Source organism: Dendrobates tinctorius, unplaced genomic scaffold (genome assembly GCF_039654945.1).
Source record: "Dendrobates tinctorius isolate UK_male_01 unplaced genomic scaffold, ASM3965494v1 ptg000297l, whole genome shotgun sequence".
In the NCBI taxonomy this organism is placed as follows: domain Eukaryota; kingdom Metazoa; phylum Chordata; class Amphibia; order Anura; family Dendrobatidae; genus Dendrobates; species Dendrobates tinctorius.
In genome coordinates this window covers 245,464-317,552 of record NW_027361964.1, presented here as the reverse complement: position 1 = coordinate 317,552, position 72,089 = coordinate 245,464, and the positions used below count along the sequence as shown (strand labels likewise).

General features: G+C 51.7%; 2 protein-coding genes across 17 annotated transcripts in view; both read right to left on the bottom strand.

Moving 5' to 3' along the window:
- Positions 1–21,505, bottom strand: part of LOC141073120 (uncharacterized) — a 23,563-nt gene extending 2,058 nt beyond the window's left edge. Inside the window, exons 1-5 of one of the 2 annotated variants that reach the window (XM_073560472.1) lie at positions 21,429–21,505; positions 9,641–9,921; positions 6,196–6,408; positions 5,960–5,985; positions 3,453–3,506 (exon numbers count right to left, since the gene is read on the bottom strand). In XM_073560472.1, the coding sequence (XP_073416573.1) occupies positions 3,453–3,506; positions 5,960–5,985; positions 6,196–6,408; positions 9,641–9,896 (549 nt within the window). In that variant the 5' untranslated portion in view covers positions 9,897–9,921; positions 21,429–21,505. Of the gene's footprint in view, positions 1–3,452; positions 3,507–5,959; positions 5,986–6,195; positions 6,409–9,640; positions 9,922–11,095; positions 11,502–21,428 lie in introns of those variants that run through there. The other variant, XM_073560473.1, reaches the window with a different exon arrangement.
- A 2,311-nt stretch (positions 21,506–23,816) lies between these two features.
- On the bottom strand, positions 23,817–45,373 carry LOC141073118 (uncharacterized). 15 transcript variants are annotated; one of them, XM_073560458.1, is made up of 8 exons: positions 35,629–35,768; positions 35,263–35,335; positions 32,571–32,643; positions 32,454–32,512; positions 31,762–32,055; positions 27,631–27,870; positions 26,658–26,674; positions 23,817–25,408 (listed from the first exon to the last, which is right to left on the bottom strand). In XM_073560458.1, the coding sequence occupies exons 5-8, from the start codon at positions 32,051–32,053 to the stop codon at positions 25,325–25,327; spliced, it is 633 nt and encodes a 210-aa protein (XP_073416559.1). In that variant the 5' UTR covers positions 32,054–32,055; positions 32,454–32,512; positions 32,571–32,643; positions 35,263–35,335; positions 35,629–35,768; the 3' UTR covers positions 23,817–25,324. The 15 variants fall into 15 exon arrangements, with proteins under 15 accessions (XP_073416559.1, XP_073416562.1, XP_073416563.1 ...); XM_073560461.1 differs by lacking the exon at positions 32,454–32,512 and adding an exon at positions 32,513–32,531 and having other exon boundaries at positions 32,591–32,643; XM_073560462.1 differs by lacking the exon at positions 32,454–32,512 and adding an exon at positions 32,338–32,356 and having other exon boundaries at positions 32,591–32,643.
- Between the last annotated feature and the right edge of the window lie 26,716 nt (positions 45,374–72,089).

Here is a 72,089-nt window from a genome sequence, read left to right as displayed (position 1 = left end):
GGTGCTTTGTACTATGGGGGGGCTGTGGGGTGCATTGTACTGTGGGGGGGCTGTGGGGTGCATTGTACTGTGGGGGGGCTGTGGGGTGCATTGTACTGTGGGGGGCTGTGGGGTGCATTGTACTGTGGGGGGGCTGTGGGGTGCATTGTACTGTGTGTGGGACTGTGGGGTGCATTGTACTGTGGGGGGGCTGTGGGGTGCATTGTACTGTGGGGGGGCTGTGGGGTGCATTGTACTGTGGGGGGGCTGTGGGGTGCATTGTACTGTGTGTGGGACTGTGGGGTGCATTGTACTGTGGGGGGGCTGTGGGGTGCATTGTACTGTGGGGGGGCTGTGCGGTGCATTGTACTGTGGGGGACTGTGGGGTGCATCGTACTGTGTGGGGGACTGTGGGGTGCATCGTAATGTGTGGGGGACTGTGGGGAGCATCATACTGTGTGTGGGGGACTGTGGGGTGCATCGTAATGTGTGGGGGACTGTGGGATGCATCATACTGTGTGTGGGGGACTGTGGGGTACATCATACTGTGTTGGGGGACTGTGGGGTGCATTGTACTGTGTGGGGGGACTGTGGGGTGCATCATAATGTGTTGGGGGACTGTGGGATGCATTGTACTGTGTGGGGGGACTGTGGGGTGCATTGTACTGTGGGGGGATGAGGGGGCCAACATACTGTGTGTGGGGGGACTATGGGGTGCATCATACTGTGTGGGGGGACTGTGGGGTGCATTGTACTGTGGGGGGGCTGTGGGGTGCATTGTACTGTGGGGGGGCTGTGGGGTGCATTGTACTGTGGGGGGGCTGTGGGGTGCATTGTACTGTGGGGGGGCTGTGGGTGGGGTGCATTGTACTGTGGGGGGGCTGTGGGGTGCATTGTACTGTGGGGGGGCTGTGGTGTGCATTGTACTGTGGGGGGGCTGTGCATTGTACTGTGGGGGACTGTGGGGTGCATTGTACTGTGGGGGGGCTGTGGGGTGCATTGTACTGTGTGTGGGACTGTGGGGTGCATTGTACTGTGGGGGGGCTGTGGGGTGCATTGTACTGTGGGGGGGCTGTGGGGTGCATTGTACTGTGGGGGGGCTGTGCGGTGCATTGTACTGTGGGTGGGAGCTGTGCGGTGCATTGTACTGTGGGGGGGGCTGTGGGGTGCATTGTACTGTGGGGGGGTTGTGCGGTGCATTGTACTGTGGGGGGGCTGTGGGGTGCATTGTATTGTGGGGGGGCCTGTGGGGTGCATTGTACTGTGTGTGGGGGATTGTTGGGTGCATTGTACTGTGTGTGGGACTGTGGGATGCATCGTACTCTGTGGGGGGGGGCTGTGGGGTGTATTGTACTGTGGGGGGAGCTGTGGGGTGCATTGTACTGTGGGGGGGGGCTGTGGGGTGCATTGTACTGTGGGGGGGCTGTGGGGTGCATTGTATTGTGGGGGGGCTGTGGGGTGCATTGTACTGTGGGGGGGGCTGTGGGGTGCATTGTATTGTGGGGGGGCCTGTGGGGTGCATTGTACTGTGTGTGGGGGATTGTTGGGTGCATTGTACTGTGTGTGGGACTGTGGGATGCATCGTACTCTGTGGGGGGGGGCTGTGGGGTGCATTGTACTGTGGGGGTGCTGTGGGATGCATCGTACTCTGTGGGGGGGCTGTGGGGTGCATTGTACTGTGGGGGGGCTGTGGGGTGCATTGTACTGTGTGTGGGACTGTGGGATGCATCGTACTCTGTGGGGGGCTGTGGGGTGCATTGTGCTGTGGGGGGAGCTGTGGGGTGCATTGTATTGTGGGGGGAGCTGTGGGGTGCATTGTACTGTGGGGGGAGCTGTGGGGTGCATTGTACTGTGGGGGGGCTGTGGGGTGCATTGTTCTGTGTGGGGGGCTGTGGGGTGCATTGTATTGTGGGGGGACTGTGGGGTGCATTGTACTGTGGGGGGAGCTGTGGGGTGCATTGTTCTGTGTGGGGGGCTGTGGGGTGCATTGTACTGTGGGGGGAGCTGTGGGGTGCATTGTACTGTGGGGGGGGCTGTGGGGTGCATTGTACTGTGTGTGGGGGTTCGGCACGACTGGAAAGGGGATCATGGAGATTTATAATGTTCCAAGGAGGATATGGCATCTCCCCCTTTCTGGCACATCGTCTGTGTAGCATTTTTTTGGGAGGGGTTGACGATAGCAATGATATCATTTTTGAAGTATTGGGGTCACTGTTCCTTGCCGCAGGTGCAGTAATAGGGACATATACAGCAGCGGCCCAGTATTGGGGTATCAGCAGGATGAGGGGTTTGTGCAGGTTGGGGATAGATGGGGACGGTGTCTGAAATGTGAGAAGTCAGATGTGTCTGTGGTGTAATCTCTGCAGATGAGTCCTGACCAGAGAAGTCGTCACGTCGGTCTGGGCCAGATGGAGAAGACGGGAAATGTGACGACTCCACCAGAAAGAACATCCTCTGTGAGTCCCGGTCTACGTCTTGGCCTTTGATACTGGTAATATTAGTCTTGGTATAGTTTAGTATGTCGGGGTCGGTTAGTCCTGGCATCGCAGCAGAGGCGGCACTGACACTGTGTGGGGCACAGCGGGACGGTGACATTAGCGTGCAGGGCACAGAGGGGCATTATTACTGTCTGGGCTATAGTGCTGTATGGCTTGTATAGATGAATATGAGGAGGAGAAGCAGTAGCCGATGATGTCTGTGTTATATTCTGCAGGGACGCGTTATGGATGGAAGAAGGAGTCATGGAGGTCTGGGCCAAAAGGAAAACAGAAAAAGAATGACAACAATCAGCGAGACGTCTCTGGTGTAGACCTGATGTCACCACTATATGGTGACTGTGTGGCGGTGATATGTAAGGATACGGATAAATGATGAGTATGGTGGTATTATGACCGCTGCATATGCTGGTAATATGTGGGAATGGCGGTATTATTTATCTATTGTAGTGCAGTATTGATGCTGACATTGCTCTGGGTACAAACATATTTCTTACAGGGGTTGTCCGCCCCCGAGTACATTTCCAGCTGCACCGCCACCTGCAAATCCGATCAGTGTAGTATAGAGTCCAATATGAGCACCAATAGGATCCCGCGCCGCTTACCGCTCCCAGCAATCAGTATTGACTGCAAGTGCACAAATCACAAACTTGCAGTCAGGTAATGATGTCGGGCTCTGGTAAGCGCCACATGGCAGTAATCTGTCACTGGGAGGTCACGGCGTAGCAGTATTATAGGAGATCTAGGTCTTGTAGTAAATCCTAATTTCCTTCAGGAGGGGTAATATTAGTACTGCGGACCCCCGTCTGGAGAAGGATGGGGGCAACATGGGCCTGTAAGTTTCACATGCCAGGGCCTGGATTACGGGGTCACCCAGAAAGACCCTGAACATGGAGACCTGAATTTGTGTCAACTCCAGAACCCGCTGATATCCAACAGGGAGGAGGAAAAACTGCGGAAATATCCAGGAAAACTTACCGCGCGAGGCCCAGAGGCCGCGGAGATGTGTCCGTCTGTCCATCGCTCACTGACCTGAAATAATGGCACAATAAACACATCATCCAGGTGCACAGGCGGGCGGCGTATGTGAGGGGATATACACTGGACGTGGCTGCTAAAGGGAATATAGAGCGCACATGGGGTCTAATCAAAGATACAGGGAATATAGAGCGCACATAAGGTCTTACCCGAGATAAAGGGAATATAGAGCGCACATAGGGTCTTACCCGAGATAAAGGGAATATAGAGCGCACATAGGGTCTTACCCGAGATAAAGGAAATATAGAGCGAACATAGGGTCTTACCCGAGATAAAGGGAATATAGAGCGCACATAGGGTCTAATCTGAGATACAGGGAATATAGAGCGCACATAGGGTCTTACCCGAGATAAAGGGAATATAGAGCGCACATAGGGTCTTATCCGAGATAAAGGGAATATAGAGCGCACATAGGGTCTTACCCGAGATAAAGGGAATATAGAGCGCACATAGGGTCTTACCCGAGATAAAGGGAATATAAAGCGCACATAGGGTCTTACCCAAGATAAAGGGAATATAGAGCACACATAGGGTCTTACCCAAGATAAAGGGAATATAGAGCGCACATAGGGTCTTATCCGAGATAAAGGGAATATAGAGCGCACATAGGGTCTTATCTGAGATAAAGGGAATATAGAGCGCACATAGGGTCTTATCTGAGATAAAGGGAATATAGAGCGCACATAGGGTCTTATCCGAGATAAAGGGAATATAGAGCACACATAGGGTCTTACCCGAGATAAAGGGAATATAGAGCGCACATAGGGTCTTACCCGAGATAAAGGGAATATAGAGCGCACATAGGGTCTTATCTGAGATAAAGGGAATATAGAGCGCGCATAGGGTCTTATCTGAGATAAAGGGAATATAGAGCGCACATAGGGTCTTATCCGAGATAAAGGGAATATAGAGCGCACATAGGGTCTTACCCGAGATAAAGGGAATATAGAGCGCACATAGGGTCTTACCCGAGATAAAGGGAATATAGAGCGCACATAGGGTCTTATCCGAGATAAAGGGAATATAGAGCGCACATAGGGTCTTATCTGAGATAAAGGGAATATAGAGCGCACACAGGGTCTAATCCAAGATAAAGGGAATATAGAGCGCACACAGGGTCTAATCCGAGATAAAGGGAATATAGAGCGCACATAGGGTCTTACCCGAGATAAAGGGAATATAGAGCGCACACAGGGTCTAATCCGAGATAAAGGGAATATAGAGCGCACATAAGGTCTTACCCGAGATAAAGGGAATATTGGTGAGAGATTATACAAATTCACTCTCCTATTGTGGTTGTGTGGCGGCTGCTGCAAGCCCCGATGTGATGATCCTTTGCTTGGTGAAGAGAATTTCCTGAGGAAGTGGTGTGATCACCGCAAAACGCCTAGAAATAAAGTCTATTCTCTATTACATCCACTTGGACTCCTCTGGTCCATCATCCTGACAGGCGAGCAGCGCAGTCTGATGCCCCATTCTCTTTACCAAGCAAAGGTTCAAGATTTTAGAGTAGTTTGTGGGAAATTTTCCCCCTTCTTCCAGAAGAGCATTTGTGGGGTCAGACCCTGATGTTGGGGGGGGGGGGGGGGAGACCAGGATAAATGTCCATTATAGGATGGGGTGGAGATCCAAGCCACTCATGTTCTCCCCTCCATGTCTGTTTGGACCTTGTGGTCTGGGCACCGTCTTGGGGGACAGATAAGAGCCATCAGACACAGATAGAGATGTGCGATCCGTCACTACTCAGGACACGACTCCTCCTGAGTCCGGTGATGGCGGCTTTAAACCGCTCCATCCGACGCTGTCTTCCTGACTTCTATCCCCCGGCCCATCCTGGGTTCTTCTCCCACTTCTACTCTCCAATCACTCCTCCATACTGATTTGTCCTTCATTTCTCTGCTATCATTTACATGTATAGTTCCCTTCTTTCCTCGGTCCACTTTCCCTCATCTGCCTGGGTTTCTCCTCTGTTAAATTTTCCCCCTGGGCTTCTATCACTAGTACTCTCCTACTCTCTCTTCACCAGGTGATTGTCACCAGCACTCTCCTACTCTCTCTTCACCAGGTGATTGTCACCAGCACGCTCCTACTCTCCCTTCACCAGGTGATTGTCACCAGCACTCTCCTACTCTCCCTTCACCAGGTGATTATCACCAGCACTCTCCTACTCTCCCTTCACCAGGTGATTGTCACCAGCACTCTTCTACTCTCCTCCCAACAGGTGAGCGTCACCAGCACTCTCCTACTCTCCCTCCATAGGGTGTCACCATATTGTGCACTCTGACTCCCACTTCTAGATTTACACATAGACATGATGGTCTCTAATCATGTAGATTACTGGTTGTACTCTGGTCTTGATGAAGTGTCCGCTGGAGTAAGAAGAGCACATTTTGTCAAAGCCGTTTGTGTAGTAGTGTGATGTGTGCAGCCTGTGGGTCGGCACTTACCGGGATGGTGACCCTGTTCCTGGCACCTGCAAAAAAACATAACATCTTACATTTTGTTAGTGAATTTGTAAACTTTGTCTTGCTGTTCTCAGTACCCCAAGTTTAGGTCCTATCCCCCATGATTAGTTTCTATACCCCCAATGTTTAGTTTCTATGCTCCCATGTTCAGTTTCTACCCCTCATTTTTACTTTCTAGTCCCGCATGTTCAGTTTCTATCCCCCATGTTTTTTTTTACCTTTTATTATCCTCTTCATCTCCTCCAGGGCTCGCAGGGCACTAATCGAGGACTGGTACCCATTTCCATGAAGATTGGCTTTATCTGCGCAGCTGAAGAGGAACAGATCCCGGGCTAATTCCCCGATACTCGGCTGATGAGAGAGGATCCTGCACTTCTCCTCTTCGCTGCTGCTGTCCAAGTCATCGATCACAACCAGGACATTATCTTTTCCTGCAAAAGTCACCAGCAGAGAAGAACATGGAGGAGTCAACAGAAACCTGTGTTTACAGTCACCTGAGTATGGGGCTGTGTGTAGTCTCTGGCATCTAAGGCGTCCTTTGGGGAGAGACAAGCCAGGCCTGGCATGTCAGAGTGAGGAGACTAATAGGCCATGCATGCTCCCCTGGGAAAGTAAATGTGAAAATTACAGAAGCAATTTGCATAGTCACTGGCAGACATGGTGTGTGGCTGGGCTCCTGCAGTGTCAGTGCGCAGGAACATGGATGAAGTTCAGGCAGCACGAGCTCTATGCAGTCCAACAATGTAATCAGGATGTGAGATGGACGCTCTGCTGGGGGGAATTTTATAGGGGCCAAGTCCAATACAGAAATGTTTAGTTTGCATTTTGGGGGTGACAGTCGCCTTATAAACCTAGAAGAAAATAGTTTTCCTTTTATTTACTAATATTCATGAACTCAGAATGTTCTGTTATGGAGACGGGGATGATCCGTATTTCTGTTATTTCCAATATGTACACATAAATGGGGGAGGAGGGCAGGCGGAGGTGGCGGCACAGGCGCAAATTGGGCCGCAGGCAGAGGGGGAGGTGGCGGCACAGGCGCAAATTGGGCCGCAGGCAGAGGGGGAGGTGGTGGCACAGGCACAGATTGGGCCGCAGGCAGAGGCGGAGGTGGCGGCACAGGCGCAGATTGGGCCGCAGGCAGAGGGGGAGGTGGCGGTACAGGCGCAGATGGAGGCAGAGGCAGAGGGGGAGGTGGCGGTACAGGCACAGATTGGGCCGCAGGCAGAGGCGCAGGTGGCGGCACAGGCGCAGATGGAGACACAGGCAGAGGGGGAGGTGGCGGTACAGGCACAGATTGGGCCGCAGGCAGAGGCGGAGGTGGCGGCACAGGCGCAGATGGAGGCAGAGGCGGAGGTGGCGGCACAGGCGCAGATGGAGGCACAGGCAGAGTGGGAGGTGGTGGCACAGGCGCAGATGGAGACACAGGCAGAGGGGGAGGTGGCGGTACAGGCGCAGATGGAGGCAGAGGCAGAGGGGGAGGTGGCGGCACAGGCACAGATGGAGGCACAGGCAGAGGGGGAGGTGGCGGCACAGGCACAGATGGAGGCACAGGCAGAGAGGGAGGTGGCGGCACAGGCGCAGATTGGGCCGCAGGCAGAGGCGGAGGTGGCGGCACAGGCGCAGATGGAGGCACAGGCAGAGGGGGAGGTCGCAGCACAGGCGCAGATGGAGACACAGGCAGAGGGGGAGGTGGCGGTACAGGTGCAGATGGAGACAGAGGCGGAGGTGGCGGTACAGGCCCAGATGGAGGCAGAGGGGGAGGTGGCGGCACAGGCGCAGATGGAGACAGGCAGAGGAGGAGGTAGCGGCACAGGCGCAGATGGATGCACAGGCAGATGGGGAGGTGGCAGCACAGGTGCAGATGGAGACACAGGCAGAGGTGGAGGTGGCGGTACAGGCGCAGATGGAGGCAGAGGGGAAGGTGGCGGCACAGGCCCAGATGGAGACACAGGCAGAGGCGGAGGTTGCAGCACAGGTGCAGATGGAGACACAGGCAGAGGCGGAGGAGGCGGTACAGGCGCAGATGGAGGCACAGGCAGAGGGGGAGGTGGCGAAACAGGCGCAGATGGAGACACAGGCAGAGGGGGAGGTGGCGGCACAGGCGCAGATGGAGACACAGGCGGAGGTGGCGGTGCAGGCGCAGATGGAGGCACAGGCAGAGGCGGAGGTGGCGGCACAGACGCAGATGGAGGCACAGGCAGAGGGGGAGGTGGCGGCACAGGCGCAGATGGAGACACAGGCAGAGGCGGATGTGGCGGTACAGGCGCAGATGGAGGCAGAGGGGGAGGAGGCGGCACAGGTGCAGATGGAGGCACAGGCAGAGGGGGAGGTGGCGGTACAGGCGCAGATGGAGGCACAAGCAAAGGCGGAGGTGGCAGCACAGGCGGAGGCGCAGATGGAGGCACAGGCAGAGGCGGAGGTGGTGGCACAGGCGCAGATGGAGGCACAGGCAGAGGGGTAGGTGGCGGCACAGGCGCAGATGGAGACACAGGCAGAGGTGGTGGCACAGGAGCAGATGGAGGCACAGGCAGAGGGGGAGGTGGCGGCACAGGTGCAGGTGGAGGCACAGGCAGAGGGGGAGGTGGCGGCACAGGCGCAGATGGAGGCACAGGCAGAGGGGGAGATGGCGGCACAGGCGCAGATGGAGGCACAGGCAGAGGGGGAGGTGGCGGCACAGGTGCAGATGGAGGCACAGGCAGAGGGGGAGGTGGCGGCACAGGCGCAGATGGAGACACAGGCAGAGGGGGAGGTGGCGTTACAGGTGCAGATGGAGGCACAGGCAGAGGGGGAGGTGGCAGCACAGGTGCAGATGGAGGCACAGGCAGAGGCGGAGGTGGCGGCACAGGCGCAGATGGAGGCACAGGCAGAGGGGGAGGTGGCGGCACAGATGGAGACACAGGCAGAGGCAGAGGTGGCGGCACAGGCACAGATGGAGGCAGAGGCGGAGGTGGCGGCACAGGTGCAGATGGAGGCACAGGCAGAGGGGGAGGTGGCGGCACAGGCACAGGTGGCAGTACAGGTGCAGATGGAGGCACAGGCAGAGGCGGAGGTGGCGGCACAGGCGCAGATGGAGGCACAGGCAGAGGCGGAGGTGGTGGCACAGGCGCAGATGGAGGCACAGGCGCAGATGGAGACACAGGCAGAGGTGGAGGTGGCGGTACAGGTGCAGATGGAGGCACAGGCAGAGGGGGAGGTGGCGGCACAGGCGAAGGTGCAGATGGAGGCAGAGGCACAGGCGGAGGTGGCGGCACAGGTGGAGGTGCAGGGAAACGTGTAGGCAGGGGAGCAGCCAGAGGGGTATGAGGCGACACCCACGGAACAGAGGGTTCTGAGGCCGCACCCGCAGGACGTATTAATCTGAGGCCACACCCTGTTGACAGAGGGATCTGTGGCTGCACCCAAGGGACAGAGGGGTCAGAGGCCACACCCGCGGGACGGAGGGGTCTGGGGCTGCACCCGCGGGACGGAGGGGTCTGAGGCCGCACCCGAGTGATGGATAACCTCAAACTGACCAAGGCTTAACTGTTTGGGCCGACAGAGTCGGTGATGGTGGAGAAGCTGTACCTCCTCCTAGTAGAAGCGCCAGGTAGATCTATGATGAAACACGTGCCCCCGGCAGCACAGCCCCATGTACGGCCCCAAAATGTGAATGATCCTCACCATACACCTCATAGAGTAACCGCAGCTCCTCATCGTACAGGGAGTCTAGGACGTCGGTGACATTGACCCTTCCGCGTTTCTTCGTATGGTAAAGAATGGCGAAGTCGCACTTTTGGGTCTCTTCCTGGAAGTTCTGGAATCTGTTTGTGATCGTCACACATCGGACGTCGTTCACACTGTGGCTGCTCACAAGGACTTTCACCAACCAGTTATAAGTGGATTCATCCTCCCGAGAGAAGACTCCGACCAGCACCATCGTAACCTGCGATCTACAGATGACTCTGGAACAGAACCCCAAAAATAGCAGTTAACATCACCCCAACACAAGGACAGTGGACACCGAGCAGACCGAGACCACAGCTGATGATGTCACCGCACCAACAAGTGATGTCACCGGTGAGACATCAGAAAAATAAGAGATCGGCACCGCTGACAACTAAAGGAGGAGAGACTGCCGACAACCACATAGACAGTGCAAGTCACTCGCGGTATCTTCTACACTAATGGAGACCCCGAGGAATGGGCACCGTGGTGAGCGCCGCCATCACTGGGGACACCCTGAGCATTGCCTGTGGGTCAGCTCACACCCCATTATGGGTGATGTCAGAGGAGGGAACTGGACAGTACGGAAGTCCTGTACTGGGGCCACAGGTAACTTCAGATACGCAACGGGACGCAGAGACACAGAGGACGCACATGTCACAGAAACGGCGAAACGTTCTGTCTGCGGAGAACAGGAATCGGATAAACTGATGGCAAATAATCGTATTATACTCAGAGGTATAGCATGCCATACTCAGGAGCATCACACGCCGTACACAGAGGGATCATGCCATACTCAGGAGCATCACACGCCGTACACAGAGGGATCATGCCATACACAGGAGCATCAAACGCCATACACAGACGCTTCACCCGCCATACACAGGAGCATCACACGCCGTACACAGAGGGATCCCACGCCGTACACAGGAGCATCACACGCCGTACACAGAAGCTTCACCCGCCATACACAGAGGGATCCCATGCCATACACAGGAGCATCACACGCCGTACACAGAAGCTTCACCTGCCGTATACAGAGGGATCATGCCATACACAGAGGCATCACATACCATACACAGGGAGATCACACCCCGTACACAGGGGATCACACGCCGTACGCAAAGGCTTCATACACTATTGTAAGAGGAGAAGTTCGTGAAATGCAGTGGAGAGCTGGAGACAGAGAAGGGGTTAACAGAGTTTAACTGTACAGGAAGTTAAACAACGAATACGCCATGCAGAGAGGCAAGACGAATAAAAGCAACTACGGAAAGTAAGTACAACCACCGTGCACGATAGAAAGATATGCAAAAAACGGAGTAATTTATCGCTTGCAGTTGTTGCAGGGGAAAGGCTGGAAAATCTCCTGACGGCATCGAAAATCGTGAACAAAGTCTCTGGCTCTATTACGGAGGAAGGAGAAGCACTGTATTCCAACGATGCAGATGGATCCAGTCCTGGCTGGCTTGAGTGTGCTGGGATGTAGAACCAGTCCTTTGTGTGGATTCATCACCGATGATGCCGAACACGAGCCGTGTGCCCGCTCACAGACAGCGGTAGCGGGCGGTCCTCTGAAACAGTCTCTAGGAACGCCGCAAGTCAGCTTATCTGTCACCTCAGGCAGGACTGGACTGTCCAAAGGTACAGGGTCAGATGGTAACTTAATAGCGTCAAAGTCAATCGTAGGGTCAGTACTCTGAGGGATGAGTGGCGTGGAGTTGTCAGCTGGAGCAGAGGAGAAGGAGTCATCCTCCTGTCGCTTTACCGCCAAGTCTGACCCGTTCCCGCGCTCAGGTCTCCTTATATTCCCCGCGCCTCCTGCTGTCCAGCATGAAAGTCCTTTCCTCCCAGAAGAACCCTCCCGCGGCAACAGTAGTGACAGTTCCGATAGTTCCGGCTTCAAAGGGCATCGGAAACCGCTGAATCCACCTCGGCTCATCTTCTTACACCGTACACAGGGGAATCACACGTTATACACAGAAGGTTCATACACCGTATACAGAAGGATCACACGTCATACACAGAAGGTTCATACACCGCACACTGGGAGATCACAAGCCGTATACAGAGGCTTCATACTCCATATACAGAGGAACCACACGTCATACACAGAAGCTTCAAACGCCGCAAACTAGGAGATCACATGCCGTACACAGAGGGATCACACGCAGTACACAGGGATCACACGCCGTATACACAGGGATCACACACCGTACACAGAAGCATCACAGGCTCTAAACAGAGGGAATACACACCATACACAGAGACTTCACACGCCGTATAGACATCACACACTGTGTACAGGGGCGTCACACACACGCCGTACACACAGACATCAAACACTGTATACAGGGGTGTCACACACACGCCGTATACACAGACATCACACACTGTATACAGGGGCATCACACACACGCCGTACACACAGACATCACACACTGTATACAGGGGCATCACACACACGCCGTATACACAGACATCAAACACTGTATACAGGGGCATCACACACACGCCGTATACACAGACATCAAACACTGTATACAGGGGCGTCACACACACGCCGTACACACAGACATCACACACTGTATACAGGGGCATCACACACACGCCGTACACACAGACATCACACACTGTATACAGGGGCGTCACACACACGCCGTACACACAGACATCACACACTGTATACAGGGGCGTCACACACACGCCGTACACACAGACATCACACACTGTATACAGGGGCGTCACACACACGCCGTACACACAGACATCACACACCGTATACAGGGGCATCACACACACGCCGTACACACAGACATCACACACTGTATACAGGGGCATCACACACATCACACACTGTATACAGGGGCATCACACACACGCCGTATACACAGACATCACACACCGTATACAGGGGCATCACACACACGCCGTATACACAGACATCACACACCATATACAGGGGCATCACACACACAGACATCACACACTGTATACAGGGGCATCACACACACGTCGTACAAACAGACATCACACACTGTATACAGGGGCATCACACACACACGCCATATACACAGACATCACACACCGTATACAGGGGCATCACACACACGCCGTATACACAGACATCACACACCGTATACAGGGGCGTCACACACACACATCACACACCGTACACAGGGGCGTCACACACACGCCGTATACACAGACATCACACACGCCGTATACACAGACATCACACACACACACCGTATACAGGGGAGTCACACACACGCCATATACACAGACATCACACACCGTATACAGGGCGTCACACACACACCGTATACACAGACATCACACACCGTATACAGGGGCATCACACACACACCGTACACACAAACATCACACAACGTATACAGGGGCATCACACACACGCTGTATACACAGACATCACACACCGTACACACAGACATCACACACCGTATACAGGGGCGTCACACACGCCATACACACAGACATAACACACTGTATACAGGGGCATCACACACACGCTGTATACACAGACATCACATACCGTACACACAGACATCACACACCGTATACAGGGGCATCACACACACGCTGTATACACAGACATCACACACCGTACACACAGACATCACACACCGTATACAGGGGCATCACACACACACGCCATATACACAGACATCACACACCGTACACACAGACATCACACACCGTACACACAGACATCACACACTGTATACAGGGGCATCACACACGCGCCGTATACACAGACATCACACACTGTATACAGGGGCATCACACACACGCCGTATACACAGACATCACACACTGTATACAGGGGCATCACACACGCGCCGTATACACAGACATCACACACTGTATACAGGGGCATCACACACACGCCGTACACACAGACATCACACACCGTATACAGGGGCATCACACACACGCCGTATACACAGACATCACACACTGTATACAGGGGCATCACACACACGCCGTATACACAGACATCACACACTGTATACAGGGGCATCACACACGCGCCGTATACACAGACATCACACACTGTATACAGGGGCATCACACACACGCCGTATACACAGACATCACACACTGTATGCAGGGGCATCACACACACGCCGTACACACAAACATCACACAACGTATACAGGGGCATCACACACACGCTGTATACACAGACATCACACACCGTACACACAGACATCACACACACGCCGTATACACAGACATCACACACCGTATACAGGGGCATCACACACACACACCGTATACACAGATATCACACACTGTATACAGGGGCATCACACACACGCCGTACACACAAACATCACACAACGTATACAGGGGCATCACACACACACGCCATATACACAGACATCACACACCGTAAACATAGACATCACACACCGTACACACAGACATCACACACCGTATACAGGGGCATCACACACACACAACGTATACACAGACATCACACACCGTATACAGGGGCATCACACACACGCCGTATACACAGACATCACACACCGTCTACAGGGGCATCACACACATGCCGTATTCACAGACATCACACACTGTATACAGGGGCATCACACACGCGCCGTATACACAGACATCACACACTGTATACAGGGGCATCACACACACGCCGTATACACAGACATCACACACTGTATACAGGGGCATCACACACACGCCGTACACACAGACATCACACACCGTATACAGGGGCATCACACACACGCTGTATACACAGACCTCACACACCGTACACACAGACATCACACACACGCCGTATACACAGACATCACACACCGTATACAGGGGCATCACACACACACCGTATACACAGATATCACACACTGTATACAGGGGCATCACACACACACCGTACACACAAACATCACACAACGTATACAGGGGCATCACACACACGCTGTATACACAGACATCACACACCGTACACACAGACATCACACACCGTATACAGGGGCATCACACACACGCCATATACACAGACATCACACACCGTACACACAGACATCACACACCATATACAGGGGCATCACACACACACAACGTATACACAGACATCACACACCGTCTACAGGGGCATCACACACACAACGTATACACAGACATCACACACTGTATAAAGGGGCATCACACACACGCCGTATACACAGACATCACACACCGTATACAGGGGCATCACACACACACGCCATATACACAGACATCACACACCGTATACAGGGGCGTCACACACACGCCGTATACACAGACATCGCACACCGTATACAGGGGCGTCACACACACACATCACACACCGTACACAGGGGCGTCACACACACGCCGTATTCACAGACATCACACACGCCGTATACACAGACATCACACACGCCGTATACAGGGGAGTCACACACACGCCATATACACAGACATCACACACCGTATACAGGGCGTCACACACACACCGTATACACAGACATCACACACCGTATACAGGGGCATCACACACACGCCGTACACACAGACATCACACACCGTATACAGGGGCGTCACACACGCCATACACACAGACATCACACACTGTATACAGGGGCGTCACACACGCCATACACACAGACATCACACACCGTATACAGGGGCGTCACACACGCCATACACACAGACATCACACACCGTACACACAGACATCACACACCGTATACAGGGGCATCACACACACGCTGTATACACAGACATCACACACCGTACACACAGACATCACACACCGTATACAGGGGCATCACACACACGCTGTATACACAGACATCACACACCGTACACACAGACATCACACACCGTATACAGGGGCATCACACACACACGCCATATACACAGACATCACACACCGTACACACAGACATCACACACCGTACACACAGACATCACACACTGTATACAGGGGCATCACACACGCGCCGTATACACAGACATCACACACTGTATACAGGGGCATCACACACGCGCCGTATACACAGACATCACACACTGTATACAGGGGCATCACACACACGCCGTATACACAGACATCACACACTGTATACAGGGGCATCACACACACGCCGTACACACAGACATCACACACCGTATACAGGGGCATCACACACACGCTGTATACACAGACCTCACACACCGTACACACAGACATCACACACACGCCGTATACACAGACATCACACACCGTATACAGGGGATGCACACACACACCGTATACACAGATATCACACACTGTATACAGGGGCATCACACAGACGCCGTACACACAAACATCACACAACGTATACAGGGGCATCACACACACGCTGTATACACAGACATCACACACCGTACACACAGACATCACACACCGTATACAGGGGCATCACACACACACGCCATATACACAGACATCACACACCGTAAACATAGACATCACACACCGTACACACAGACATCACACACCGTATACAGGGGCATCACACACACACAACGTATACACAGACATCACACACCGTATACAGGGGCATCACACACACGCCGTATACACAGACATCACACACCGTCTACAGGGGCATCACACACACAACGTATACACAGACATCGCACACTGTATACAGGGGCATCACACACACGCCGTATACACAGACATCACACACTGTATACAGGGGCATCACACACACGCCGTACACACAGACATCACACACCGTATACAGGGGCGTCACACACACGCTGTATACACAGACATCACACACCATATAAAGGGGCATCACACACACGCCATATACACAGACATCACACACCGTACACAGGGGCGTCACACACGCCGTATACACAGACATCACACACTGTATACAGGGGCATCACACACACGCTGTATACACAGACATCACACACCATATAAAGGGGCATCACACACACGCCGTATACACAGACATCACACACTGTATACAGGGGCGTCACACACATGCTGTATACACAGACATCACACACACGCCGTATACACAGACATCACACACTGTATACAGGGGCATCACACACACGCCGTATACACAGAACTCAAACACCGTACACAGGGGCGTCACACACACGCCGTATACACAGACATCACACACCGTATACAGGGGCGTCACACACACAACGTATACACAGACATCACACACTGTATACAGGGGCGTCACACACACGCCGTATACACAGACATCACACACTGTATACAGGGGCATCACACACACGCCGTATACACAGACATCACACACTGTATACAGGGGCGTCACACACATGCTGTATACACAGACATCACACACACGCCGTATACACAGACATCACACACTGTATACAGGGGCATCACACACACGCCGTATACACAGAACTCAAACACCGTACACAGGGGCGTCACACACACGCCGTATACACAGACATCACACACCGTATACAGGGGCGTCACACACACAACGTATACACAGACATCACACACTGTATACAGGGGCGTCACACACACGCCGTATACACAGACATCGCACACCGTATACAGGGGCATCACACACACGCCGTATACACAGACATCACACACTGTATACAGGGGCATCACACACACGCCGTATACACAGACATCACACACCATATAAAGGGGCATCACACACACGCCGTATACACAGACATCACACACTGTATACAGGGGCGTCACACACATGCTGTATACACAGACATCACACACACGCCGTATACACAGACATCACACACTGTATACAGGGGCATCACACACACGCCGTATACACAGACATCACACACTGTATGCAGGGGCATCACACACACAACGTATACACAGACATCACACACTGTATGCAGGGGCATCACACACACGCCGTATACACAGACATCACACACCGTATACAGGGGCATCACACACACGCTGTATACACAGACATCACACACTGTATGCAGGGGCATCACACACACGCCGTATACACAGACATCACACACCGTATACAGGGGCATCACACACACGCTGTATACACAGACATCACACACTGTATGCAGGGGCATCACACACACGCCGTATACACAGACATCACACACCGTATACAGGGGCATCACACACACGCTGTATACACAGACATCGCACACCGTATACAGGGGCATCACACACACGCCGTATACACAGACATCACACACTGTATACAGGGGCATCACACACACGCTGTATACACAGACATCACAAACCATATAAAGGGGCATCACACACACGCCGTATACACAGACATCACACACCGTACACAGGGGCGTCACACACGCCGTATACACAGACATCACACACTGTATACAGGGGCATCACACACACGCTGTATACACAGACATCACACACACGCCGTATACACAGACATCACACACTGTATACAGGGGCATCACACACACGCCGTATACACAGACATCGCACACTGTATACAGGGGCATCACACACATGCCGTATACACAGACATCAAATACCGTACACAGGGGTGTCACACACACGCCGTATACACAGACATCACACACCGTATACAGGGGCATCACACACACAACGTATACACAGACATCACACACCGTACACACAGACATCACACACCGTATACAGGGGCATCACACACACAACGTATACACAGACATCACACACTGTATACAGGGGCATCACACACACAACATATACACAGACATCACACACCATATACAGGGGAGTCACACACACGCCGTATACACAGACATCACACACCATATACAGGGGAGTCACACACACGCCGTATACACAGACATCACACACCGTATACAGGGGCATCACACACACGCCGTATACACAGACATCACACACCGTATACAGGGGCATCACACACACAACGTATACGCAGACATCACACACCGTATACAGGGGCATCACACACACGCCGTATACACAGACATCACACACCGTATACAGGGGCATCACACACACGCTGTATACACAGACATCACACACCATATAAAGGGGCATCACACACACGCCGTATACACAGACATCACACACCGTATACAGGGGCATCACACACACGCTGTATACACAGACATCACACACCATATAAAGGGGCATCACACACACGCCGTATACACAGACATCACACACCGTATACAGGGGCATCACACACACAACGTATACACAGACATCACACACCGTATACAGGGGCATCACACACACAACGTATACACAGACATCACACACCGTATACAGGGGCATCACACACACGCCGTATACAGAGACATCACACACCGTATACAGGGGCATCACACACACGCTGTATACACAGACATCACACACCATATAAAGGGGCATCACACACACGCCGTATACACAGACATCACACACCGTATACAGGGGCATCACACACACGCTGTATACACAGACATCACACACCATATAAAGGGGCATCACACACACGCCGTATACACAGACATCACACACCGTATACAGGGGCATCACACACACAACGTATACACAGACATCACACACCGTATACAGGGGCATCACACACACAACGTACACACAGACATCACACACCGTATACAGGGGCATCACACACACGCCGTATACACAGACATCACACACTGTATACAGGGGCATCACACACACGCTGTATACACAGACATCACACACCATATAAAGGGGCATCACACACACGCCGTATACACAGACATCACACACCGTACACAGGGGCGTCACACACGCCGTATACACAGACGTCACACACTGTATACAGGGGCATCACACACACGCTGTATACACAGACATCACACACACAACGTATACACAGACATCACACACCGTATACAGGGGCATCACACACACGCCGTATACACAGACATCACACACCATATACAGGGGCGTCACACACACGCCGTATACACAGACATCACACACCATATACAGGGGAGTCACACACACGCCGTATACACAGACATCACACACCATATACAGGGGCGTCACACACACAACGTATACACCGACATCACACACTGTATACAGGGGCATCACACACACAACGTATACACAGACATCACACACTGTATACAGGGGCATCACACACACAACATATACACAGACATCACACACCGTATACAGGGGCATCACACACACGCCGTATACACAGACATCACACACCATATACAGGGGAGTCACACACACACCGTATACACAGACATCACACACACGCCGTATACAAAGACATCACACACATGCCGTATACACAGACATCACACACCGTATACAGGGGCATCACACACACACACGCCGTATACACAGACATCACACACCGTACACAGGGGCATCACACACACACCGTATACACAGACATCACACACTGTACAGGGGCATCACACACACAACGTATACACAGACATCACACACTGTATACAGGGGCATCACACACACGCCGTATACACAGACATCACACACTGTATACAGGGGCATCACACACACGCCGTATACACAGACATCACACACTGTATACAGGGGCATCACACACACGCCGTACACACAGACTTCACACACCGTATACAGGGGAGTCACACACACGCCGTACACACAGACATCACACACTGTATACAGGGGCATCACACACACGCTGTATACACAGACATCACACACTGTATACAGGGGCATCACACACACACCGTATACACAGACATCACACACGCCGTATACAAAGACATCACACACCGTATACAGGGGCATCACACACACACCGTATACACAGACATCACACACTGTACAGGGGCATCACACACACACAACGTATACACAGACATCACACACTGTATACAGGGGCATCACACACACGCCGTATACACAGACATCACACACTGTATACAGGGGCATCACACACACGCCGTATACACAGACATCACACACCGTATACAGGGGCATCACACACACACCGTATACACAGACATCACACACTGTACAGGGGCATCACACACACACATCGTATACACAGACATCACACACTGTATACAGGGGCATCACACACGCCGTATACACAGACATCACACACTGTATACAGGGGCATCACACACACGCCGTATACACAGACATCACACACTGTATACAGGGGCATCACACACACGCCGTATACACAGACATCACACACTGTATACAGGGGCATCACACACACGCCGTACACACAGACATCACACACCGTATACAGGGGAGTCACACACACGCCGTACACACAGACATCACACACTGTATACAGGGGCATCACACACACGCTGTATACACAGACATCACACACTGTATACAGGGGCATCACACACACACCGTATACACAGACATCACACACGCCGTATACAAAGACATCACACACCGTATACAAAGACATCACACACCGTATACAGGGGCATCACACACACGCCGTACACACAGACATCACACACCGTATACAGGGGCATCACACACACGCCGTATACACAGACATCACACACGCCGTATACAAAGACATCACACACTGTATACAGGGGCATCACACACACGCCGTACACACAGACATCACACACCGTATACAGGGGCATCACACACACGCCGTACACACAGACATCACACACTGTATACAGGGGCATCACACACACGCCGTATACAGACATCACACACCGTATACGCAGACCTCACACACGGCACACATCTCACCTCGCTCCCCGTGGACCCTGTGTCTGCGCTCCGCTCGCCGATCACACCCTGTGCACTCATATAGAAAGTGAAATTAGCGCAGAGCAGACCCTGGCGCCCCTCCCAGGACATCATTAGTCACCGCTGCTCGTTATCACTTTTGTTTCTTAATAAACAGATGGAGGACAGTGACAAGATGGGACTACGAACGGTCACTTCGCTGCAGCTGTGTATCTCAGCAGACAGTATCACATGATGGGATTAGATACACACGGGGGGCTCCGGCCTGATTTATCGTCACTTCCTCCGCACGTTTATTGTATATACAGCGCCCCCCTGGGCAGTGGTGGGGTCGGGTATTGCAGCTCTCCAGTATTCTGTAGAGCTGAGCTGTAATACCAGACACAACCTGTGCTCAGGGGGGCGCTGTATGGGAGACAATGTCTTTGTAACCACAGATATCCCTTGTGCGGCGATGGACGGCGATATTCACCGTCACCAGCTCTGTGCATCGGAGACGCGGCACCCCAATGTCCCCCATCTCTGCTCCTGCATGAGGGGCCCGGCCGATGTGTGGGGGGGCACCGAGGCTGGAGATGTGACGGGCTACAGACTATGGCTCTGTATTGAGGGGAGGGACGTGACACACTGCCAGCACACGGCTATCACAGGCACAGTGGGGGCTTATCTTAGTTATCCCACCACTGACACCATGTGACAAAGATATCCAGCAAGCTAATCTTGCTCTAACAATTTGCCGCAGGGGGGTTATTTTGGATGCCCCACCACTGCTATCAATCTTCCAAGAACTGCGGGGATTTATGGATATCCCACTTTCTCAGTTCCACTTTGGAACTCGCAGCTCTCCGGCGCCCCCTTACCCTCAGGTCAGTCAGGGAACTGCACCTAGGATAGTTAGTCGCCGGACGGGCTGCTTGTTGTGCACGGGCAATTAGACTACTGCAGTAAGGGAATTATCAATGCTGTGGCCGCAGCCCCTCATTCAGCAATATAAGAACCTTCCGGACTGCCAACCAGCCTAACCAACCGCACACACCACGCTGCCACCAGCTCCTGGTTTCTCCACTTAAGTTATAGACTTAATGGAGGGGTTCAAAGCCAACCCAAACAGCAGCGTAATTATCTAAAAAAGGCGCATAGTTCGTTTCTTAGAGCATGAAGGCAGACTGATCATTTTTATCATTTGTTCCCAAAATGTGGGCAGTGATTACATAAATAAAAAGTTGTTATATGGTTGAGACATTAAATATGTACAATGCAAATATATAAAAAAAATAACAAGGATTAAAACAAAGAGTAACACTTACATGTGCTTAGTTGATATTAGGCAGACCATGTGGCTGGGGGATGGGCAGCAACCAGACATCTGCACGTCTTGTCAGCATCAAATCTCCAGCTACAACTGAATTTGGATTTGTGATCTCATGAAAGGGGCGGTCTGGAGAGGGTCTGCCCCCCTACTCTCTAGGTTGCAATTTAACTATAAAAAACTTATACTAACTATACCTAGACGAGAAAAGCTCGTATAAACTCACCGTAGTTTATCGAACCCAATAAAACAACACCAAGCAAGCCATACTTAAGACACTCCATTTGGGAGCAATCCATATCTCAGTTTCTGGAAGTCCGAAAACTTCGCAAGAGCCACCGTAGCGAAGCCGGGTCCACTCAGATAACAGAAATGTAATTATTATACCTCTGGCACGAGCGAAGTGCATGCTAGGCTTCTTTTAATATTTCCTATACCTGTATCCAGCTTCTTGGCCAGGACAAAGGATTCCTTTCCCTTAACTAATTAACATTCCTTTCTCAACAGGAAATGGACGGTGTCCTGTTACCCAAATGCAGGCAGAGAGCTGTAAGTGGGAGAAACAAAAGGAGAGGGGCTGCAGCTGTATGGCAAGCAGCTGTCTCATAGCCTGGATAATTCTGGAAGGTTCCAACAAAATGATGCCTTACAGTACATTACACCCAGCAATCTCCAGAGATGATTCAGCATGTAATTCTCAGCAATCTCCAGAGTTTCCCCCAGCGCTCCTATACTGTATACCCTTCATGGATACAGGCGAACCCTACATACATTTAGGCGGCTTGTACGCAACAGCAAATAGGAGAATTCACATCTGCATAATAACTAAAGCCCCCCGTGTCCACCCGTCGCACCCTGGGCGTTGTGAGCACTCTGCGGTTTCTCTTTAGGACGAGGGTCACTGAGATGATTTATACGTTTTTCTTTTTTACACATTTTTAATTGATTCCATATTGCTATTAGAGATCTGGCAATTTACATAATAATCCAAAGTTACAGCAGCCGAGCCTGTGTGGGGTCCGAACTGCCCGGGTCTCCGTCATCCACCAATATCCAGAACAGACGACACATGGAGGGGGTGAAACGTGAGAGGCGTCCTTTATTCCATGGAGCCGCTCTCTATCAATGTTACACAGTGAGATACGGCGCTCGCACAATCACACAACACAATTACCCTCATTACAATCACAATACAAAGAGTTACTCTTCATTCTTCCATCATCTCTACTTTATTTCGCTGCTTCATTTTTTACAGCGCAAAGTTGATTTAACTCTAGATTCTTCTGAAGGGTGACCAGATGAATTGCAATAATTTCTTGCCCTGAAAATTGACAAAACCCCAATTTATATTGTCAAAAAATGACGCGATTACCTCAATCCAGTGATCTTCTCATTAGCTCAGGAGAAAGTGTTAACAAGGACAAGGCAGCTGATATCAGTCATACTGATTGAATTGCTTAGGAAACTGCTGCTCGTCTTCTTCTGTTAACCATAATTACTTCCAAGGATACACGTTCAGTCATCATTGATCAAAAAGAGCTTTACAGGAGAGGACCTTGCTGCTTGTAATATTGCCCCTAAATCAACAATTTATTAGATCATCAAGAGCTTCACAAATAACAGTTCAGTTCCTGTGAAGAAAGCTTCAGGGCGCCAAAAAAAAAAAAACCGCAGCAAATTCCAGGACGTGTCCTAAAGGAGACTAAGCTACGGGATTTATTCACAGCAGTGCAGAGCTTGCTCAGGAATGGCAGCAGGCAGGTGACTATCTGCACACAGTGAGGTGAAGGCTTGGGGAGGATCCTAGTGTCAAGAAAGGAAGCAAAGATTTCCAAGCATCAAGGGCAGACTGGCAGTGGGCAAGAAGTGCAGGGATTGGATGGCAGAGGACGGGGGAATCGTTATGTTCTCTAATTATGCCCCTTCAGACTGTTTGGGACGTCCGGAAGACAACTGCCCAGGGAAGAGAATTTACCGCTGCCATCACCCTGTGTCTGCCGGCAGTAAAGCCTCCCGAGACCACTCACGTGCAGGGGCTTCTCATCCATAGAGGGGATCACTCACAATGTGGGGGGCTTCTCATCCATGGAGGGGATCACTCACAATGTGGGGGGCTTCTCATCCATAGAGGGTATCACTCACAATGTGGGGGGCTTCTCGTCCATGGAGGGGATCACTCACAATGTGGGGGGCTTCTCATACATGGAGGGGGGCACTCACAGTATCTATAAAATCGCCCAGTTTTGGGGTCTCTGGGAGACACTCAGGGCAACCGACGCCATTAACGCAGAGAGAAGCCTGTGGTCCTCGCGGCTTCTAGCCAGGTCACAGCTGCTGCAGCGCTCCATAAATTAAGTTCCTCCCATTCATCAGGTGAGTCTTTAACCCTTCCAGCACAGAGATGATCCATCGATTGAGAAGGATTCATTATGGGCAGAACTTTGGCTGCAGCTCTGGATGTGACTGGAGGCGGGCAGTGTTATACTCATTGCTATATGAGGCGCAGGGCAAAGCACAGAGCTGAGAGGGTGCGATATTCTGCAGAAGAGATGGGGATAATCATGTTCCGGGGTCCTGGTGCAGATGACTAATGATGAACCAACTCCACACAGAGAATTACGATGACAATGATGATCACAAGAGAAACCCCGACAATCAGCGAGCAACGGACCTGTAAGGGAAGAGACAGGTGTAATAATCTGCAGGATATATCATTGTGTATCTGTCAGGAGGTGGAGGAGCGATGCTCTGCAGAGAGGTCAGTGGTGTAATAGTCTGCAGGATATATCATTGTGTATCTGTGAGGAGGTGAGGAGCGATTCTCTGCAGAGAGGTCAGAGGTGTAATAATCTGCAGGATATATCACTATGTATCTGTCAGGAGGTGGAGGAGCGATGCTCTGCAGAGAGGACAGTAGTGTAATAATCTGCAGGATATATCACTGTGTATCTGCCAGGAGGTGCGATGCTCTGCAGAGAGGTCAGTGGTGTAATAATCTGCAGGATATATCACTGTGTATCTGCCAGGAGGTGGAGGAGCGATGCTCTGCAGAGAGGACAGTAGTGTAATAATCTGCAGGATATATCACTGTGTATCTGCCAGGAGGTGCGATGCTCTGCAGAGAGGTCAGTGGTGTAATAATCTGCAGGATATATCACTGTGTATCTGCCAGGAGGTGGAGGAGCGATGCTCTGCGGAGAGGACAGTAGTGTAATAATCTGCAGGATATATCACTATGTATCTGTCAGGAGGTGGAGGAGCGATGCTCTGCAGAGAGGTCAGTGGTGTAATAATCTGCAGGATATATCACTATGTATCTGTCAGGAGGTGGAGGAGCGATGCTCTGCAGAGAGGTCAGTAGTGTAATAATCTGCAGGATATATCACTATGTATCTGTCAGGAGGTGGAGGAGTGATGCTCTGCAGAGAGGTCAGTAGTGTAATAATCTGCAGGATATATCACTATGTATCTGTCAGGAGGTGGAGGAGCGATGCTCTGCAGAGAGGTCAGTGGTGTAATAATCTGCAGGATATATCACTATGTATCTGTCAGGAGGTGGAGGAGTGATGCTCTGCAGAGAGGACAGTGGTGTAATAATCTGCAGGATATATCACTGTGTATCTGCCAGGAGGTGCGATGCTCTGCAGAGAGGTCAGTGGTGTAATAATCTGCAGGATATATCACTATGTATCTATCAGGAGGTGGAGGAGCGATGCTCTGCAGAGGTCAGTGGTGTAATAATCTGCAGGATATATCACTATGTATCTGTCAGGAGGGGGAGGAGCGATGCTCTGCAGAGGTCAGTGGTGTAATAATCTGCAGGATATATCACTATGTATCTGTCAGGAGGTGGAGGAGCGATGCTCTGCAGAGAGGTCAGTAGGGGTAATGCTCTGCAGCTGTCCCGTCCTTGTACTCACCCAGCTGATTCTTTCACCTGTAACATAAGAGCAGATTGTGACTTTGTGTTCTCTGTATCACACTCTCTATATGGGGAGGGGGCGCTGCACTGTTGCAGGTGTCGGAGGGTTTCAGGTCGTGAGTGTCAATGTGTGGCGTCCCAGGTCCTGCCTGTCAGGTGTCGGGCGTCCCAGGTCCTGGCTGTCAGGTGTCGGGCGTCCCAGGTCCTGGCTGTCAGGTGTCGGCGGGGGGGCAGGTCATGTGTGTTGGGTGGGCCCCCGGTCCTGGATGTCAAGTAATGGGGGTCTTGGATTATATTTGTGAATCGGTGGGGTTGCAGGTCTCGTGTCAGGTGGTCCCAAGGGTCAGGGGTCCCAAGTCCTGGCTGTCAGGTGTCCGGGGTACCAGGTTGTGTCAGGGGTTCCTGGTGTAGCGAGGCCTGTTGCGACTCATCCGTGCCCTGACATCCTACTAACCAGTGTTTCTTTCCTCTATGCTGGGCTGTGCACCAGGGGTCCCAGGTCCTGGCTGTCAGATGTCGGGGGTCCCAGGTCCTGGCTGTCAGATGTCGGGGGTCCCAGGTCCTGGCTGTCAGATGTCGGGGGTCCCAATACAATATAGTCATGTCCGAACATTCCGTAAGTGTTGTCTTTCACCACAGGGGCGTGACTGTCCCAGTCACCCTCTTACACTGGGGTCCAGGGCGTTGCAGTTCCTAGGTGTCAGGTGTCAGGAGATTCCAGGTCCTGGTTGTCGGGGGTTCCAGGTCTTGGTTGTCAGGGGTTCCAGGCTCTCTGCCTCAGTCAGGGTCTTTATATAAAGGGCTGGGCAGCCTGCTGAGCCTTTGCCTTGGGGGGAGGCTGCTCTGCGCCCCTATTATATAACATGATTGCAGGGATGGCGGATGTTAAATTAACACATGTAATACTGCAGCTGAAGTGTGAGTGCAGCTCTGGAGGAGGCAGCAGGACAGGAGCTCTGGATCTCACCCACCTCTGCTGATCGCTGATCCTGAGCTCATCTGGCGTTTCATTTGTGCGATGTTGTTCTGGACCCTGGGAGCCGCGTCCCTCTGATAGGATTCTGCTGTGCTGCGCAGCGGCTTATCGCTCTGACAGAACACGACCATCAGTCCGGCGAGCTCCGAGATTAATGGCTGCTCCGCCGTAATCCTGTGGTGAGCGCCATCATCATCATCCAAGTCATCAACCAGCACCAGAACCTTGTCCCGTCCTGAAAAGACACTGACATTATATGACTGCGCTGTGCAGCACCGCTCCTCCTCCTGCCCCGTGTGTCTATGCAGCACCGCTCCTCCTCTCCCTCTATATCTGCACAGTACCGCTCCTCCTCCTCTCCCTCTATATCTGCACAGTACCGCTCCTCCTCCTATCCCTCTATATCTGCACAGTACCGCTCCTCCTCCTCTCCCTCTATATCTGCACAGTACCGCTCCTCCTCCTCTCCCTCTATATCTGCACAGTACCGCTCCTCCTCCTCTCCCTCTATATCTGCACAGTACCACTCCCACCGTGTGTCTGCACAGTACCGCTCCTCCTCCTCTCCCTCTATATCTGCACAGTACCGCTCCTCCTCCTCTGCCTCTATATCTGCACAGTACCGCTCCACCTCCTCTCCCTCTATATCTGCACAGTACTGCTCCTCCTCCTCTCCCTCTATATCTGCACAGTACCGCTCCACCTCCTCTCCCTCTATATCTGCACAGTATCGCTCCTCCTCCTCTCCCTCTATATCTGCACAGTACCGCTCCTCCTCCTCTCCCTCTATATCTGCACAGTACTGCTCCTCCTCCTCTCCCTCTATATCTGCACAGTACTGCTCCTCCTCCTCTACCTCTATATCTGCACAGTATCACTCCTCCTCCCTCTATATCTGCACAGTACCACTCCCCCCGTGTGTCTGCACAGTACCGCTCCTCCTCCTCTCCCTCTATATCTGCACAGTACTGCTCCTCCTCCTCTCCCTCTATATCTGCACAGTATCACTCCTCCTCCCTCTATATCTGCACAGTACCACTCCCCCTCCCTCTATATCTGCACAGTACCACTCCCCCCGTGTGTCTGCACAGTACCGCTCCTCCTCCTCCCTCTATATCTGCACAGTACCGCTCCTCCTCCTCTCCCTCTATATCTGCACAGTACCGCTCCTCCTCCTCTCCCTCTATATCTGCACAGTACCGCTCCTCCTCCTCTCCCTCTATATCTGCACAGTACCGCTCCTCCTCCTCTCCCTCTATATCTGCACAGTACTGCTCCTCCTCCTCTCCCTCTATATCTGCACAGTATTGCTCCTCCTCCTCTCCCTCTATATCTGCACAGTATCACTCCTCCTCCCCTCCCTCTATATCTGCACAGTATCACTCCTCCTCCCTCTATATCTGCACAGTACCACTCCCCCCGTGTGTCTGCATAGTACTGCTCCTCCTCCTCTCCCTCTATATCTGCACAGTATCACTCCTCCTCCCTCTATATCTGCACAGTACCACTCCCGTGTGTCTGCACAGTACCGCTCCTCCTCCTCTCCCTCTATATCTGCACAGTATCACTCCTCCTCCCTCTATATCTGCACAGTACCGCTCCTCCTCCTCTCCCTCTATATCTGCACAGTACTGCTCCTCCTCCTCCTCTCCCTCTATATCTGCACAGTATCACTCCTCCTCCCTCTATATCTGCACAGTACCACTCCCCCCGTGTGTCTGCACAGTACCGCTCCTCCTCCTCTCCCTCTATATCTGCACAGTACTGCTCCTCCTCCTCTCCCTCTATATCTGCACAGTATCACTCCTCCTCCCTCTATATCTGCACAGTACCACTCCCCCTCCCTCTATATCTGCACAGTACCACTCCCCCCGTGTGTCTGCACAGTACCGCTCCTCCTCTCCCTCTATATCTGCACAGTACCGCTCCTCCTCCTCTCCCTCTATATCTGCACAGTACCGCTCCTCCTCCTCTCCCTCTATATCTGCACAGTACCGCTCCTCCTCCTCTCCCTCTATATCTGCACAGTACCGCTCCTCCTCCTCTCCCTCTATATCTGCACAGTACCGCTCCTCCTCCTCTCCCTCTATATCTGCACAGTACTGCTCCTCCTCCTCTATATCTGCACAGTACTGCTCCTCCTCCTCTCCCTCTATATCTGCACAGTATTGCTCCTCCTCCTCTCCCTCTATATCTGCACAGTACCACTCCCCCCGTGTGTCTGCATAGTACTGCTCCTCCTCCTCTCCCTCTATATCTGCACAGTATCACTCCTCCTCCCTCTATATCTGCACAGTACCACTCCCGTGTGTCTGCACAGTACCGCTCCTCCTCCTCTCCCTCTATATCTGCACAGTATCACTCCTCCTCCCTCTATATCTGCACAGTACCGCTCCTCCTCCTCTCCCTCTATATCTGCACAGTACCGCTCCTCCTCCTCTCCCTCTATATCTGCACAGTATCACTCCTCCTCCCTCTATATCTGCACAGTACCACTCCCCCCGTGTGTCTGCACAGTACCGCTCCTCCTCCTCTCCCTCTATATCTGCACAGTATCACTCCTCCTCCTCCCTCTATCTGCACAGTACCGCTCCTCCTCCTCTCCCTCTATATCTGCACAGTACCGCTCCTCCTCCTCCTCCTCCCTCTATATCTGCACAGTACCACTCCCCCCGTGTGTCTGCACAGTACCGCTCCTCCTCCTATCCCTCTATATCTGCACAGTATCACTCCTCCTCCTCCCTCTATCTGCACAGTACCGCTCCTCCTCCTCTCCCTCTATATCTGCACAGTACCGCTCCTCCTCCCTCTATATCTGCACAGTATCACTCCTCCTCCTCCCTCCATATCTGCACAGTATTGCTCCTCCTCCTCCCTCTATATCTGCACAGTACCGCTCCCCCCGTGTGTCTGCACAGTACCGCTCCTCCTCCTCTCCCTCTATATCTGCACAATACCGCTCCTCCTCCTCCCTCTATATATGCATAGTACCGCTCCTCCTCCTCCCTCTATATCTGCACATTACCGCTCCTCCTCCTCTCCCTCTATATCTGCACAGTACCGCTCCTCCTCCTCTCCCTCTATATCTGCACAGTACCGCTCCTCCTCCTCTCCCTCTATATCTGCACAGTATCACTCCTCCTCCTCCCTCTATATCTGCACAGTACCGCTCCTCCTCCTCCCTCTATATCTGCACAGTACCGCTCCTCCTCCTCCCTCTATATCTGCACAGTATCACTCCTCCTCCCTCTATATCTGCACAGTACTGCTCCTCCTCCCTCTATATCTGCACAGTACTGCTCCTCCTCCTCTCCCTCTATATCTGCACAGTAACACTCCTCCTCCTCCCTCTATATCTGCACAGTACCGCTCCTCCTCCTCTCCCTCTATATCTGCACAATACCGCTCCTCCTCCTCCCTCTATATCTGCATAGTACCGCTCCTCCTCCTCCCTCTATATCTGCACATTACCGCTCCTCCTCCTCTCCCTCTATATCTGCACAGTACCGCTCCTCCTCCTCTCCCTCTATATCTGCACAGTACCGCTCCTCCTCCTCTCCCTCTATATCTGCACAGTATCGCTCCTCCTCCTCCCTCTATATCTGCACATTACCGCTCCTCCTCCTCCCTCTATATCTGCACAGTACCGCTCCTCCTCCTCCCTCTATATCTGCACAGTATCACTCCTCCTCCCTCTATATCTGCACAGTATCACTCCTCCTCCCTCTATATCTGCACAGTACTGCTCCTCCTCCTCTCCCTCTATATCTGCACAGTAACACTCCTCCTCCTCCCTCTATATCTGCACAGTACCGCTCCTCCTCCTCTCCCTCTATATCTGCACAGTACCGCTCCTCCTCCTCCCTCTATATCTGCACAATACCGCTCCTCCCTCTATATCTGCATAGTACCGCTCCTCCTCCTCCCTCTATATCTGCACAGTACCGCTCCTCCTCCTCTCCCTCTATATCTGCACAGTACCGCTCCTCCTCCTCCCTCTATATCTGCACAGTATTGCTCCTCCTCCTCCCTCTATATCTGCACAGTACCGCTCCCCCCGTGTGTCTGCACAGTACCACTCCTCCTCCTCTCCCTCTATATCTGCACAGTACCGCTTCTACATTACCCAGGATCATGGACAGGTCTCGGAGCTCCTGGTCGTACAGGGAGTCGGTCACGTCGGTGATATTTAGTCGCCCCCTTCTCTTCGAATGGTACAAGATTGCGAACGTGCACTTGGCGATTTCCTCCGCGAGTTTCCTGGAGCCGCCACACGCGGCATTGGTGATGGCGACTGGACGGACGTCTCGTACCAACGAGCAGAATTCTGCCGACATCAGCAGGTCAATCAGCCATTGGTAAGTGCTGCGGTCCTCCCGGGAGAAGACCCCGACCAAAAACTTACTGACCAGCACCATCCCTGCAAGACAAGACAGCAGCACAGAGGATGTCAGAAGAGGGGCGCTGATCTTATAGAGGGCACAGAACCTCAGCAGCACAGAGGATGTCAGAAGAGGGGCGCTGACCTTATAGAGGGCACAGAACCTCAGCAGCACAGAGGATATCAGCAGAGGGGGCACTAACCTTATAGAGGGGCACAGAACCTCAGCAGCACAGAGGATATCAGCAGAGGGGGCACTGATCTTATAGAGGGGCACAGAACCTCAGCAGCACAGAGGATGTCAGCAGAGGGGGAGCTGACCTTATAGAGGGCACAGAACCTCAGCAGCACAGAGGATGTCAGCAGAGGGGGCGCTGACCTTATAGAGGGCACAGAACCTCAGCAGCACAGAGGATATCAGCAGAGGGGGCGCTGACCTTATAGAGGGGCACAGAACCTCAGCAGCACAGAGGATGTCAGCAGAGGGGGCGCTGACCTTATAGAGGGCACAGAACCTCAGCAGCACAGAGGATATCAGCAGAGGGGGCGCTGACCTTATAGAGGGGCACAGAACCTCAGCAGCACAGAGGATGTCAGAAAAGGCGCCAGCAGTGGATCGATAATCTCCTGGAAAATGCAAAAAAGTATCACATTAATTTTATTAGTAATTTAGGCCCGGTCACACAAGCCCCCCCCCCCAAACACTCAGCCCCCGGTCACACAAGTCCCCCCCACTGTATATATACACAGGTTTCCACCTTCTCCAGTGTGCACTGACTGCGGGGTCCAGATATTACAGGGTTAACCCGTAATGAGGAGACTGCACAGTTAGTTTCACTTTCTTCTCCCCCCTCCCCCTCTCTCATTTTCTCCCCTGGGTGACCTGAGCCCCCCACACACCACTGTTCACACCCACCTCTCCCGACCCCTGGGTGCGGCTGCGGGCGATCCTCGGGGTCTCCAGGGATCTGATCCTCAGAGTCTGCAGAGATCTCTGCTCCTGACACCCCGCCCCGGAATCGCTGCAGCCAATCACAGGGGCACAAGTCTCACACCCTGCAAGAGACACACAGCAGCACAGAGGATGTCAGGAGAGGAGCACAGAGCATTACACAGTGTGAGGAGCAGAGTCCCCAGCAGCACAGAGGATGTCAGGAGAGGAGCACAGAGCATTACACAGCGTGAGGAGCAGAGACCTCAGCAGCACAGAGGATGTCAGCAGAGGAGCACAGAGCATTACACAGTGTGAGGAGCAGAGTCCTCAGCAGCACAGAGGATGTCAGCAGAGGGGGCGCTGACCTTATAGAGGGCACAGAACCTCAGCAGCACAGAGGATGTCAGCAGAGGGGGCGCTGACCTTATAGAGGGCACAGAACCTCAGCAGCACAGAGGATATCAGCAGAGGGGGCGCTGACCTTATAGAGGGGCACAGAACCTCAGCAGCACAGAGGATGTCAGCAGAGGGGGCGCTGACCTTATAGAGGGGCACAGAACCTCAGCAGCACAGAGGATGTCAGCAGAGGGGGCGCTGACCTTATAGAGGGGCACAGAACCTCAGCAGCACAGAGGATGTCAGCAGAGGGGGCGCTGACCTTATAGAGGGCACAGAACCTCAGCAGCACAGAGGATGTCAGCAGAGGGGGCGCTGACCTTATAGAGGGGCACAGAACCTCAGCAGCACAGAGGATGTCAGCAGAGGGGGCGCTGACCTTATAGAGGGGCACAGAACCTCAGCAGCACAGAGGATGTCAGCAGAGGGGGAGCTGACCTTATAGAGGGGCACAGAACCTCAGCAGCACAGAGGATGTCAGCAGAGGGGGCGCTGACCTTATAGAGGGGCACAGAACCTCAGCAGCAAAGAGGGCGCTGACCTTATAGAGGGGGACAGAACCTCAGCAGCACAGAGGATATCAGCAGAGGGGGCACTAACCTTATAGAGGGGCACAGAACCTCAGCAGCACAGAGGATATCAGCAGAGGGGGCACAGAACCTCAGCAGCACAGAGGATGTCAGCAGAGGGGGAGCTGACCTTATAGAGGGGCACAGAACCTCAGCAGCACAGAGGATGTCAGCAGAGGGGGAGCTGACCTTATAGAGGGGCACAGAACCTCAGCAGCAAAGAGGATGTCAGCAGAGGGGGCGCTGACCTTATAGAGGGGCACAGAACCTCAGCAGCACAGAGGATGTCAGCAGAGGGGGCGCTGACCTTATAGAGGGGCACAGAACCTCAGCAGCACAGAGGATATCAGCAGAGGGGGCGCTGACCTTATAGAGGGGCACAGAACCTCAGCAGCACAGAGGATGTCAGCAGAGGGGGCGCTGACCTTATAGAGGGGCACAGAACCTCAGCAGCACAGAGGATATCAGCAGAGGGGGCACAGAACCTCAGCAGCACAGAGGATGTCAGCAGAGGGGGAGCTGACCTTATAGAGGGGCACAGAACCTCAGCAGCACAGAGGAGGTCAGCAGAGGGGGCGCTGACCTTATAGAGGGGCACAGAACCTCAGCAGCACAGAGGATGTCAGCAGAGGGGGCGCTGACCTTATAGAGGGGCACAGAACCTCAGCAGCACAGAGGATATCAGCAGAGGGGGCACTGATCTTATAGAGGGGCACAGAACCTCAGCAGCACAGAGGATATCAGCAGAGGGGGCACTGATCTTATAGAGGGGCACAGAACCTCAGCAGCACAGAGGATATCAGCAGAGGGGGCACTGATCTTATAGAGGGGCACAGAACCTCAGCAGCACAGAGGATATCAGCAGAGGGGGCACTAACCTTATAGAGGGGCACAGAACCTCAGCAGCACAGAGAATGTCAGCAGAGGGGGCGCTGACCTTATAGAGGGCACAGAACCTCAGCAGCACAGAGGATATCAGCAGAGGGGGCGCTGACCTTATAGAGGGCACAGAACCTCAGCAGCACAGAGGATGTCAGCAGAGGGGGCACTGATCTTATAGAGGGGCACAGAACCTCAGCAGCACAGAGGATGTCAGCAGAGGGGGAGCTGACCTTATAGAGGGGTACAGAACCTCAGCAGCACAGAGGATATCAGCAGAGGGGGCACTAACCTTATAGAGGGGCACAGAACCTCAGCAGCACAGAGGATGTCAGCAGAGGGGGCGCTGACCTTATAGAGGGCACAGAACCTCAGCAGCACAGAGGATATCAGCAGAGGGGGCACTAACCTTATAGAGGGGCACAGAACCTCAGCAGCACAGAGGATATCAGCAGAGGGGGCGCTGACCTTATAGAGGGGCACAGAACCTCAGCAGCACAGAGGATGTCAGAAAAGGCGCCAGCAGTGGATCGATAATCTCCTGGAAAATGCAAAAAAGTATCACATTAATTTTATTAGTAATTAATTAAGGCCCGGTCACACAAGCCCCCCCCCCCAAACACTCAGCCCCCGGTCACACAAGTCCACCCCACTGTATATATACACAGGTTTCCACCTTCTCCAGTGTGCACTGACTGCGGGGTCCAGATATTACAGGGTTAACCCGGAATGAGGAGACTGCACAGTTAGTTTCACTTTCTTCTCCCCCCTCCCCCTCTCTCATTTTCTCCCCTGGGTGACCTGAGCCCCCCACACACCACTGTTCACACCCACCTCTCCCGACCCCTGGGTGCGGCTGCGGGCGATCCTCGGGGTCTCCAGGGATCTGATCCTCAGAGTCTGCAGAGATCTCTGCTCCTGACACCCCGCCCCGGAATCGCTGCAGCCAATCACAGGGGCACAAGTCTCACACCCTGCAAGAGACACACAGCAGCACAGAGGATGTCAGGAGAGGAGCACAGAGCATTACACAGTGTGAGGAGCAGAGTCCCCAGCAGCACAGAGGATGTCAGGAGAGGAGCACAGAGCATTACACAGTGTGAGGAGCAGAGTCCCCAGCAGCACAGAGGATGTCAGGAGAGGAGCACAGAGCATTACACAGTGTGAGGAGCAGAGTCCCCAGCAGCACAGAGGATGTCAGGAGAGGAGCACAGAGCATTACACAGTGTGAGGAGCAGAGTCCCCAGCAGCACAGAGGATATCAGCAGAGGGGGCGCTGACCTTATAGAGGGGCACAGAACCTCAGCAGCACAGAGGATATCAGCAGAGGGGGCGCTGACCTTATAGAGGGGCACAGAACCTCAGCAGCACAGAGGATGTCAGCAGAGGGGGCGCTGACCTTATAGAGGGGCACAGAACCTCAGCAGCACAGAGGATGTCAGCAGAGGGGGCGCTGACCTTATAGAGGGCACAGAACCTCAGCAGCACAGAGGATATCAGCAGAGGGGGCACAGAACCTCAGCAGCACAGAGGATGTCAGCAGAGGGGGCGCTGATCTTATAGAGGGGCACAGAACCTCAGCAGCACAGAGGATATCAGCAGAGGGGGAGCTGACCTTATAGAGGGGCACAGAACCTCAGCAGCACAGAGGATATCAGCAGAGGGGGCGCTGACCTTATAGAGGGGCACAGAACCTCAGCAGCACAGAGGATATCAGCAGAGGGGGCGCTGACCTTATAGAGGGGCACAGAACCTCAGCAGCACAGAGGATGTCAGCAGAGGGGGAGCTGACCTTATAGAGGGGCACAGAACCTCAGCAGCACAGAGGATATCAGCAGAGGGGGCGCTGACCTTATAGAGGGGCACAGAACCTCAGCAGCACAGAGGATATCAGCAGAGGGGGCGCTGACCTTATAGAGGGGCACAGAACCTCAGCAGCACAGAGGATATCAGCAGAGGGGGCGCTGACCTTATAGAGGGGCACAGAACCTCAGCAGCACAGAGGATATCAGCAGAGGGGGCGCTGACCTTATAGAGGGGCACAGAACCTCAGCAGCACAGAGGATATCAGCAGAGGGGGCGCTGACCTTATAGAGGGGCACAGAACCTCAGCAGCACAGAGGATATCAGCAGAGGGGGCGCTGATCTTATAGAGGGGCACAGAACCTCAGCAGCACAGAGGATATCAGCAGAGGGGGAGCTGACCTTATAGAGGGGCACAGAACCTCAGCAGCACAGAGGATATCAGCAGAGGGGGCGATGACCTTATAGAGGGGCACAGAACCTCAGCAGCACAGAGGATATCAGCAGAGGGGGCGCTGACCTTATAGAGGGGCACAGAACCTCAGCAGCACAGAGGATATCAGCAGAGGGGGCGCTGACCTTATAGAGGGGCACAGAACCTCAGCAGCACAGAGGATATCAGCAGAGGGGGCGCTGATCTTATAGAGGGGCACAGAACCTCAGCAGCACAGAGGATATCAGCAGAGGGGGAGCTGACCTTATAGAGGGGCACAGAACCTCAGCAGCACAGAGGATATCAGCAGAGGGGGCACTGATCTTATAGAGGGGCACAGAACCTCAGCAGCACAGAGGATATCAGCAGAGGGGGAGCTGACCTTATAGAGGGGCACAGAACCTCAGCAGCACAGAGGATATCAGCAGAGGGGGCGCTGACCTTATAGAGGGGCACAGAACCTCAGCAGCACAGAGGATATCAGCAGAGGGGGCACTGACCTTATAGAGGGGCACAGAACCTCAGCAGCACAGAGGATATCAGCAGAGGGGGAGCTGACCTTATAGAGGGGCACAGAACCTCAGCAGCACAGAGGATATCAGCAGAGGGGGCGCTGACCTTATAGAGGGGCACAGAACCTCAGCAGCACAGAGGATATCAGCAGAGGGGGCGCTGACCTTATAGAGGGGCACAGAACCTCAGCAGCACAGAGGATATCAGCAGAGGGGGCGCTGACCTTATAGAGGGGCACAGAACCTCAGCAGCACAGAGGATATCAGCAGAGGGGGCGCTGATCTTATAGAGGGGCACAGAACCTCAGCAGCACAGAGGATATCAGCAGAGGGGGAGCTGACCTTATAGAGGGGCACAGAACCTCAGCAGCACAGAGGATATCAGCAGAGGGGGCGATGACCTTATAGAGGGGCACAGAACCTCAGCAGCACAGAGGATATCAGCAGAGGGGGCGCTGACCTTATAGAGGGGCACAGAACCTCAGCAGCACAGAGGATATCAGCAGAGGGGGCGCTGACCTTATAGAGGGGCACAGAACCTCAGCAGCACAGAGGATATCAGCAGAGGGGGCGCTGACCTTATAGAGGGGCACAGAACCTCAGCAGCACAGAGGATGTCAGAAAAGGCGCCAGCAGTGGATCGATAATCTCCTGGAAAATGCAAAAAAGTATCACATTAATTTTATTAGTAATTAATTAAGGCCCGGTCACACAAGCCCCCCCCCCCAAACACTCAGCCCCCGGTCACACAAGTCCACCCCACTGTATATATACACAGGTTTCCACCTTCTCCAGTGTGCACTGACTGCGGGGTCCAGATATTACAGGGTTAACCCGGAATGAGGAGACTGCACAGTTAGTTTCACTTTCTTCTCCCCCCTCCCCCTCTCTCATTTTCTCCCCTGGGTGACCTGAGCCCCCCACACACCACTGTTCACACCCACCTCTCCCGACCCCTGGGTGCGGCTGCGGGCGATCCTCGGGGTCTCCAGGGATCTGATCCTCAGAGTCTGCAGAGATCTCTGCTCCTGACACCCCGCCCCGGAATCGCTGCAGCCAATCACAGGGGCACAAGTCTCACACCCTGCAAGAGACACACAGCAGCACAGAGGATGTCAGGAGAGGAGCACAGAGCATTACACAGTGTGAGGAGCAGAGTCCCCAGCAGCACAGAGGATGTCAGGAGAGGAGCACAGAGCATTACACAGTGTGAGGAGCAGAGTCCCCAGCAGCACAGAGGATGTCAGGAGAGGAGCACAGAGCATTACACAGTGTGAGGAGCAGAGTCCCCAGCAGCACAGAGGATGTCAGGAGAGGAGCACAGAGCATTACACAGTGTGAGGAGCAGAGTCCCCAGCAGCACAGAGGATATCAGCAGAGGGGGCGCTGACCTTATAGAGGGGCACAGAACCTCAGCAGCACAGAGGATATCAGCAGAGGGGGCGCTGACCTTATAGAGGGGCACAGAACCTCAGCAGCACAGAGGATGTCAGCAGAGGGGGCGCTGACCTTATAGAGGGGCACAGAACCTCAGCAGCACAGAGGATGTCAGCAGAGGGGGCGCTGACCTTATAGAGGGCACAGAACCTCAGCAGCACAGAGGATATCAGCAGAGGGGGCACAGAACCTCAGCAGCACAGAGGATGTCAGCAGAGGGGGCGCTGATCTTATAGAGGGGCACAGAACCTCAGCAGCACAGAGGATATCAGCAGAGGGGGAGCTGACCTTATAGAGGGGCACAGAACCTCAGCAGCACAGAGGATATCAGCAGAGGGGGCGCTGACCTTATAGAGGGGCACAGAACCTCAGCAGCACAGAGGATATCAGCAGAGGGGGCGCTGACCTTATAGAGGGGCACAGAACCTCAGCAGCACAGAGGATGTCAGCAGAGGGGGAGCTGACCTTATAGAGGGGCACAGAACCTCAGCAGCACAGAGGATATCAGCAGAGGGGGCGCTGACCTTATAGAGGGGCACAGAACCTCAGCAGCACAGAGGATATCAGCAGAGGGGGCGCTGACCTTATAGAGGGGCACAGAACCTCAGCAGCACAGAGGATATCAGCAGAGGGGGCGCTGACCTTATAGAGGGGCACAGAACCTCAGCAGCACAGAGGATATCAGCAGAGGGGGCGCTGACCTTATAGAGGGGCACAGAACCTCAGCAGCACAGAGGATATCAGCAGAGGGGGCGCTGACCTTATAGAGGGGCACAGAACCTCAGCAGCACAGAGGATATCAGCAGAGGGGGCGCTGATCTTATAGAGGGGCACAGAACCTCAGCAGCACAGAGGATATCAGCAGAGGGGGAGCTGACCTTATAGAGGGGCACAGAACCTCAGCAGCACAGAGGATATCAGCAGAGGGGGCGATGACCTTATAGAGGGGCACAGAACCTCAGCAGCACAGAGGATATCAGCAGAGGGGGCGCTGACCTTATAGAGGGGCACAGAACCTCAGCAGCACAGAGGATATCAGCAGAGGGGGCGCTGACCTTATAGAGGGGCACAGAACCTCAGCAGCACAGAGGATATCAGCAGAGGGGGCGCTGATCTTATAGAGGGGCACAGAACCTCAGCAGCACAGAGGATATCAGCAGAGGGGGAGCTGACCTTATAGAGGGGCACAGAACCTCAGCAGCACAGAGGATATCAGCAGAGGGGGCACTGATCTTATAGAGGGGCACAGAACCTCAGCAGCACAGAGGATATCAGCAGAGGGGGAGCTGACCTTATAGAGGGGCACAGAACCTCAGCAGCACAGAGGATATCAGCAGAGGGGGCGCTGACCTTATAGAGGGGCACAGAACCTCAGCAGCACAGAGGATATCAGCAGAGGGGGCACTGACCTTATAGAGGGGCACAGAACCTCAGCAGCACAGAGGATATCAGCAGAGGGGGAGCTGACCTTATAGAGGGGCACAGAACCTCAGCAGCACAGAGGATATCAGCAGAGGGGGCGCTGACCTTATAGAGGGGCACAGAACCTCAGCAGCACAGAGGATATCAGCAGAGGGGGCGCTGACCTTATAGAGGGGCACAGAACCTCAGCAGCACAGAGGATATCAGCAGAGGGGGCGCTGACCTTATAGAGGGGCACAGAACCTCAGCAGCACAGAGGATATCAGCAGAGGGGGCGCTGATCTTATAGAGGGGCACAGAACCTCAGCAGCACAGAGGATATCAGCAGAGGGGGAGCTGACCTTATAGAGGGGCACAGAACCTCAGCAGCACAGAGGATATCAGCAGAGGGGGCGATGACCTTATAGAGGGGCACAGAACCTCAGCAGCACAGAGGATATCAGCAGAGGGGGCGCTGACCTTATAGAGGGGCACAGAACCTCAGCAGCACAGAGGATATCAGCAGAGGGGGCGCTGACCTTATAGAGGGGCACAGAACCTCAGCAGCACAGAGGATATCAGCAGAGGGGGCGCTGACCTTATAGAGGGGCACAGAACCTCAGCAGCACAGAGGATGTCAGAAAAGGCGCCAGCAGTGGATCGATAATCTCCTGGAAAATGCAAAAAGTATCACATTAATTTTATTAGTAATTAATTAAGGCCCGGTCACACAAGCCCCCCCCCCAAACACTCAGCCCCCGGTCACACAAGTCCACCCCACTGTATATATACACAGGTTTCCACCTTCTCCAGTGTGCACTGACTGCGGGGTCCAGATATTACAGGGTTAACCCGGAATGAGGAGACTGCACAGTTAGTTTCACTTTCTTCTCCCCCCTCCCCCTCTCTCATTTTCTCCCCTGGGTGACCTGAGCCCCCCACACACCACTGTTCACACCCACCTCTCCCGGCCCCTGGGTGCGGCTGCGGGCGATCCTCGGGGTCTCCAGGGATCTGATCCTCAGAGTCTGCAGAGATCTCTGCTCCTGACACCCCGCCCCGGAATCGCTGCAGCCAATCACAGGGGCACAAGTCTCACACCCTGCAAGAGACACACAGCAGCACAGAGGATGTCAGGAGAGGAGCACAGAGCATTACACAGTGTGAGGAGCAGAGTCCCCAGCAGCACAGAGGATGTCAGGAGAGGAGCACAGAGCATTACACAGTGTGAGGAGCAGAGTCCTCAGCAGCACAGAGGATGTCAGGAGAGGAGCAGTGAGCATTACACAGTGTGAGGAGCAGAGTCCTCAGCAGCACAGAGGATGTCAGGAGAGGAGCACAGAGCATTACACAGTGTGAGGAGCAGAGTCCTCAGCAGCACAGAGGATGTCAGGAGAGGAGCACAGAGCATTACACAGTGTGAGGAGCAGAGTCCTCAGCAGCACAGAGGATGTCAGGAGAGGAGCACAGAGCATTACACAGTGTGAGGAGCAGAGTCCTCAGCAGCACAGAGGATGTCAGGAGAGGAGCACAGAGCATTACACAGTGTGAGGAGCAGAGTCCCCAGCAGCACAGAGGATGTCAGGAGAGGAGCACAGAGCATTACACAGCGTGAGGAGCAGAGTCCCCAGCAGCACAGAGGATGTCAGGAGAGGAGCACAGAGCATTACACAGTGTGAGGAGCAGAGTCCTCAGCAGCACAGAGGATGTCAGGAGAGGAGCACAGAGCATTACACAGTGTGAGGAGCAGAGTCCTCAGCAGCACAGAGGATGTCAGGAGAGGAGCACAGAGCATTACACAGTGTGAGGAGCAGAGTCCTCAGCAGCACAGAGGATGTCAGGAGAGGAGCACAGAGCATTACACAGTGTGAGGAGCAGAGTCCCCAGCAGCACAGAGGATGTCAGGAGAGGAGCACAGAGCATTACACAGCGTGAGGAGCAGAGTCCCCAGCAGCACAGAGGATGTCAGGAGAGGAGCACAGAGCATTACACAGCGTGAGGAGCAGAGTCCTCAGCAGCACAGAGGATGTCAGGAGAGGAGCACAGAGCATTACACAGCGTGAGGAGCAGAGTCCCCAGCAGCACAGAGGATGTCAGGAGAGGAGCACAGAGCATTACACAGTGTGAGGAGCAGAGTCCTCAGCAGCACAGAGGATGTCAGGAGAGGAGCAGTGAGCATTACACAGTGTGAGGAGCAGAGTCCTCAGCAGCACAGAGGATGTCAGGAGAGGAGCACAGAGCATTACACAGCGTGAGGAGCAGAGTCCTCAGCAGCACAGAGGATGTCAGGAGAGGAGCACAGAGCATTACACAGTGTGAGGAGCAGAGTCCTCAGCAGCACAGAGGATGTCAGGAGAGGAGCAGTGAGCATTACACAGCGTGAGGAGCAGAGTCCTCAGCAGCACAGAGGATGTCAGGAGAGGAGCACAGAGCATTACACAGCGTGAGGAGCAGAGTCCTCAGCAGCACAGAGGATGTCAGGAGAGGAGCACAGAGCATTACACAGCGTGAGGAGCAGAGTCCTCAGCAGCACAGAGGATGTCAGGAGAGGAGCACAGAGCATTACACAGTGTGAGGAGCAGAGTCCTCAGCAGCACAGAGGATGTCAGGAGAGGAGCACAGAGCATTACACAGTGTGAGGAGCAGAGTCCCCAGCAGCACAGAGGATGTCAGGAGAGGAGCAGTGAGCATTACACAGTGTGAGGAGCAGAGTCCTCAGCAGCACAGAGGATGTCAGGAGAGGAGCAGTGAGCATTACACAGTGTGAGGAGCAGAGTCCTCAGCAGCACAGAGGATGTCAGGAGAGGAGCAGTGAGCATTACACAGTGTGAGGAGCAGAGTCCTCAGCAGCACAGAGGATGTCAGGAGAGGAGCACAGAGCATTACACAGCGTGAGGAGCAGAGTCCTCAGCAGCACAGAGGATGTCAGGAGAGGAGCACAGAGCATTACACAGTGTGAGGAGCAGAGTCCTCAGCAGCACAGAGGATGTCAGGAGAGGAGCACAGAGCATTACACAGTGTGAGGAGCAGAGTCCTCAGCAGCACAGAGGATGTCAGGAGAGGAGCACAGAGCATTACACAGTGTGAGGAGCAGAGTCCTCAGCAGCACAGAGGATGTCAGGAGAGGAGCACAGAGCATTACACAGTGTGAGGAGCAGAGTCCCCAGCAGCACAGAGGATGTCAGGAGAGGAGCAGTGAGCATTACACAGTGTGAGGAGCAGAGTCCTCAGCAGCACAGAGGATGTCAGGAGAGGAGCACAGAGCATTACACAGTGTGAGGAGCAGAGTCCTCAGCAGCACAGAGGATGTCAGGAGAGGAGCACAGAGCATTACACAGTGTGAGGAGCAGAGTCCCCAGCAGCACAGAGGATGTCAGGAGAGGAGCAGTGAGCATTACACAGTGTGAGGAGCAGAGTCCTCAGCAGCACAGAGGATGTCAGGAGAGGAGCACAGAGCATTACACAGTGTGAGGAGCAGAGTCCCCAGCAGCACAGAGGATGTCAGGAGAGGAGCACAGAGCATTACACAGCATGAGGAGCAGAGTCCCCAGCAGCACAGAGGATGTCAGGAGAGGAGCACAGAGCATTACACAGCATGAGGAGCAGAGTCCTCAGCAGCACAGAGGATGTCAGGAGAGGAGCACAGAGCATTACACAGTGTGAGGAGCAGAGTCCCCAGCAGCACAGAGGATGTCAGGAGAGGAGCAGTGAGCATTACACAGTGTGAGGAGCAGAGTCCTCAGCAGCACAGAGGATGTCAGGAGAGGAGCAGTGAGCATTACACAGTGTGAGGAGCAGAGTCCTCAGCAGCACAGAGGATGTCAGGAGAGGAGCACAGAGCATTACACAGCGTGAGGAGCAGAGTCCTCAGCAGCACAGAGGATGTCAGGAGAGGAGCACAGAGCATTACACAGTGTGAGGAGCAGAGTCCTCAGCAGCACAGAGGATGTCAGGAGAGGAGCACAGAGCATTACACAGTGTGAGGAGCAGAGTCCTCAGCAGCACAGAGGATGTCAGGAGAGGAGCACAGAGCATTACACAGTGTGAGGAGCAGAGTCCCCAGCAGCACAGAGGATGTCAGGAGAGGAGCAGTGAGCATTACACAGTGTGAGGAGCAGAGTCCTCAGCAGCACAGAGGATGTCAGGAGAGGAGCACAGAGCATTACACAGTGTGAGGAGCAGAGTCCTCAGCAGCAGTTGGTGACAGTTATTAGGGGAGAAGCTGCGCATCATTGGGTGAAAGGTCTGGATAGTGCAGTGCACCTCTGGACCTGTTCTTGGTGACTCTGGTACGCATTGTTGGGCTTGACATAAGCCAACCTTGTGAGGACAACAGAGTACTCAGCATCTTGGTCTAGGCCATGTGAGACCTCATATCTAAGGCCATAGTGAAGCCCTGCGTTGGCGAGATCGGCATTCTCTAACAGCTTTAAGTCAGCGTTTCTATTACTCATGACTGAGCTCAGCAAGGCCCCTTCTACTTCAGTTTCAGGACGTACCGGTACAGTCTTCCATCTGAATATATATGCTGTAAGGCAGCGGTAGCTCCGTACACAGGCAGTGACCCAGAGAATTCAAACCCAAAAGTCTCTTTAATGTGTTGGCTTGGACTTTTATGTGTGAAGCCAAGACAAGTGCATATAACTAGAATCCATTTCACCATTTGCAGAATATATGTTACATGCTATCCTTCATTTTACAGACACTACACACGCCAGTGCTCCTCTGACTTGTTCCCGTGGTTGTCTTGCACCGCTGTATCACAGTCTCTTTACTCACACAGTCCAGGATATCCTCCAGATCGCAGCCGGGCACCATATCCACCTGTTTTGCAATCGCTACACACCCCAGTCTTCTTTCGGGCACATGACTGTCCACATCCGAGACCTGTCGCCGTGGATGACTTGCATCTCTGTGTACACTGCAGGTTGCCTGTCCTCACTCTGGCCCTGAGGCTCAGTCAGACCTACTCAGAACTCACTAACCCTTTCCTGCCGAGCTTTTATCACAGAAACCTGTGGCTTTCAGCCACATGGAAAACCTGGGTCCGGAATGGAACAGACTGCAATCTTATCATACTGCAATCTGCTTCATACATAACATCCAGAGCAGGTTTTCCCTACCTCTGCCTTGGACACTAACATGTCCAAGACTAACAGTTTTATTATCAGTCTGCATTGCAGTCACAGCTACGCCTGTGACTGCCATGCACACCTATGGCCTTCATACACCTTTGAGTATATCCTGGGGAGATTACACAGCGACCCCTACCTGTGACATTGGTCACTGCTTCACCATTGCAATCCCACCTACGCCTGTGACCGCAATGCATCCTCATAGCCTCAATACGCCTCCATGCGTATCCTGGGGAGAACACACAGCACCCCCTAGCTGTAACAGGGGTCACTGCCTCACAATGCACATATATAAATAACTTGATAGAGGTCCAGATAGTTAGAAGAAAAGGTTTCTTCTGTAAGAGACACTTCAAGAACTGCTCCTAGTAGGGGATTACTATAGTACTGGCACAACACTGTCGTTATATAGATTTATGCATAGAAAGTGTTAATCGCTTTGTATTTTGCTCGTATATAACTGTTCTGTTACTGTATCGGTGTATAGTAACAGCTGTTACTTTTCTTACTGCTGTATGGGGCCCGGTGAGCAGAGTGGGGCCTGGGCCTAGTGCTGTCCACCCTTTTGTGCTTCTGCTCACTGGGCCCCAGGGTGCAATAAAGTGCAAATGATGAAGAGAGGGGACAGCAAATATAGACAATTAAAAATTCATACATATTAATTATCCATAAAATTACCGTGATGTACTGTGAAAGGAGTGCAAACCACTCAAAGAAGGAACCTAAAACATGGAAAGCCAATGTAGTGGCCCGGTCCAGACTGGGTATGTCCCTTTAAGTTACCCTGGACCGAGAGTAGGTTTTGTACACCTCAGCTCACCCCTAAGTTATCCTCTTACTGTTATATGGTATAAATGAATCCATTACTCACTAATCTCATATGCTCCTCAGGTAGGTGTTTGTGTTCTATTAAGTCCACTTGTCATTTGCGGTGTTCCAACACTATATACTGGTGAAATGTAGGATTTATATATTATTCTCACAATGTGAAGTCTGACACAAGAATTGAGAGTTGTCCTATTGGTCGGTCACCAAGGGTCAATGGCAGGAGCGACCTCCAGTGTCTGTGGAGACAAGACAGGGTTCTGGAAGGTTCCCTGAGGAGTCTGGTACAAGATGTGACCCAGAGCAGACCTCGTGTGAGGGGTCTCCAAGCCTGGAGGTCCATCCTTCTCTTACAGCCAGGCCTAATGCCCTGGATCTTCCCCTAACTTCTACAGCCAAGATGGCTGAAGACTTCTCACCCTTTCTAACCCTGGGTCCCCGCTGTCCAGTGTAAGGCGTGCTTCTCCAGCATTAGGTCGCACTAATTGTGTACAGAAGAACCTATTGCTCCGCGTGTTGAGAACATCGAGGGTCCCCGCCTCACCGCATATTATCCGCTATTTACTTCCAGTATATTTCTGCCCGTACCGTGACCGGCTGAGGACATGAACCCGGGATGTCAGGTCTGTACATATTCCGTATATTCCCTCTTCTGCCTTTATGCCACCAAGAGACTGTGAACTCTCTTATAATTACCTGCAAGTCCTGCTCCTGACTAATCCAGGTTCCTAAAGCTCCAGAACCTCAATTCTGTGTCAGAACCCAATTCTGATCTGTACGGGCCGTGGATTCACCACGTGAGCTGTTCCCATTCCTCCATGTTATATCTCCCCGTTCTGCTGAAGTAAAGCCGCTGTTATCCCCGAGACCGGTGTCTGTGGTGATTCTATCGGCTGTGGACGCTGCGTGGGGGTGGATAACAGTGAAAGTGATGGCCCCGTACCAGCGCTGTGGCACCAAGAGATGTCCGGACAGGTGATGAAAAGATAGATCTTTATTCAATAAAATGACAAAAAAAAGTGCCATAATGTGAACGTGCACGTACCAAGATACATAAATGGTTTGGCATAAAAAAGAGGCTATAAATATTAAATATATGTACATATAAAAACCAGTGTTACAAATGGCGGTTTAAGGTACGAGTGACAATTATATATAACTAGATTATGGCCCAATGCTATCGCATCGGGAGGATGCGATAGCATCACACCTCTTGCCATGTTAACCCTCAACACACACACTCCTCAACACACACTCCTCTCACCTTTCACCATCTCCACTCACTCTTTCACTCCACATACGACCCCTTCTCTCACTCCGTCTCTCATACTCATGCCGTCATCGCCGCTGCTCCACGATCCCCGACATCTTCTTCCGCCGGCGCCATCCTGGATCCAGACGTTGTCCACGCCGGCGACATAGAATCATAGAATCGTAGAGTTGGAAGGGACCTCCTGGGCCATCTGGTCCAACCCCCTGCTCAAAGCAGGATTCGCTAAATCATCCCAGTCAGATGTCTGTCCAGCCTCTGTTTGAAGACTTCCATTGAAGGAGAACTCACCACTTCTCGTGGCAGCCTGTTCCACTCATTGATCACTCTAACTGTCAAAAAGTTTTTTCTAATATCTAATCTGTGTCTCCTCCCATTCAGTTTCATCCCATTGCTTCTAGTCTTTCCTTGTGCAAATGAGAATAAAGTTGATCCTTCTACAATGTGACAGCCCTTTAGATATTTGTAGACAGCTATTAAGTCTCCTCTCAGTCTTCTCTTTTGCAAACTAAACATTCCCAAATCCTGCAACCTTTCCTCATAAGACAGGGTTTGCAGACCGGTCACCATTCTGGTCGCTCTTTTCTGAACTTGCTCCAGTTTGTTGATGTCTTTTTTAAAATGTGGTGCCCAAAACTGGACACAATATTCCAGATGAGGTCTGACCAAAGAGGAGTAGAGGGAAATAATGACTTCACGTGATCTAGACTGTATGCTTCTGTTAATACATCCTAGAATTGCATTTGCCTTTTTTGCTGCTGCATCACACTGTTGACTCATATTCAGTCTGTGATCTATTAGTATACCCAAGTCTTTTTCACATGTGCTGTCACTTAGCCCTATTCCTCCCATTCTGTATATGCTTTTTTCATTTTTATTGCCCAGATGTAGTACTTTGCATTTCTCCCTGTTAAAAACCATTCTGTTAGTTGCTGCCCACTTCTCCAGTTTGCGGCGACGCCATCTTGAGTATCGTGAAATCCCGCGATAGTCAAGATAGCGTCGCCGGAAGAATATGTCGCCGGCGTGGACGACGTCGGGAACCAAAATGGCGTTGGCGAAATCTCGCGAGTTTTCGCCGACGCCATTTTGGATCCCGACGTCGTCCTCGCCGGCGACATGTTCTTGCGGCGACGCCATCTTGACTATCGCGGGATTTCGCCGATCCAAAATGGCGTCGCCGCAAGAACATGTCGCCGGCGTGGATGACATCGGGATCCAAAATGGCGTCGGCGTAATCTCGCGAGATTTCGCCGACGCCATCTTTTTGGATCCCGAGTCGTCCACGCCAGCGACATGTTCTTGCGGCGACGCCATCTTGAATCTCGCGGGATTTCACGAAATCCAAGATGGCGTCGCCGCAAGAACATGTTGGCGGCCTGGAGAACGTCTGGATCCTGGATCGCGGCGGCGGAGGAAGATGTCGGGGCAGCGACGATGACGGTGTGACTATGAGAAACGGAGTGAGAGAAAGGAACGTATGTGGAGTGAAAGAGTGAGTGGACGTGAGTGGAGGTGAAAGGTGAGAGGAGTGTGTGTTGAGGCGGTGTGGTGTGTTGAGGGTTAACGTGTGTGTGTGTGTGTGGTGACGTCACCGGTTACAACTGGACAGAAGTTGTTACAACCGGAAGCTGCTTAGGGCATTTATTATTATAGATGATGAGGAAGAAGCCGTCTGTTGTTGGCGGTGATGGCGTGTAGAGGCTTCTTCAGCCAATGTAATAGATTTAGAGTTAGGGGATTCGTGTGTGAGGCGACGGCGTTTATAAGCCTTAATCTTGTCAAGGCGATGGTGTTTTTCCTCAGGAGTCTCATTAGCATGGCGTTGTTTTTGTCGTAGTGCTAAAGCTGCTTTCCTTTCACTGGCATTGGCATACTTTTTGTTATGACTCATGTTGGCACAGGTAAAGGAGTCTATTTGGCAGTTATCTGGCAGTGAAGAAGGCGTCCTGGAGTATTGTAGAGTAAACAGATACTAATTAACCCTGTAATTGCCCAGCAGTAGTTATGAAGTGGTAGTGGCAAATTGGCCCTGTAGTTAGACACCGGCAGAGGAGCAAGGCAGCAGTAGTTATGGCGGTAGAGGCAAATTGGCCCTGTAATTAGACACCGGCAGAGGAGCAAGGCAGCAGTAGTTATGGCGGTATAGGCAAATTGGCCCTGTAGTTAGACACCGGCAGAGGAGCAATGCAGCAGTAGTTATGGCGGTAGAGGCAAATTGGCCCTGTAATTAGACACCGGCAGAGGAGCAAGGCAGCAGTAGTTATGGCGGTAGAGGCAAATTGGTCCAGTAATTAGACACCGGCAGAGGAGCAAGGCAGCAGTAGTTATGGCGGTAGAGGCAAATTGGCCCTGTAATTAGACACCGGCAGAGGAGCAAGGCAGCAGTAGTTATGGCGGTAGAGGCAAATTGGCCCTGTAGTTAGACACCGGCAGAGGAGCAAGGCAGCAGTAGTTATGGCGGTAGAGGCAAATTGGCCCTGTAATTAGACACCGGCAGAGGAGCAAGGCAGCAGTAGTTATGGCGGTAGAGGCAAATTGGTCCAGTAATTAGACACCGGCAGAGGAGCAAGGCAGCAGTAGTTATGGCGGTAGAGGCAAATTGGCCCTGTAATTAGACACCGGCAGAGGAGCAAGGCAGCAGTAGTTATGGCGGTAGAGGCAAATTGGCCCTGTAGTTAGACACCGGCAGAGGAGCAAGGCAGCAGTAGTTATGGCGGTAGAGGCAAATTGGCCCTGTAATTAGACACCGGCAGAGGAGCAAGGCAGCAGTAGTTATGGCGGTAGAGGCAAATTGGCCCTGTAATTAGACACCGGCAGAGGAGCAAGGCAGCAGTAGTTATGGCGGTAGAGGCAAATTGGCCCTGTAGTTAGACACCGGCAGAGGAGCAAGGCAGCAGTAGTTATGGCGGTAGAGGCAAATTGGCCCTGTAATTAGACACCGGCAGAGGAGCAAGGCAGCAGTAGTTATGGCGGTACAGGCAAATTGGTCCAGTAATTAGACACCGGCAGTAAACAGGCATAGGACCAAGGCAGCAGTAGTTATGGTGGTACAGGCAATGCCAAGCGTCCGCACAGCAAGTCGGCGTGAGGTAAATGACGCAATTTCACGAATGCAAGATGGCGTCGGCGGACGTCGTTAACACCTCTTGCCATGTTAACCCTCAACACACCACACCGCCTCATCACACACTCCTCTCACCTTTCACCTCCACTCATGTCCACTCACACTTTCACTCCACATACGTTCCTTTCTCTCACTCCGTTTCTCATACTCACACCGTCATCGTCGCTGCCCCGACATCTTCCTCCGCCGCCGCGATCCAGGATCCAGACGTTCTCCAGGCCGCCGACATGTTCTTGCGGGACGCCATCTTGGATTTCGTGAAGTCCCGCGATATTCAAGATAGCGTCGCCGCAACAACATGTCGCTGGCGTGGACGACATCGGGATCCAAAAAGATGGCGTCGGCGAAATCTCGCGAGATTACGCCGACGGCATTTTGGATCCCGATGTCGCCCACGCCAGCGACATATTCTTGCGGGACGCCATCTTGGATGTCGTGAAGTCCCGCGAGATTCAAGATGGCGTCGAGCAAAACAACATGTCGACGGCCTGGAGAACGTCTGGATCCTGGATCGCGGCGGCGGAGGAAGATGTCGGGGCAGCGACGATGACGGTGTGAGTATGAGAAACGGAGTGAGAGAAAGGAACGTATGTGGAGTGAAAGAGTGAGTGGACATGAGTGGAGGTGAAAGGTGAGAGGAGTGTGTGTTGAGGCGGTGTGGTGTGTTGAGGGTTAATATGTGCGTGTGTGTGTGTGTGTGTGTGTGTGTGGTGACGTCACCGGTTACAACTGGACGGAAGTTTTTACAACCGGAAGCTGCTTAGGGCATTTATTATTATAGATTACAATCACAATCAATAAACACCCTAAAAATTCATCAAAAGGCACCAACAAGGAATCAAACTATTCCAAATGTGTAATAAAATCAAATAGGAGCCTCACATGAAGGCAGAAGTGTCAAAATATTAGTGACCAAAGTAAAAAGCCATAAAAAAAATAAAGAATCAATTTCAAACACAATTGCAAAGGCCACAATTATGGGTAAAAACTAAAGTGCACGTGTGTCAAAGTAAACAGTGTACCTCAATAGCATATTAAAAGTGTGTACTGCTACAAATGCCATAGGATGAAAATAGGGGGGGATATACCTGTAAGAGCCACCAGGTCTTGATAAAGCACACCCCGACGCGCGTTTCAGAAGCAAGTTCCTTCGTCAGGAGGAGACAAAAAATACTTATTTTCCACCGTAATTTGCAAAATAAATCTTACCAAATCAGACAAGGTGATTTTCTGGATTTGTTTTCTCATTGTGACTCTCATAGTTGTGGTCTACCTATGATGTCAATTACAGGTCTCTCTCATCTTTTTAAGTGGGAGAACTCGCAAAATTGGTGGCTGACTAAATACTTTTTCCCCACTGTAAATGGGGAAGGAAGGAAGGAGATCTGACATTTTAACCTCCATCGAAGTAGGGGCCTCCAGCAGTGAGCACCTAATCTTAAAAGAGGCCTGTTTTGGGAAACTGAGATTAAGAGAGCAGCCATTACACATCACCCTATAAATCACTACAGAGAGCTGCCACGTCGTCAGGACCCTCATACAGATGCTGAAAGCTCTGAATGCTGATGTGCTCAGTGTGAAGCCCCTCTGCCCTGATCCTGGATCTGAATTCTTCAGTCTCTGCTGTCTATATATTATGTAAGGGGTGACAGAGACTGACCTGTGTGGCCTATATTACACACACAGCTCTGCTGTCTATATATAACACACACAGCTCAAGTGGCTGCGCACAGAGTCCCTCCCTGTGAGGAGGTGGCGGCTCACAAAGTTCCTCCCTGTGAGGAGGTGGCGGTACACAGAGTCCCTCCCTGTGAGGAGGTGGCGGTACACAGAGTCCCTCCCTGTGAGGAGGTGGCGGTGCACAGAGTCCCTCCCTGTGAGGAGGTGGCAGCTCACAGAGTCCCTCCCTGTGAGGAGGTGGTGGTGCACAGAGTCCCTCCCTGTGAGGAGGTGGCAGATCACAGAGTCCCTCCCTGTGAGGAGGGGGCGGCGCACAGAGTCCCTCCCTGTGAGGAGGGGGCGGCGCACAGAGTCCCTCCCTGTGAGGAGGTGGCGGCGCACAGAGTCCCTCCCTGTGAGGAGGTGGCGGCGCACAGAGTCCCTCCCTGTGAGGAGGTGGCGGCGCACAGAGTCCCTCCCTGTGAGGAGGTGGCGGCGCACAGAGTCCCTCCCTGTGAGGAGGTGGCTGCGCACAGAGTCCCTCCCTGTGAGGAGGTGGCTGCGCACAGAGTCCCTCCCTGTGAGGAGGTGGCGGCGCACAGAGTCCCTCCCTGTGAGGAGGTGGCGGCGCACAGAGTCCCTCCCTGTGAGGAGGTGGCGGCGCACAGAGTCCCTCCCTGTGAGGAGGTGGCGGCGCACAGAGTCCCTCCCTGTGAGGAGGTGGCGGCGCACAGAGTCCCTCCCTGTGAGGAGGTGGCGGCGCAGAGTCCCTCCCTGTGAGGAGGTGGCGGCGCACAGAGTCCCTCCCTGTGAGGAGGTGGCGGCGCACAGAGTCCCTCCCTGTGAGGAGGTGGCGGCGCACAGAGTCCCTCCCTGTGAGGAGGGGGCAGCGCACAGAGTCCCTCCCTGTGAGGAGGGCGCAGCGCACAGAGTCCCTCCCTGTGAGGAGGGGGCAGCGCACAGAGTCCCTCCCTGTGAGGAGGTGGTGGTGCACAGAGTCCCTCCCATGAGGAGGGGCAGCGCACAGAGTCCCTCCCTGTGAGGAGGGGGCGGCGCACAGAGTCCCTCCCTGTGAGGAGGTGGTGGTGCACAGAGTCCCTCCCGTGAGGAGGTGGCGGTGTCTTCCCTCGTCGCATCCTTCCTGGCCCAGTAAACAATACCCTATTAACCAGATGGAGGAACTCTAGCACTCGCTTTCCTTCCTTTCAACTATTCCAAACATGTATAATTTATTTTGACTATTTAAGCAGTGAAAAAATTAGCAATTTTGTTCAAAATTTGTAAAAAGAAAAATAAGTTTTCTGAGACCACACGGTGGAGCTGAGCGAGGGATTGGCTTGTGGTCAAAGCTGATGCTTTTGTTTATCCCAATTTGGACTATTTAGAACAATTTCATCCTTTTTTTTAAAATGGAATTACAGTTATCAAAAAATTCATTCCTGTAGTTCTGATGAAGGAAGAGAAGGAAAGGAGGAGGAGGAGGAGGAGGAAAGGGAAGGAAAGGAGGAGGAGGAGGAGGAGGAGGAGGAGAGGAAAGGAAAGGAGGAGGAGGAAAGGGAAGGAAAGGAGGAGGAGGAGGAGGAAAGGGAAGGATAGGAGGAGGAGGAGGAGGAAAGGGAAGGATAGGAGGAGGAGGAGGAGGAAAGGGAAGGATAGGAGGAGGAGGAAAGGGAAGGAAAGGAGAAGGAGGAAAGGGAAGGATAGGAGGAGGAGGAAAGGAGGAGGAGGAGGAGGAAAGGGATGGAAAGTAGGAGGAGGAAAGGGAAGGAAAGGAGGAGGAAGGGGAAGGAAAGGAAGAAAGGGAAGGAAAGGAGGAGAAGGGGGAAGGAAAGTAGGAGGAGGGGGAAGGAAAGGAGGAAAGGGAAGGAAAGGAGGAGGAAGGGGAAGGAAAGGAGGAGGAAGGGGAAGGAAAGGAGGAGGAAAGGGGAAGAAAAGGAGGAGGAAGGGGAAGGAAAGGAGGAGGAAGGGGAAGGAAAGGAGGAGGAAGGGGAAGGAAAGGAGGAGGAAGGGGAAGGAAAGGAGGAGGAAGGGGAACGGAAAGGAGGAGGAAGGGGAACGGAAAGGAGGAGGAAGGGGAACGAAAGGAGGAGGAAGGGAAAGGAAAGGAGGAGGGGGAAGGAGAGGAAAAGGGGGAAGGAGAGGAAAAGGGGAAAAAGAAGAGAAAGGAGAGGAGGAAGGGAGAAGGAAAGAAGAAGGAATGGAAGTTGTGAAGGAGGAAGGGAAGGGAGAGGGAAATGAGGAAGTGAGAAGGAAAAAGAGGCTGGAAAGGAGGAAGGGAAGGGACGATGGAGGAAGGGAGAAGGAAAACAATCTGGGGCTATTATTTGCTCCCCCAAACTACAGACCATTACATAAAAAAATATAACAATGGTATAACTTTACTTGTAAAATGTGATATCTTCTATTAAATTTCTGGATTTTTTTATGTAAGTTTTATAAGCCTCTCTCTATTTCTAATGCTAGCACTATCCCTTATCCTATCAATAATCATAGTCCCATAACCGTAGTCCTCTCTCCAGCCTGTTATTACTTATTATAACGTTTTTATTTCTTTTATGAGGACAATTTTTACATTAAGGCCGGGGTCACACTTACGAATGTGATGCAAGAAACTCGCATCAATACCCAGCACTGCCGCCGGCACTCGGCGTGTGCAGATACTTGTGTTTCTATGCAGCCGCACACTCCGGTCCCGAGAGCCGGCGGCAGTGCTGGGTATTGATGTGAGAGTCTTGCACGAGTTTCTCGCATCATACTCGCAAGTGTGACCCCGGCCTTACAGTTCTTGCCCATGAGTCTCTGTTTCTCCTCATTCACTTATAATTTGGTGAGAAGCGTCGTGGACCTGTGGGAGAGCTCAGTGCAGCCTCTGTCATCTCAGTTGCTGCCTATGCAGCGCGCAGCAATCAAGCATTCATGGTCAGTTAGTCACTGGCATTGTGCTCTGCAGAGGCAGCGACCACGATGACAAATTTTAATGAATCATATCTTGGTCACTGCCTATGCAGAGTGCAGCAGCCAATGACAGACTCATCTTGACTGCTGCGCTCTGAGTAGGAAGCTGTGGCCTAGACGTCAAAGTGCGCCAGTGGGGACGGAGAGTGAAATCTTGTGCTCCCATAGGATTTGGTAGCCAGTGAAACCTCGGTGCACCCCCGCTACCTGCTAAGACTATTCGGGGAGGGGGTGAAGCCCATCTAGGAGTGAGAATGAGAGGAGCATCTAAGTGGTTAACAGCGCCCGGCGCTCAGCTCCAGCCGCGGCTCACAGATGTAGATGTTGGCTGTGTAATACAGCCGGCATCATCCACGTGGGGTAAGCGCCGGAGACCCCTGCTCACTTGCGGACCCGTTACCTCATTTTACGGGGTTAATTAAAGATGTGAGGAGGTTACTTCCCTGCGATATAATCCCGCGACCCCAACGGGAGCAATACAAACTAGGGGTGCGTTCCCACGGTCCAATGATGCAGTCATCACCTTCTCCAGGTCCAGCTGCTGGTCCCGGTGCCTGGCACTGCAGTAACGGCCGTACCGCTGCTGCCGGTCACTGAGCTCAGCTGCTCTGTGCCGGGTGTTCTGTTTATGCTGGTAGAGCCGCTGAGCTCACTGATTGGCTGACAATAACAGACACCACCAGGAGCAGCGAGAGACTCATGGGTGGACCTGGGGAAGGGGAGTACAGCACAGGTATATATTTTTTATACCAAACTGCGGTGAAGGAATAAATTTGTCTGAAAGGGGAAGACTCCTTCATCTCCCCCATAGACAATATCTCTCCAATGTTCTGTAAGCCACTGTCAGACTCCTCAAGAACACAAGCCTTGACCGTAGAACCCCCCATACAGTCAGGGGTCCGGCCGACGGGCACCGGCGCCCTCCTATCACTGCTGGCGGCCTCACATTGGCTAATAATGGGCTGTGAAACGTTTCTTCTGATTTCAGAAGCCCTATAGCTCCTATAATTGGGGGGATCACAGTTCGGCCTGGTCCCACAGACCGGACCCCCAGATCCTATTGTTGAAACTGATCTGAGTGCGGATCAATGAAGCTCTGTGCTGACGGGATAAACATGGGAGGACAGCCCCAGGACGTGTACAACAAGTGCCAGAATGCAGATTTCAAGGGGAATCCCATCTTCATAAGTGGACATTGTTGGACAGAGCTTGTATAAACACTCACTTTGGCAATTTAAAGTTTCTTACGTTTTTCATCCATTCTTAAGATATTAACACTTATGTTTTGTTTACGGCTTGTTGCTTAGGAGACCGACCGCCGCTGCACAGTATTTACAGGCTCTTTAAGCTTGTAAGTGCTGCTCTGAAGCTAGCCGTCTTCGCCTAACTATGCTTTTAGCTCCTCATACCGTCCGGCTGCCACGCCGTGCTTACAAGCTAAACAGCAGCGGTGGTCGGTCTCCTAGGTAACAAGCTGTACACAAAAGCAAAGTGTTGATATCTCAAGAACGGCTACAAATTTAAATAAGCAGTAAATTGTAGAAATGTTTGCACCATCCGATGATATCCATCTATGACGATGGGAACTCCCTCGAAGGATCACCCGCAGCCTGCTGACCTTTTGCAATCGCCTTAGAAACTCCCAAAACCGTTCTCAAAGCGACAGACTCGCCAATTGTGGATAAAAGAGAGAAGATAAAGAGTTTAGGCCCAAACATTTCACCAAAAATCTCCTGCCAGAGTCTTGGAAAGAAGCGCTGACCCCCATTGTATAGCATTAGATGGGCGGTGTTCACACGGCGCGCTCTGCTGGACGTTCTCACCTCAACTGCAGAACACTGTGCTCCGATAGACGCACAGGTGTAGCCGGACACTAAAAGATGGAAATCGGGAGGCAAAAATGTTCTTGTGGTCACATCTTGTCAGGTTCACACCATGTTGTGACGGACAGAAAAACGGAACTGATCCATTTTTTTGTCCACAAATTGAGAAAATAGATATCCGGCACCGTTGTGTGGAAGAATACCCTGGATGTCTGCACATATATTTTTCACATTAATAAAAAAACACCTTAATCCCACTTGGAACGGGTGCTCAATGCCATGTTGAAAAAACAGAACATTTCATTGTGAAGAGAAAGAAAAAATAGGATGGCACTCACCGCTCATGTGAATCAAATCACTTTATTTCACATACACAAGGCATCGGCACGGGAGCAGTGTGCTGGAAGACGGACAACAGCCGTTTCGCGCTCAATACGCTTCAACGGGTCCTGTGCTCAGAATACAGGTAATGGAAATAAAACACATGTGTGAATAATAACTCCTCCCCTTCACCTGAGCATGTCTTGTGACTCCTCTACCAAAAAAACTGTTTAATGAAAAAAACAAAAAACAAGAAGATAAAAAACATTTCCCTCTACAGCACTATAATACAATAAAACAAAAAAAAAAAAAACAACAATTTTTTTTCAACATTTTTTTTTTTTTGGGGAGGGTAATGTGCTGTCTAAACGGAAAGTTGAAAAATTATTTTCTGAGTATCCACGGAAGGCTCATTGGTAACACATCCCGAAAATACACAAGTCTGGTTCTAATCCCCCTGGCCGCCCCATAGTGTCGGGGATAGGATCCCTCACTGAGCCCCTATCCTAATATATTGGTTATTGCGACCCCTTCTGAAAGAGATTCCTTCCTACATTAAAGACTCTAAAGATTTTGTTCCGGTGATAAAGGAAATTTGTTGGCAGGAAAGTTTTCAGATGGCCTCTATAGATGTGGAAAGCTTGTATACCAGAATCCCCCACGAAAGTGGGGTCGATTCAGTAAGATGGGTATTGCAGAGCTCTGGAAAAGATCCAGAGACCATTAATTCTATTACTGATGGCCTCAAATTCATTCTTACCCACAGTGTGTTTCAATGTGACCATAGTTGGTACCGTCAGATAGAAGGCACAGCGGTGGGGACGCCCGTCGCGTGTACATTTGCTAATCTATTTTTAGCGGTCTTAGAAGAAAAAGTGATTTATGCAACTACTATAAAACATATAAAACTTTTCATCCGTTATGTGGATGATATTTTTATAGTTTGGGATGGATCCAGAACAGATTTTGATTCTTTTGTGGAATTTCTGAATTTGCATAATTGTATGAACATGAAATTTACATCTCATTTTGGGGGTTCCCAGATAGATTTTTTGGATGTCAGATTATCATTGGAAAGTGGAAATGAAAAGGTAGATATGGCTGTATTCCTTTGAATATTTAATGTAAAAGGGAAAAAAAATTGTTTTGTTTTTTTTGGAGAGGTTTTTTTTTTATTGTATTATAGTGCTGTAGAGGGAAATGTTTTTTATCTTCTTGTTTTTTTATTAAACAGTTTTTTTGGTAGAGGAGTCACAAGACATGCTCAGGGGAGGAGTTATTATTCACACATGTGTTTTATTTGCATTACCTGTATTCTGAGCACAGGACCTGTTGAAGCGTATTGAGAGCGAAACGGCTGTTGTCCGTCTTCCAGCACACTGCTCCCGTGCCGATGCCTTGTGTATGTGAAATAAAGTGATTTGATTCACATGAACGGTGAGTGCCATCCTATTTTTTTTTTTTTTCTCTTCACAATGATCCATTTTTTTGTTCCCCAAAAAAGGGAAAAAAAGTATCAGAGACGTCTCCGTTTTCTACCATTAATAGGGGACGGACTGATCTGTAAAGTATTCGCTTCCAAGTCTAAAAATTATACGTCAAAAATATTTATTGCAAAATATAAAGAAAATCATCAAGTAAAAAAAAGTTGAAATCGCCTATTTTCCCCCAAATAGCAAAATGTAAAAAACCCACAGTATACATCGTATTACTGTGAGCTTTATGTGTCCACACTAATAAAGTATAAAAATCTGACAACACGAAAAAAAACTCATCAGAATCCCAGAATTGCCCCCAAGATGCTACACAATGCAGTCAGAATGTCCTGTGTACCCCAACATGATGCCAGAACAGACCCCCAAAAAACTGCTGCTCCATCTACAATATAAAAGAAAATCTTACGGGTCTCGGAAAATGACAACACAAACAAAATATGTTTTGCAATAAAATTCTAAAAAAAACAATTTACCACGTAATACAGAAAATTATGCTAAAAAAATGAGTTTGGTGTCACCATAATCGCCCTGACCTGAAGAATCACGCGGTCAGGACATCTTCACTGCAGAAGGAACATGGTGGAAAGAAAATCCAAAGAACTATGGCGGAATAGTTACATTGTTGATAGTTCGTAAGGTTGAAGGTGGACACAAGTCCATGGAGGCCTACAGCCCAACATGTGGATCCAGCAGAAGACACAGGACTCCGTGTGATACCAGTAACTCTGGAAAAATATCTGTGAACACAGGCAGGTTGTCTGTCCATGGCCTCCCGGAGACTCTCAGCCCTAATCTGAGCTGGGGTCCACTTTGTCCAGGTGGCGACGTCTCTGACACATCTCATGGGTGAACGCTCTGTGGTCTCCACCTTCCATCGATGGTTGGTGTCCATGTCACGTGTACTCTGCACCCTCCAAGTCTTCAGCGTGGTGGACATCACTGACATGTGACCCTTGGACCCTCTTCTTGTGGTTGTGTTTCGGACCCTCAGTTTCACCACCTCTATCACTTTATAGGATGCTGATCAGCAGACGCTTCTTCTTTCTCATACTAATACATAAACTTCGAGTCAACAACAGTACGGCCAAGAATATGGCAACTGGCCACCCAGTGAGCAGGATGATAGTCCGTGGAGACCACATCTCCCCAAGTCCCAGACGCGGAGCACTGGTGTACTTCCTTGGACCTTCTCCCTGGAGCCCTGGATACAAGAGAAGGTTCACAGTGAGGAGCAATGATTCCGGGGGGTCCGTCAGGTCAATGCTCCTAATGTGATATATTTCTACAGACACAACATGGCGAGGAATCCTACAGGAGAAGCTGCCAATAAGGTTTCTAACATTATTATATAGCCACTATTTTAGCAGTAAGGATGGCACCATTATATGTGCGCTATATTGCACTCTTTACTAACTGTATGGCACTACTCTATAGACAATGTATGGCACGATTATATACTCACTAGGTGGCGCTATTATATACTCAATAGGTGGCGCTATTATATACTCATTACGTGGCGCTATTATATACTGCATGTACTGTATGGCACTACTCTATAGACAGTGTATGGCACGATTATACAGTGGGTACGGAAAGTATTCAGACCCCTTTACATTTTTTCACTCTTTGTTTCATTGCAGCCATTTGGTAAATTCAAAACAGTTCATTTTTTTTCATTAATGTGCACTCTGCCCCCCATCTTCACTGAAAAAAAACAGAAATGTAGAAACTTTTGCAAATTTATTAAAAAAGAAAAACTGAAATATCACATGGTCATAAGTATTCAGCCCCTTTGCTCAGACACTCATATGTAAGTCACATGCTGGCCATTTCCTTGTGATCCTCCTTGAGATGGTTCTACTTCTTCATTGGAGTCCAGCTGTGTGTGATTACACTGATAGGGCTTAATGAGTAAAGGCGCACACCTGTCTATATAAGACCTCACAGCTCACAGTGCATGTCACACCAAATGAGAATCATGAGGCCAAAGGAACCGGCCAAGGAGCTCAGAGACAGAATTGTGGCAAGGCACAGATCTGGCCAAGGTTACAAAAGAATTTCTGCAGTACTCAAGGGTCCTAAGGGTGTGTGCAAATGCTGCGGATTCTGTTGCGGATGGATCCGCGTGGATTTTGCAAAATCCGCAAGTAAATCCGCAGGTTAAAAGACCTCCGGTTTATCTGCTGATTAGCCTGCGGTTTTGCCCTGCGGTTTATCATCTCCACAATGGAGATGGTAAACCGCAGCAGAATCCGCAGAAAGAATTGACATTTCATTTCTTTCTGCGGATTGAAAACCGCGGAAAATTCCGCAGCATCTGCACAGCGGTTTTCAATTCCCATAGGCTATAAAGGTACTGTACAACGCAGCTAATTCTGCTGCGGATCCGCAGGACCAAAACCACGGCGGATCCGCAGCAGAATCCGCAGTGTGTGCACATACCCTAAGAGCACAGTGGCCTCCATAATCCTTAAATGGAAGACGTTTGGGACCACCAGAAGTCTTCCTAGACCTGGCCGTCCAGCCAAACTGAGCAATCGTGGGAGAAGAGCCTTGGTGAGAGAGGTAAAGGAGAACCCCAAGATCACTGTGGCTGAGCTCCACAGATGCAGTAGGGAGATGGGAGAAAGTTCCACAAAGTCAACTATCACTGCAGCCCTCCACCAGTCGGGCCTTTATGGCAAAATGGCACAACGGAAGCCTCTCCTCAGTGCACGACATATGAAAGCCCGCACAGAGTTTGCTAAAAACACATGAAAGTCTCCCAGACTATGAGAAATTAGATTCTCTGTTCTGATGAGACGAAGATAGAACTTTTTGGTGATAATTCTAAGTGGTATGTGTGGAGAAAACCAGGCACTGCTCATCACCTGCCCAGTACAATCCCAACAGTGAAACATGGTGGAGGCAGTATCATGCTATGGGGGTGTTTTCAGCTGCAGGGACAGGATGACTGGTTGCTATTGAAGAAAACATGAATGCAGCCAAGTACAGAGATATCCTGGATGAAAACCTCTTCCAGAGTGCTCTGGACCTCAGACTTGGCCGAAGGTTCACCTTCCAACAAGACAATGAACCCTAAGCACACAGCTAAAATAACAAAGGAGTGGCTTCAGAACAACTCTGTGACCATTCCTGACTGGCCCAGCCAGAGCCCTGACCTAAACCCAACTGAGCATCTCTGGAGAGACCTGAAAATGGCTGTCCACCAACGTTCACCATCCAACCTGACGGAACTGGAGAGGATCTGCAAGGAAGAATGGCCGAGGATCCCCAAATCCAGGGGTGAGAAACTTGTGGCATCATTCCCAAGAAGACTCATGGCTGTACTAGCTCAAAAGGTGCTTCTACTCAATACTGAGCAAAGGGGCTGAATACTTATGACCATGGGATATTTCAGTTTTTCTTTTTTAATAAATTAAAGGGGTCTGAATACTTTCCGTACCCACTGTATATGTACCGTATGGCACCACTCTAGAGACATTGTATGGCACCATGAATTCTGCCCCATTTTCAAGACCTCTGCTAACAATCTGTGGACAGAAGCCTTGTTTCCATCCACTGTCTGGTCCTGGCCTTGTCCTGCTGAATTCTGTCATGTTTCAGTAATTGCAGGTCTATTTCCCACCACTTCGGGGGCAGATAATGAAGCCATAATGGTTGTCACCCATCTTATTTAGAAATGACCAAGCTTTGTCGGTTACCGTGGACCCGGAGGAGGACGTCTCGTCTGCGGTAGGTGTCCTCTAGGATGATCCAGCACTGATATTGTCCGGTGTCAGATTCCTGCAGAGCAGAGATCTCTAAATCAGCGCTACCAAAGAATTTCCATGAGATGCGAGTCCGTGGGGACTGTGGGGTCTGCCGGCAGTCCGCACCCTTGTCTCTCTGCACCGCACAATCCCAGAGTTTTTCAGTGAAGTTTTTGAACCAAAGGATCCGAAGTTGGTCTTCCTTCTGGTTGGTGGGGATGATGACAGAGCATGGTAATATGGCGCTGTGACCGACCACTCCTTCCACCGTATGCGCATCATCTACTGCAAACTGGCCGAAAACTGGAAAATAAAGACACCATGAGCAGGAAAACACGGCCTGTGCTGGTGTGCACATAATCATACAGAGCGCAGGCTGCCAGATGGCTGCAGCTTCACCGACCTTCCAGCAGAGATCACAGGAGAAACTCTCTGACACCGAGACATCTTCACTCCTTAGAAAAGATTGGTTGTCCTTCCTAATGTTAACTCCGGGTCTACTCCTGCACGTATCTGCTCCTGGTCTATCCTTTCTGCACATTTGAGTTCCAGGTCTACCTCTCCTACACATATAAGATCAAGGTCTACCCCTCCAGCACATTTCGTTTCTGGATCTGCCCCTGCAATCTGGGCCTACCCTTACTACACGTCAGCTCCAGGTCTGCCCCTGCAATCTGGGTCTACCCTTCCTGCACTCAGCTCCAGGTCTACCCGTGCAATCTGGGTCTACCCTTCCTACACGTCAGCTCCAGGTCTGCCCCTGCAATCTGGGTCTACCCTTCCTGCACTCAGCTCCAGGTCTACCCGTGCAATCTGGGTCTACCCTTCCTGCACATTTGAGCTCCAGGTCTACCTCTCCTACACATATAAGATCAAGGTCTACCTCTTTAGCACATTTCATTTCCGGATCTACCCTTGCAATTCTGGGTCTACCTTTCCTGCACGTCAGCTCCAGGTCTACCCCTGTGATTCTGGGTCTACCTTTCCTGCATGTTAATTCCGGGTCTACCTTTCCTGCATGTCAGCTCCAGGTCTACCATTGTGATTCTGGGTCTACTTTACCTGCACATCAGCTCCAGTTCTACATCTGTGATTCTGGGTCTACCCTTCTTGCACGTTGGCTCCAGGTCTACCCTTGCAATTCTGGGTCTACCTTTCCTGCATGTCAGCTCCTGTTCTACCCCTGTGAATCTGGGTCTACCGTTCCTGCACATGAGCTCCAGGTCTACTCAGGGCCGGCCTGGCCATCTGGCAAATGCTAGAAAGGCCTGTCTGTTCGTGGGTTGCCTTGTCTGCTATGTTGTAAAAAGAATCGATATTTTCAAGACACCCATACTGTTAAGAGTTGTGACAGAGCACAAAGTCGCTGACTCCGTCTCTTACCCCAGCAGCCACAGGTATCATTAGACATATCGGTCTTGTAGTAAATCTTCCTTTCCTCCACCCGGGGTAATATTAGTAATATATCCCATCTTGTTCTTGGGGACAGCATGGGCCGGTGTGATTTCAAATGCCAGGGCTGAATTTTAGTCCTAGTCTGTACCTGGGTCTACCCCTGCGATTCTGGGTCTACCCCTTCTGCAAGTCAGCTCCGGCTCTACCCCTCCAGCACATAGTGTATTAGCTCTGTTTCTACCCGTGATTCTGGCTCTACCCCTCCAGCACATAGTGTATTAGCTGTGTCTACCCCTGTGATTCTGGCTCTACCCCTCCAGCACATAGCGCATTAGCTCTGTTTCTACCCCTGTGAATCTGGCTCTACCCCTCCTGCACATAGCGCATTAGCTCTGTGTCTACCCCTGTGATTCTGGCTCTACCCCTCCAGCACATAGCGCATTAGCTCTGTTTCTACCCCTGTGATTCTGGCTCTACCCCTCCAGCACATAGCGCATTAACTGTTTCTACCCCTGTGATTCTGACTCTACCCCTCCAGCACATAGCGTATTAGTTCTGTTTCTACCCCTGTGAATCTGGCTCTACCCCTCCTGCACATAGCGCATTAGCTCTGTGTCTACCCCTGTGATTCTGGCTCTACCCCTCCAGCACATAGCGCATTAGCTCTGTGTCTACCCCTGTGAATCTGGCTCTACCCCTCCAGCACATAGCGCATTAGTTCTGTTTCTACCCCTGTGATTCTGGCTCTACCCCTCCAGCACATAGCATATTAGCTCTGTTTCTAGCCGTGATTCTGGCTCTACCCCTCCAGCACATAGCGTATTAGCTCTGTTTCTACCCCTGTGATTCTGGCTCTACCCCTCCAGCACATAGCATATTAGCTCTGTTTCTAGCCATGATTCTGGCTCTACCCCTCCAGCACATAGCGCATTAGCTCTGTTTCTAGCCGTGATTCTGGCTCAACCCCTCCAGCACATAGCGCATTAGTTCTGTTTCTACCCCTGTGATTCTGGCTCTACCCCTCCAGCACATAGCATATTAGTTCTGTTTCTACCCCTGTGATTCTGGCTCTACCCCTCCAGCACATAGCATATTAGTTCTGTTTCTACCCCTGTGATTCTGGCTCTACCCCTCCAGCACATAGCGCATTAGTTCTGTGTCTACCCGTGATTCTGACTCTACCCCTCCAGCACATAGCGCATTAGCTCTGTTTCTACCCCTGTGATTCTGGCTCTACCCCTCCAGCAAATAGCGCATTAGCTCTGTTTCTACCCCTGTGATTCTGGCTCTACCCCTCCAGCACATAGCGCATTAGCTCTGTTTCTACCCCTGTGATTCTGGCTCTACCCCTCCAGCACATAGCGCATTAGCTCTGTTTCTAGCCGTGATTCTGGCTGAACACCTCCAGCACATAGCGCATTAGTTCTGTTTCTACCCCTGTGATTCTGGCTCTACCCCTCCAGCACATAGCATATTAGTTCTGTTTCTACCCCTGTGATTCTGGCTCTACCCCTCCAGCACATAGCGTATTAGTTCTGTTTCTACCCCTGTGATTCTGGCTCTACCCCTCCAGCACATAACGCATTAGCTCTGTTTCTACCCCTGTGATTCTGGCTCTACCCCTCCAGCACATAGCGCATTAGTTCTGTGTCTACCCGTGATTCTGACTCTACCCCTCCAGCACATAGCGCATTAGCTCTGTTTCTACCCCTGTGATTCTGGCTCTACCCCTCCAGCACATAGCGTATTAGCTGTTTCTACCCCTGTGATTCTGGCTCTACCCCTCCAGCACATAGCGTATTAGTTCTGTTTCTACCCCTGTGATTCTGGCTCTACCCCTCCAGCACATAGCGCATTAGCTCTGTTTCTACCCCTGTGATTCTGGCTCTACCCCTCCAGCACATAGCGCATTAGTTCTGTGTCTACCCGTGATTCTGACTCTACCCCTCCAGCACATAGCGCATTAGCTCTGTTTCTACCCCTGTGATTCTGGCTCTACCCCTCCAGCACATAGCGTATTAGCTGTTTCTACCCCTGTGATTCTGGCTCTACCCCTCCAGCACATAGCTTATTAGTTCTGTTTCTACCCCTGTGATTCTGGCCCTACCCCTCCAGCACAAAGCGTATTAGTTCTGTTTCTACCCCTGTGATTCTGGCTCTACCCCTCCAGCACATAGCGCATTAGCTCTGTTTCTACCCTTGTGATTCTGGCTCTACCCCTCCAGCACATAGCGCATTAGCTCTGTTTCTACCCGTGATTCTGACTCTACCCCTCCAGCACATAGTGTATTAGCTCTGTTTCTACCCCTCCAGCACATAGCGCATTAGCTCTGTTTCTACCTTTGTGATTCTGGCTCTACCCCTCTTACACATAGCGCATTAGCTCTGTTTCTACCCCTGTGATTCTGGCTCTACCCCTCCAGCAAATAGCGCATTAGCTGTTTCTACCCCTGTGATTCTGGCTCTACCCCTCCAGCACATAGCGCATTAGCTCTGTTTCTACCCCTGTGATTCTGACTCTACCCCTCCAGCACATAGCGCATTAGTTCTGTGTCTACCCATGATTCTGACTCTACCCCTCCAGCACATAGCGCATTAGCTCTGTTTCTACCCCTGTGATTCTGACTCTACCCCTCCAGCACATAGCGCATTAGTTCTGTGTCTACCCATGATTCTGACTCTACCCCTCCAGCACATAGCGCATTAGCTCTGTTTCTACCCCTGTGATTCTGGCTCTACCCCTCCAGCAAATAGCGCATTAGCTCTGTTTCTACCCCTGTGATTCTGGCTCTACCCCTCCAGCACATAGCGCATTAGCTCTGTTTCTACCCGTGATTCTGACTCTACCCCTCCAGCACATAGTGTATTAGCTCTGTTTCTACCCCTCCAGCACATAGCGCATTAGCTCTGTTTCTACCTTTGTGATTCTGGCTCTACCCCTCCTACACATAGCGCATTAGCTCTGTTTCTACCCCTGTGATTCTGGCTCTACCCCTCCAGCAAATAGCGCATTAGCTCTGTTTCTACCCCTGTGATTCTGGCTCTACCCCTCCAGCAAATAGCGCATTAGCTGTTTCTACCCCTGTGATTCTGGCTCTACCCCTCCAGCACATAGCGCATTAGCTCTGTTTCTACCCCTGTGATTCTGACTCTACCCCTCCAGCACATAGCGCATTAGCTCTGTTTCTACCCCTGTGATTCTGGCTCTACCCCTACAGCAAATAGCGCATTAGCTCTGTTTCTACCCCTGTGATTCTGGCTCTACCCCTACAGCAAATAGCGCATTAGCTCTGTTTCTACCCCTGTGATTCTGGCTCTACCCCTCTAGCACATAGCGCATTAGCTCTGTTTCTACCCGTGATTCTGACTCTACCCCTCCAGCACATAGCGTATTAGCTGTTTCTACCCGTGATTCTGGCTCTACCCCTCCAGCACATAGCGCATTAGCTCTGTTTCTACCCATGATTCTGGCTCTACCCCTCCAGCACACAGCGCATTAGCTCTGTTTCTACCCGTGATTCTTACTCTACCCCTCCAGCACATAGCGTATTAGCTGTTTCTACCCCTGTGATTCTGGCTCTACCCCTCCAGCACATAGCGCATTAGCTGTTTCTACCCCTGCGATTCTGGCTCTACCCCTCCAGCACATAGCGTATTAGTTCTGTTTCTACCCCTGTGATTCTGGCTCTACCCCTCCAGCACATAGCGTATTAGTTCTGTTTCTACCCCTGTGATTCTGGCTCTACCCCTCCAGCACATAGCGTATAAGTTCTGTTTCTACCCCTGTGATTCTGGCTCTACCCCTCCAGCACATAGCGTATTAGTTCTGTTTTTACCCCTGTGATTCTGGCTCTACCCCTCCAGCACATAGCGTATTAGTTCTGTTTCTACCCCTATTATTCTGGCTCTACCCCTCCTGCACATAGCGCATTAGCTCTGTTTCTACCTTTGTGATTCTGGCTCTACCCCTCCAGCACATAGCGCATTAGCTCTGTTTCTACCCCTGTGATTCTGGCTCTACCCCTCCTGCACATAGCGCATTAGCTCTGTTTCTACCTTTGTGATTCTGGCTCTACCCCTCCAGCACATAGCGCATTAGCTCTGTTTCTACCCCTGTGATTCTGGCTCTACCCCTCCAGCATATAGCGCATTAGCTCTGTTTCTACCCGTGATTCTGACTCTACCCCTCCAGCACATAGCGTATTAGCTGTTTCTACCCCTGTGATTCTGGCTCTACCCCTCCAGCACACAGCGCATTAGCTCTGTTTCTACCCGTGATTCTTACTCTACCCCTCCAGCACATAGCGTATTAGCTGTTTCTACCCCTGTGATTCTGGCTCTACCCCTCCAGCACATAGCGCATTAGCTGTTTCTACCCCTGTGATTCTGGCTCTACCCCTCCAGCACATAGCGCATTAGTTCTGCTTCTACCCCTGTGATTCTGGCTCTACCCCTCCAGCACATAGCGTATTAGTTCTGTTTCTACCCCTGTGATTCTGGCTCTACCCCTCCAGCACATAGCGTATTAGTTCTGTTTCTACCCCTGTGATTCTGGCTCTACCCCTCCAGCACATAGCGTATTAGTTCTGTTTCTACCCCTGTGATTCTGGCTCTACCCCTCCAGCACATAGCGTATTAGTTCTGTTTTTACCCCTGTGATTCTGGCTCTACCCCTCCAGCACATAGCGTATTAGTTCTGTTTCTACCCCTGTTATTCTGGCTCTACCCCTCCTGCACATAGCGCATTAGCTCTGTTTCTACCTTTGTGATTCTGGCTCTACCCCTCCAGCACATAGCGCATTAGCTCTGTTTCTACCCCTGTGATTCTGGCTCTACCCCTCCTGCACATAGCGCATTAGCTCTGTTTCTACCTTTGTGATTCTGGCTCTACCCCTCCAGCACATAGCGCATTAGCTCTGTTTCTACCCCTGTGATTCTGGCTCTACCCCTCCAGCACATAGCGCATTAGCTCTGTTTCTACCCCTGTGATTCTGGCTCTACCCCTCCAGCACATAGCGCATTAGCTCTGTTTCTACCCCTGTGATTCTGGCTCTACCCCTCCAGCACATAGCACATTAGCTCTGTTTCTACCCCTGTGATTCTGGCTCTACCCCTCCAGCACATAGTGTATTAGCTTTGTTTCTACCCCTGTGATTCTGGCTCTACCCCTCCAGCACATAGCGCATTAGCTCTGTTTCTACCCCTGTGATTCTGGCTCTACCCCTCCAGCACATAGCGCATTAGCTCTGTTTCTACCCCTGTGATTCTGGCTCTACCCCTCCAGCACATAGCGCATTAGCTCTGTTTCTACCCCTGTGATTCTGGCTCTACCCCTCCTGCACATAGCGCATTAGCTCTGTTTCTACCTTTGTGATTCTGGCTCTACCCCTCCAGCACATAGCGCATTAGCTCTGTTTCTACCCCTGTGATTCTGGCTCTACCCCTCCTGCACATAGCACATTAGCTGTTTCTACCTTTGTGATTCTGGCTCTACCCCTCCAGCACATAGCGCATTAGCTCTGTTTCTACCCCTGTGATTCTGGCTCTACCCCTCCAGCACATAGCGCATTAGCTCTGTTTCTACCCCTGTGATTCTGGCTCTACCCCTCCAGCACATAGTGTATTAGCTTTGTTTCTACCCCTGTGTGTCATGTGGTATACAGTCTATCTAGAGTCTAACGCATGGGTATAATAAGACACATGAGACATAAGCTTCTTAAGCATTTCTTGTATTACTTCATACAAGTAGTGCAGTAGCAGGATAGTTGCAGAGTTAGGCAAACAACCAACGATATTCAGAGTCTATTACTTTCCTGTCAGAAGTAGCTGGCAAGCAGAAGGGTTCTGTGTCCACAAATGGTTCCAAGCAGAGGAGATCCAGGCTTCACAGACCAAGTCACAAACTGGGAATAGAGCTGATTCAGGAGCACAGGTGAATCAGCTGGAGCTGATTAAAAGGACAATTGGCAGGAAACAGGGCAGGGACATCATAGCTGAGTACTCCATGTTATTTGAGGGCAAAGTCACTGCACATGCCAGGAAACAAGATGGCCAACGACAAGCTGAGGACTCCATATTGGTTGAGGGCAAAAGTCAATGCACAGTCCAGGAAACAAGATGGCCGACACACTAAATGCGAAGATAACGGATCTAGCATAAAAGTCCGAAAACATTACACTGTGATTCTGGCTCTACCCCTCCAGCACATAGCGCATTAGCTCTGTTTCTACCCGTGACTTTGGCTCTACCCCTCCATCAAATAGTGCATTAGCTCTGTTTCTACCCCTTATTCTGGCTCTACCCCTCCATCAAATAGTGCATTAGCTCTGTTTCTACCCGTTATTCTGGCTCTACCCCTCCAGCACATTTCAGCCTGAGGACCGCCGCTCCTGCACATCTCAGCCCCAGCCCTTCTCCTTTATCCTTGGCTCTACTACCCCAGCACATTCATGCCCTGATCCCCCTGAGCTGCTTTTATCTGTTTTCCACATTTTGCACTGCGCTTCCCCTGCACCCCTCACCCTGGGTCTACCCCTCCTGAATATTGGAGCCCACAGTTTAGGCTACTTTCACACATCAGTTTTTTGCCATCAGTCACAATCCGCCATTTAAACGGATCCTGCGTTTTATGCCGCTGGATCCCTTTTTTTTCTCATAAACTTGTACTAGTGACGGATTGCGACAGATGGCCGCACGTGTCATTGTCTTTCGATGGATCCGTCGGAAAATCTTTGTCCGTCGGCCGGAGATGATGCACAACCTAAACTTTAGTCGGACAGCGACAGATACGTCGCCGTCCGTCGTCTGCTAGAATGGACACCTATGGGCGACGGATCCGGCGCTGTCCGTCACATGACGGAATACAGCGAAGGATTCCATTATTTTTTAAACTGAGCATGCTCCAAGTATTATTACCAGGTAGGGCAGTCGAATGCAGCGAAAAAACGGATTAGTCGCATCAGTTTTTCACAATCTGCGACGGATCCGTTTTTTCCAAAAAGGCTGGATTGTGACTGATGGAAAAAAAAACTGATGTGTGAAAATAGCCTTAGCCTTTGGTGTTCCCTCCACTGTCTCCTATGAGCAGACCCCTCCATTGCCGTGATGGTTCCCCAGACTTTTCCTCTAAATGGGGCTCTGTGGCATCTCTTATGACATAGCAAGGCTGGCCCCGCAGGTGTAGGCCCTGGGCCCTGTTAGCACGGCCTAGACTCACCATTCCGGAGCAGCAGATACAAGACGAGGGTCGGGGCTCGTCTCCTGCAGGCGGCCATGGACGGTTATCAGTCTCCTCTCATCTTTCTAGTTCAATTCTCAGAGCTTCAGTCTGTAATAAAGTAAACCTGAAAATCCAGCCAACGCTCACGCCTGCATGTTAAGTAGATAGGCAGGGCGGCCCGCCCTGACAAACACCCCGCAACCTCCCTCTACCTGTCAGCACACTTTAAAAATAAAGAAGCTGCTAATTCCTCCCAGCCACACATACATATGTACGGTTAAATCAGCTGAGCATGCATGTCAGGTCAATGTGAGAATAAGCCAATGCCAGCCACCTCCGTCTCCTCCAGATCCCTTATTACTCTTTGTCAACTCCCCTCCAGACTCCTCTAAAATCATCTGTCCACTTCTATTCCTGTTCCTCTCCAGACCCGTTTCCTCAGTCCTTTTCCTCAAGATCCTATGGTCCCCTCCAGCTCCCTATGCCTCCTCCAGACCCCACCGTCCCCTCCAGCCTCCATTGTCTTCTCCCGACCCTACTGTCCCCATTGTCTTGTCCCGACCCCACCGTCCCCTCCAGCCTCCATTGTCTTCTCCCGACCCCACTAGCCTCCATTGCCTTCTCCCGACCCTACCATCTCCCCCAGCCCCCTATGGCTCCTCCAGACCCCACTATCCCCTCCAGCCTCCATTGTCTTGTCCCGACCCCACCGTCCCCTCCAGACCCCATATG

Excerpts from the sequence above, each read along its gene's own strand:
- LOC141073118 (XM_073560465.1), bottom strand. The coding sequence starts at position 32,053 with ATGGTGCTGGTCAGTAAGTTTTTGGTCGGGGTCTTCTCCCGGGAGGAC. Across the intron at positions 27,871-31,761 it reads AGACCTGTCCATGATCCTGG|GACGGGACAAGGTTCTGGTG; the intron begins GTAATGTAGAAG and ends GTGTCTTTTCAG.